This window comes from Polypterus senegalus, chromosome 12 (genome assembly GCF_016835505.1).
Source record: "Polypterus senegalus isolate Bchr_013 chromosome 12, ASM1683550v1, whole genome shotgun sequence".
Classification (NCBI taxonomy): Eukaryota; Metazoa; Chordata; class Cladistia; order Polypteriformes; family Polypteridae; genus Polypterus; species Polypterus senegalus.
In genome coordinates, this window is record NC_053165.1 from 37,972,454 (window position 1) to 38,044,542 (window position 72,089).

Sequence of the window (72,089 nt, forward strand, 5' to 3'; positions counted from 1 at the left end):
AAAGAGCAAAGAATTTCCTGTACGAGGGCTTCTCTAGTCTAGGTGCAATAAAGTGTATATTACTGATTAATTTTATCTGGTGTGAGACTCCTACTCTGTCCGGGAAAGAAAAATCGTCCACAGTTTTTTGGCGCCCAACGTGGGGCAGGAGACGATCGGCTGACTCCTTGATCGGTACCCACCTTATGGATCTGTCTTCTTTGAAGCAGACTGCCGTTACTGTGTGCACCGGCAGCAGAGTAAACAGCTCCGATAAAAGTTAGGACTGTCCTGTCCTAGGACGGCTTCTGAGTGAGAAGTCCCGGTCTCCTCCTGACTCCAGTGGAGTACTCTGCATTGCGCACCAGATTAAATACCTAGACTAGGTAAGTACCGTCGGGGGTTTCCTTGGTGGTGGGTATGATAAGAGTGGTAAGTAACTGACAGTTTTTTAAACTGACACTAGCGGCCCAGGATATTAATTATCTACTCGAGGTTTATTAATTAACTGTTGGGAAAGGATGTAGGAGTCCGAACTGGGATATTAGTGGGATAGGCATTGGGACGGTTAAAAGGTGCGTGGCACACCTAAGGAAAAGAGCCCATTGCCCGTCAAAGGTCAGTAACGGACAACGACGGTTAACAGTTAGGAAATTCAAGAGAAAAGGAAATCGAGTAGGAAAAGAACAGTGTACACTGAATATAGTTTCAGGAAAAGAAACTAGAAAATAAAAGATATAGTTTCAGGGAAGAAACTAGGACAATAAAAGAAAATGGGTTCCGCTAGTAGTAAAAAGTTAAGCAGGGGTCTGATGGGTCTAAGTTTATACTGGAAGGACTGTTTTCGGAGGATCAACAGACGTCGCGGAAAAATGGGTCACCAAGGAAACTAATTGAGAAAAAGACAGGCTTAGATTTTAAAAAGGCATGTAAGAAGTGGAATAAACAGAGCGGAGGGCGTTGGCCATTAGAAGGCACCGGTGATACGAGTGAGATTCAGGAAATAAGGAAAATATTGGTTGTTGCAAGGGAGGTCCGAAGCATGGATATGTTTGATAGATGGGAATTGGTTATAAAAGATCGAAATTTAGAGGCGATCACTAGACAGAATGAGGTTCTGAGAGCCAATGAAGTTAAGGCCAGGAAAGAAAAAGATGAATTGCTTTTAGTTTTACAAACAGCCCAACCACCTGACACCCATTCTAAAAAGAAAAAGAAACGTCTATACCCTATATTCTATGGTTCTGGGACTCAGGCTCCCGAACCTCCACCCTATGATTCTCCAGGAGGTTCAGAAGAGGAGGAGGAGGTAGAGGAGAACCACTAGAAATAAAACCCGAGCCCCTTATCGGACACAAGGGAGTTACCACCCGAAGACAGGCTAAGACACAGGCACCTTTCAATCCCTTACACGATGACCGACCCCATGTGTTTAAATCCTCTGTTCCACTTTCCCCACTGCCCCTGACCCCGAGTTCCCTCCATCTACTTCTTTCCCATTAATGCAGATCCCTAATCCCCGCATAATCCCAATCAACCTACTGGTGACCAGAATCCCTTGACAATTTCCATTTCCCATATTTGGGACTTAAGTGAGCTAAAAGAGGTGGTCAGCTCCTTAGTTGACCCTAAAAAGGAGGGGGACTGAAATTTATTGAACAATTAGAACAGTTGGACAGCATGTATAAACCAAACGCTGCCGAATGGACACAGGTCCTTCGTCGGAAATTGGGCCCAACTTGGGCTTCTGTTAATCATGGCACTGATAATAATGGACAGCCGTGGACTTGGCGTGAGATTTTACATCGAGGAGATGGTCAGTACGGAGAGGCAGATTTTCGAACTCAGTGGAGTCTATTGAAAGCGAACTTAGAGGAGAAGTACAAAAAGGGCACTGACTGGGCTTTGATTTCTGCTGCAAAACAGCGAAAAAGATGAGACTGTGGATGAGTGGGGGCTTAGGATTCGAGATTTGATGGCTACCCATTCGGGCATAGAGCGGGCTGAGGACCAACGTCGTGCAGCCGTGCCTCCTTTCGTCTCCGGTCTCCAGACATTCAATCTAAAGTCCGTATCTCATGTATTGGCTGGGAATCTGCTACCTTTGAAGAGGTCAAGCGACATGCTGAACATGCTGAAAGGCAGACCTCACAAAAGCAAGAACAGAATCAGGCTAAGTTGCTGGCTGCGCAATTAAATTACTACACTGGTGGACGAGGAGGCTTCACCGGTCCACGCGGTGCCCGGGGAGGCTCCCGAGGAAGAGGACGCGGCCGGGGTCGAGGTGGTTTTACCTCTTTGCAAGACCCTTCTCAACAACAACAGCTCCCCACTCCTTACTATTGCTATAATTGTGGTCAGACAGGCCATTCTAAACGAGACTGTCCAAATCGTCAGATTAAGCCTCTTTTGACTACCCCCGGAGATGAATTTACACCCGGTTTCCCCGGAAACCAAGGATGGCCCTAGGAATTTTTAGGGACCTCTAGCCACTCCATGTTTCCCTTCTTGACTGTGGATCCTGAGGATGATCCTCTTTTATCTCTGCATGTTAATGGACAAGAGACTATTTTTCTAGTTGACACTGGCCTACGCGCTCTACTCTTTCTCTGGCTAAGGTCCCTGCCTCGGATGACACAATTACTGTTCTGACAGCCTCTGGACAACCACATTGCCTTAAAGTTTCACTCCCACTCCCTGTCCAAAATTCTCCTTCTGGTCCATCCATACTACACCGTTTCCTCCTTAATTCACTTTGCCCTGTTAACCTCTTTGCCCTGTTCCCTTCCTGCTTGTTTCCCCATCTCCAGGTCCCTGACACCCTTCACTGTACTGCCCAATACTTCCCTGCTGTAGTTGATACCCCTTGGTTGGAATCTTTTCTTTCCTCAGCTCCCACACCGCAAATTATACTTGTTCCCTGTTTATTCCTGTCCTCCACCAAAGCTGCTACATCTGTCCATCTCACCCCTTCCCAGCAAATTTACTATTTGGGTGACTCTGTCCCTCATATTTCTCTTGCCAAATCGCATGACACGCAGTGGGTGCAAATTGGACCTTGGGTTCAACACTGTCTTGACCGGACAGATTGGCAATATGCCCCTGGTGTCTTCGACACCTCTGACCATTTAATTACAAAGGTTGTTCTCCAAACTGATTTTTTAGTCAATCGTAGTCTCTGCACACCTTCTCCGTCATGTTCTGTTTTTCCCTTACAAGTTACATTTCCTCCATTGCCTTGGCTCGCAGATATCCCATCCTGCCTATGGTCTCAGGATAAAAACGATTTTGGCAGAATAGCCCATTGTGAACCTCTGGTGATCTACCCAAAATCCTCCTTCCGTGCTTTTACTTTTCAAAACCGCCATTGGACTTGGACTGTTATGCCTCAGGGCTACACTGAGTCTCCTTGTGTGTATGGACAAGCGCTTGCTCAAAATCTTGAGGGTTTTTGGCCAGACCGTGGTTCCACGTTAATTCAATATGTTGATGATATCATGCTCTGCAGTGATTCGCAGGAATCATGTGAAACGGACACAAAGAAATTACTTCTTTTCTTGGCTGAAAATGGCCATAAAGTGTCCAAAGCTAAATTACAATTGGTACAAACAACTGTTAAATATGTAGGTCATGACATTACTAATGGCACAAGAGCTCTCTCCACTAGTCGCATTACAACCATTCAGAATCTTCCTAGACCGGTCACTAAACAACAGGTTATGTCTGTCCTAGGCATTCTTGGATATTGTCGACAATGGATCCTTAACTTTTCGGCACGTGCTCAGCCACTGCAAGATCTGGCCAACACTCCCGGCCTTCCCTTATCTGGCCACGTTCCCTGGACTCCTGATGCTGAGACCGCATTTTCTGACCTAAAGACTGCCCTCCTTTCTGCCCCCGCCCTCGGTTTACCTGATTATTCTCGTCCATTCACATTGTTTGTGGACGAAAAGGGGGGATATATGAATGCCGTGTTGACTCAAATACATGGAGACAAACAAAGGCCTGTTGCATATTTTTCGAAAAAATTAGACCCAGTTGCAGCTGCTCTTTCTCCCTGTCTAAGAGCAGTTGCTGCTGCCACAGAAGCAGTCTTAGCTAGCACCGATATAGTACTCATGAGTCCACTGACAGTTAAAGTTCCGCATGCAGTTCATTCCATTTTAGTACAAGCAAAAACTTCTCATCTAACCACAGCAAGAGCCATCCATTATCAGAACGTTCTTTACACTCTCTCAAATGTCACAATTGAAAGGTGTTCTACCCTCAATCCGGCTACTCTACTCCCGACAAATGAGGAGGGAGAACCGCATGATTGTCAGGAAGTGATTGCTCGAGAAGTTAAGCCGCGATTTGATTTGCAGGAAACTCCATTAGAAACAGGTGAAATCATATTTGTAGATGACTTCGTTAAGATTAGAAAATGGAGCTCCGTCGACCAGTTATGCTGTGGTCCAAGGGGACCACCTACTGGAAGCTAACCGAATTACCTCTAGCCTCAGTGCACAAGCAGCTGAACTAATAGCCCTAACTTGAGCATGTCAGCTGTCAGAAGGAAAAGACATAACTATTTACACAGACTCTCGCTATGCTTTTGGAGTCTGCCATGATCACGGGGCATTATGGAAATTAAGGGGTTTTAAGACCAGTACTGGCAAGCCCATTCAACATCAGAAGTTAATTGAATCTCTGTTGGATGCCATAACTAAACCATCTAAATTGGCTATTGTAAAGTGCCAGGCACACACTGGCAAACAGGATCCTGTTAGTAAAGGAAATGAATTGGCTGATTACTTTGCTAAAAGAGCTGCTCATAATAATGTTCCAGTTTCTCTTTTCCAACAGAGTTCGGAGTCGGTTCTAGATAACCAGATGATTTCTTTACAGAGCTCGGCAACGGATCTTGAGAAGAAGAAATGGTCCAAGGAAGGCTCCTTGATTGAAGGTGTTTGGACCCACCGTCAGACTAATAAGCCTTTTCTTCCGAAAGCTTCCTTTCCAGGAATGGCGAAAATAGCTCATGGACTGGACCATGCGGGAAGAGATGCTATGATTCAGGATGTTGAGAAGCATTGGGAAGCAGTAGGGTTTTCTAGTTATGCAGATCAATTCTGTAAGAGATGTGCGCTGTGCCAAAGGTTTAATGTGGGAAAAGGCACGCAGGTAAGTCCCGCCGTTACCCCGAATCCAATGGGACCATTTGAGCATCTCCAAATGGATTTCATCGAATTAACGCCGTCAAGGGGATATCGGTACTGTTTAGTAATTGTCGATGTGTTCTCCCGATGGGTAGAAGCATTCCCTTCTAAGCATAATGATGCCAAAACTGTGGCTAAAGCGTTAATAAAGGAAATTATCCCACAATGGGGTATACCTCAGAAACTGCAGACTGATAATGGGACTCATTTTGTGAATTCAGTCATAAATGAACTAACCACATGGCTCCAAATTAATGTTCACCACTACTGTATGTATCACCCACAGAGTGGAGGTATAGTTGAAAGATGCAATGGCACTTTGAAGTCAAAATTAGCAAACATTTGTGAGCAGACAAATCTTTCCTGGCCTGATGCCCTTCCACTGGCACTGATGGGGCTACGAGGGCGGACACACTGACAATTGGGGCTATCGCCGTTTGAGATTCTTACCGGTAGATCCATGCCAGTTGGTATGGTTATAGGGAATGTGAACCTACATACTGTGGACAATGATCTTCTCTCTAGTCTTTCAGGTCTCCGAGCCTCTCTGAAGGAGGTCCATGAACAAGTGAAGCAAGCCTGGAGATCCACCCTCCCTCTGAGGATTCGCCTATCCCATTAAGAACCTGGATCCTGGTTCGTGACACCCGCAGGAAACACTGGCACCAACCCAGGTGGCGAGGACCGTTCCAAGTTCTTCTGTCAACCCCTCACGCTGTGAAAGTTGAAGGACTACCTGCCTGGATCCACGCATCTCATTGTAAAAGATGGCACCATTCCTCTGTCTTTTGATCCTTTTCCGTTTTGTTCTATCTATCCCTGTTCGCACCCGAGAACCACAAGGATTCCGCGTTCTTCAGGGTACTACTCATTCTTTTACCCTGGACTTTTGTTCTGTTGCGTCCTGTACTGGTTCTCCACGTGATTGGACTTCCTCACAAAAATATGTTTGTGTCCCAGAATGTAGCTCATGGAGCGACGTGTTCACTAACACCGGAAACCAGGACTGGGGGTATAACCCTAGACAAGCTACGCAACATGGTCTAAAGACTCATTTTTCAATTATAAAAGGACACCCGTATGCTGAAACCTGTAAAGGCAATAATCCTATTTTATGCAATCTTTTAGTAGTTACTATTAAGAATGCTTCTTTACATGATTCTGGCATCTAAATTCTTGGTGCCTATGTCTCTGGTACAGATCTGTTGGGAAAGTTCAGGATTGAGGTGTATTCCACTTCCCCTACCTCTTCCTCTTCATCTTCTTCTTTTAATGCTTCTTCTTCTTCCAATACTACTTCTCCATTCTCCTCTCTGTCCGTTCTTTCCATAGAATCCACCTTCGAGGTTGAAACTGGGTACGGTGATCGGAACCGTTGGCTGCAATGGGTCCTGTATTCAGCTCGTCAGCTCAATCAATCCGATTGCTATGAATGTGCCACTGCTCGTCCCCATCTCGCAACCACCCCCTTCCCTTTGTCCCATAACTCCTCCAACTCTCTTCCTTGCTTACTTTCCTTTTTTAATACTCCTTCCATTTCTCAATTCCTCCTGCTCCCTCTCTTCTGTCTTTTCCCTCCTTCTCCATTCTTGGTTCACCTCTATGTTCGGCTCCTGGGGGCAATGGTTCAGATCTATTTTTGTCTCCCTTGCTGTTGGAGTTGTTCTACTCCTTCTTGCCTCTTGCTGCTTACTTCCTCTTGTCCACTGTCTAATTGCTCGTGTGTTCCATTCTGCTCTATCTAAAGCTTACCTCCTACGTCAAGAACAGGTTCTTCTTCTGGCCCCTGAAAGTGATTCCGAAGTTTGACCTGCCAGATTCCTTTTTCTGCTCAAAGGGGTCGAGTGTGGAATGGAAAAATACAGCTTGTCCCTGTGACATGTAGCAGTTACAAAATGTGTATGTGACATTTCTATGTATACCCTTGTATGAGGTACAGAGTGTACTGGGTGAGCAGGTCAAAGGAATCTGCCAGCAACAAGTCTGTTACTATAGTTCCTGTTTGTCTCAGAATCTGCCCTTTAACCAGTTTTTTATTATAGTTCCTGTTTTTAAAGCTCCAAATAAGGTAACTTCTTCTTTTTTATTTTGTCAGCAGTAAGAAATATGTACCGCCGCCTCTATTTTTGGAAATAATTATATCATTTTGCTCAACTCTGTAAGCTATAAAAGAGCAAAGAATTTCCTGTACGAGGGCTTCTCTAGTCTAGGTGCAATAAAGTGTATATTACTGATTAATTTTATCTGGTGTGAGACTCCTACTCTGTCCGGGAAATAATGAATAGAAAGAAAAATCGTCCACAAGCAGTAGCGATGAGCTGGCGCCCTGTTCATTGATTGTTCCTGCCTCGCGCTACTGTATATGCTTGCTGGGATTGGTGCGACCCTGGATGGATGGAAGGATGGAATAATTAAACAAGTACTACGAAGATATTTCAATGTTCCTTAAAGGTTTCAAAGAATCGACGTTATAAGCTTACAGATGGCTTAACGTCTATTTCAGAGCTAATTGTGTGGCAATTGGGTATTTGGAGAAAGAAAGGTAAGTACAGGAATTGGGGGTTAGTACGTTTGAAAGAGACAGTACTGCTGCAATAAATTATTTCATCAAAGGTCGCGCAACAATCACTGCGCCATCGTGTTCCCATGTTTAATAATATACTTTAACTCCTATCCATGAAAATGATATCATGTATACATTTCAGTATTTTAATTATTCAGAGAGCTGTAATATCACAAATGTAATGGATTCTGTGTCCTGTCGGAGGAAGAGAAAACCCAGAAGCACATAGTGATTCACACACATAGAGCACATAGAAGATCAAATACAAAACAAAGCATTTAACACACTACTTTAGTTACGATGGGATTTGAGAAACTAGTAAATTAAATGATTTTAAGATGAAGTTTATGATGTTCTACTTTAATGACAAAATAAACTATGTGATTAAAGTGGACATTTCGAGATTAAAGTTGCCATTTCGTGCTTTTTTCCCACTGTGTGCCTATTTTTTTTTCTCTTTACCCTAATAAGCTTTCGTATGACATTTAGACAGGTGGGCTTTGATATCTGACAACTTCTTTTTTATTTTGGGCACTGTGTGACTTTGTGAACTTGAGCTTTCGAGTTTCTCTGACACGCTATGTCACTTGATCAACTTCCTTTTGTTGTTTATACGACTGTTTAAACCAACAAATATTACGTTTTTCTTTGCCTCCACTTGGTATTGAAATTGTTGAAATTTTTCTATTTTTCCTCGTAGTTTTTGCCATTGTCTTTTCACAGAACGCTGAGCTTAAGCACTATTTATATTGATTTACATATTCAAAGAGGCGTGATTCTGGGAGGAGACGGGGCTGGACAGCAGTCGCGTGCACGTGCATTACTTTTCACACTGACCGGGATTTATATAGCGGAAGAACGTGGAAGTTGGCGAACGCCCAGATTTAAGCATGTGGATTATTTGATGCTTAACACATTCCCGCTTTTGTGCTTACATCATGTTATAGTGCGAATTCTACGCACGGCGTTATGCATGAGGCCCCAGGACCAGATAATATTTATCCTTGAGTTCTTAAGGAGGCCATTGAGTTCATATAAAAACCCTTGACACATATGTTTAGGAAGTCACTGTACACTGGAGAGATTCCGAAGCACTGAAAAATGGCAAATATTATCCCATTATATAAAAAGGGTGTCAGGGCGGATCCAAGCAACTATAAGCCAGTAAGCTTAACATGCATCACAGGTAAATTAATGGAAGGAATTATTAAGGATAAGATTGAACAACACCTGGTAAGGACAGGAGTTATTCTGAACAGTTCAGCATGGTTTCAGAAGAGGGAGGTCGTGTTTTAAGAACATGCTGGAATTCTATGACTTACTTAGACTTTGTTCCTCCCGTGCATTTCCGCAATTGCCTCCAGTCGGCGAGTGTTTGCTCTTCTTAGAACTTCATCGTTTGTGATGCGGTCGTGATAGGAGATTCGAAGAATTTTTCTCAGGAAGCATTGTGGGAATGTATTCAGCTTTCCGGCGACCCGCTTCATATGTTTTAACATCTCGCTAGCATAGATGGCCGTCGAAATAACAATGGTGTTGAGGAAATGTATCTTGATGGGTGTGCTGACCGATGCCCAAATTTGGCGGAGGCATTGGAAGACTGCTGAGGCCTTACCAATTCTGTAGTTGACGTCCATGTCCGTACCGCTGTCCTTGGCCACGATGCTCCCGAAGTATGTAAACTGGTTGACCTCATCTACCAGCTTATTCTCGATCTTGATTTCTGCGCTAGTCTTTCGGTTGATGGTCATGATCTTCGACTTCCACGTCTTCTTGTCTGCTCGACAGGCCTGCTTGACTTGATGATCAAGATCTTGATATCTTACGGCGGTCACTTCTTTCTCACTGGCGGTCTTCTCTTGGTCGCAGTGGTGCTTCGCCTGTCTTCTTTTGACGATCAACGTCCACATGTGATCTCGAATCCAGCGTTCGCGTTGTGTCCCTCGTCTGCGTCTGATGACATCCTCTGCGGTTTCAATTACTACGTCCCTAATCTGTGTCCATTGGCCCTCGAAGTCAGTGCCTACATCATCTTGCAGCAACTGGAATCGGTTCCTCAGTTCCAATTGGAAGAGGTCGCTAGAAGTTTGATCTTTGAACTTCTCAATGGCGAACAGTGTGGACGATGAATGTTTCCTTTGTTCCCTTGTACTAATTCATTGTCTGAAAAGTCAGTTTCACACCACCTTGTAAAAGCCTGCTTTGTTTTAGCTAACAGAAAAATATTTGTGCTAAGGACTCAAGGTCCATGCCTTCCACACATGAGGCTGCCTTATCATTTTGTTCCTTAGCTTATATCTGAACGCCATAACAAAAGGAGCCAAGAAATCAGGTTTTGTAAGGGGCACAAGGATTGTGTATAATAAATTTGTTGACTGTTGCATTTTATAATGATAGTAACTCACGCATTCTAGGGGTATAAAACTGGACCCCACCTAACAGACGGGGTTCAGAAGAGCCCTGACACTTTTATGTATTGATTGTCTGCTTTTCTGAAAATGTTCTCACTGTGCACCTAACTAATAAATAATAAAGTGCTTTATTGTTTCACCTGCTGTCTGGTCTGAAAACTTCGTCCACAGTTTTGGTGCCCAACGTGGGGCAGGAGACGGCAGACGGCTCCTCGTGCAGGATCGTCCAGAGGACCGTGGTGGAGCCGATTCCGGCGGGGTCGGGTCCAGCTTCGGTAACTGTAGGATTGGCCTGCCTTGGGCGTTTCCTGCGTGGGGAGTCCCTGACCTCCTCCTAGCCGAGACGAGGCACGACTTGACGGGCATTTCCAGGCAGGTGGACGGCGTCGCGGTGAGTATATCGGGGGATTCCTTTTAGTTGAGTTTGACTGGTGTGCTGGAAATAATACGAAAGGAATAAAAAGCATATGCAAAATAAAGAATAAGAAAGCATACTGTATGGAAAATACATAGGAGGGTTCTAGGGGCTCACGGAAAGTGGCTTTGGGACCCTACGGAAAACGGCACAGTGTGAATGTTAGCTAGTCACCCCTGTGGAAAGGATTAGAAAAGGGGCGAGTGGCACGCTCCTGTAATAATTTGAGGAACGGGGGTGAAAGGGCGTATTTAGAGAATGTGTGTCTAAATAAACGGGAGGTCGAGTTTTTCATCCGCTGTCTGGTCATACTCTTGTTTCAACGGGTTGCTAAGGTGACGGAGACAATACCCTGGCAGATTGACGCATACAAACCGTCTGATGAAGGGATCGGGGTAAAAACCTCCATATCCCGGACTCCACGGGGTGTATTGATGTAGGATTCTGCTGATGCGAAATAACGGACACGAAGTCACCTGAAGCTGTAATCCGGGAATAGGAGCGGACGGCGGGTGGAACGGGGTTTATCGAGGGCTGAGTCACTTTCTGCTGAGATCCTGCCACTCACTATGGGAAAAACAATCAGCAAGCCAGTCAAACAGTCCCCCCATGGTCCTAAAACCCTAACAATAGAAGGATTATTTTCGGAGGAACGCCGGGTTCCTAGTGCGCTGTCGGGATCGAAAGGCGGGTCCCCTAGAAGGCTCATTGAAAAGAAGACAGGATTAGATTTTAAAAAGGCATGTAGGAAGTGGAATAAAGACAGTGGAGGCAGATGGCCAGTGGAAGGAACTGGAGATATGAGTGAGATACAAGAAATTAGAAAAATACTGTGCAGAAATACACAGGGTTGTTGTAATGGAGGTCCGTATTGGATGGATATGTATGACAGGTGGGAATTGGTTATTAAAGACCGTACGTTGGAAGCAGCACAGAAACTTAATGAGCTTTTAGTTGCTGAACTTAAGAATAGAAAGGAAAAAGAAGAGCTGCTTATAGCCTTACAAAAAGTGCAGGCTGATTTGGGACCCCAGTCTGACGGAAGGAAGAAGAGGAGTGATAAAAAAGACCCTTCATATCCCATGCTCTCTTCCCCAACACTTCACCCACAACCCCTTCCACCGCCACATGCAATCATTGCCCCAATGTCTCCTGTGATTACCGATGCCCCAGCTACTGATGATTTCTTTGATGAACAAAATCAGTGCAACCCCTCCTCGCTTACAGATCCTGATGATGAGACTGACGGCCACTTGTTAGGGGCTATGGGAGGCTCTTCTAACTCACAAAAAAAGCCTTCCATTTCATAACGTACTAGAAGCAAGACCTTCCGAGATAAGTCCCCTGAAAACCTTACCCCATTTAGGTCCCCTAAACCTTTAGCACCCACATTTTCATGCCCTTTAATTGAGGTCCCTAACCCCCGACACGATCCCACACAACCCCCAGGAAATGATAACCCCACTACTGTAATGATACATCGTAACTGGGATATTCAAGAGCTGAAAGACGTAGTGTCCGAATTGCCTGATCCTAAGGTAATCGGTGGGTCAAAGTTTATGGAGCAGGTGCAGGAGCTAGATAATATGTACAAACCCAGTGCAGCCGAGTGGACCCAAGTGCTACGCAGAAAGTTGGGCACTACTTGGGCTACTGTCAATCATGGGCAGCATAATGGAGTACAGTGGCAGTGGAATGAGGCATTGCCTCGTGGACAGAATAATGAGGGTCCTTTCCTTGCCCAATGGGAACACGTGAAAACTGCAATAGCTGCAAAATATAAAAAGGGCACTGACTGGTCCCTTATTTCAGCTGCAAAACAAAAGAAAGATGAGACAGTAGATGAATGGGCACACCGCATTCAGGATTTGATGACAAACCATTCTGGTTTAGAAAGCCCAGATGACCGTGTCAAGGCAGCAGTTCCTCCTTTTGTGTCAGGACTCAGAAGTGATATCCAAAATAAGGTACGCATCTTCTGTATTGGATGGGAAAATGCCACCTTTGATGAAGTTAAAAGAAAAGAACATGCTGAACGACAAACTAAGCAAAAAGAGTCAGATGCTCAGACTAAGTTAATTGCGGCACAAATGAATTATTATGCAGGTTGAGCCGCCTCAGGCAGGGGCCGAGGACGTGGAGGACGTGGACTTTTCCGAGGACAGGGGCGAGGCCAGGGGAGAGGTCGTGGATTTTTCCTTCCTAATCCGAATTCTTCATCGGCTCAGCCGCCTCTCCCCTTAGATCAAGCACCGACACCTTATGCTTGTTACAGGTGCGGTGAGACAGGACACATCCGACGCAATTGCCCACATCAGCTTTCTCCCCCGCCTCCTTTACCTGCACCTGAGGATATTTCTTGGTCCTAGGAATTCGCAGGGACCCCCAGCCACTCTCTTCAGTTGCCTTTGCTCACTCGCCATGCGGACACAGATCCTTTATTGACTTTGTTGGTTAATGGCACTGAAACTGCTTTCCTCATTGATACTAGAGCTACACGTTCCACTCTTTCGCTGAGGGGGGTCCCTGCCTCGAACGATACATTGACTGTTCTTACTGCTTCAGGACAACCACATGTTTTGCTGGTGTCTAAACCTCTTCGGGTTTAGCTCCATTCCAGTGGGTCCACTTTGATGCACAGGTTTTTGTTAAATCAGCTCTGCCCTGTTAATCTGTTAGGAAGGGATCTGATGACTAAGTTTCCTCTCTATTTCTCTAACTGAACAAGGGTTTTACTGTTCTATTCCTAAACTCCTGTGCCACACCTTCCCCCACACTAAGCCCTCTTTTGCAGCCTGGACCCTGAACATCTCCTCACACGCCATTCTCCTTAAAGCCCTACACTCTTTCTTTCCTGTCTTTCTCCCCACTTGCAAGTCCCCAACACCTTCACTGCACTGCCCAGTATTTCCCTGCTGAATTGGACACACCCTGGTTAGAATCTTTTCTCTCTTCAAGCACTAGCTCAGAGACTCTTCATATCCCTTGCATGTTTTTCACATCCACCCAAGCCGCTTCTCCGGTGCACCTCACATATTCACAAAGCATTTTCTATTTAGGAGGTTCAGTTCCCCATGTTTCTTTAGCCAAATGTAGCACCATTCGCTGGGTCGAGGTTGGAGAATGGGTGTGACAATGTCTCAATAGGACAGACTGGCTGCCTGTTGGTCCGGGTATTTTTGATACTTCGGATCATTTGATAACTAAGGTTTTACTCCAAGATGACCTGCCGGTTGTCCGTTCGTTATGCCGTCCCACCCTTTCCGCATTTTCATTACAGACTTCATACCCCTTTTGGCTTTCCTCACTTCCCGATGCACTGTGGTCCCAGGGGAAAAATGATTATGGAAGGATAGCGCACTGTGAGCCACTGGTGATTTATCCAAAATCATCCTTCCGCCCGCGATCGCCCAGTATCCTCTGTCTCCCGACGCAGAGGCTGGCATCTCCGCCGTGCATTCCGATCTCGTGAAACGTGGAGCGATCATTTCAATTGAATATTCTCCAGTCAACTCCCCCATTTTACCTGTTAAAAAGGCTGACGGTTCATGGCGTTTTGTTCAAGATCTTCGACAAGTTAATTCTGCAGTTTTTCCTAGGGCACCTATTGTTCCTAATCCTTCCACTATTCTTTCTACGATACCCCCGTCCGCCCTTTATTTCTCTGTTATTGACCTTGCAAATGCTTATTTTTCTGTCCCTGTTCACCCCGACTCTCAATTCTGGTTTGCCTTTACTTTCAAAACCGCCGTTGGACATGGACCGTTATGCCTCAGGGATATACTGAAGCCCCTTCTGTATTTGGACAAGCTCTTGCTCAAAATTTAGAAGGCTTTTGGCCGGAAAAAGACAGTGTATTGATACAGTATGTGGATGATATAATGTTATGTAGTTCTACGGAAGCAGATTGTGCACGTGATACTCAGCAATTGTTATTCTTTTTAGCAGAAAATGGCCACAAAGTTTCTAAAGCAAAATTGCAGTTAGTTCAAACAACTGTGAAATATTTAGGTATGACATTTCTTGTATGAGAGCTCTCTCTAGTGACCGTATAAACACCATTCAAACTCTTCCTAGACCCGTTACAAAGCAACTGGTCATGTCTGTTTTAGGCATTCTAGGATACTGCCGGCAATGGATTTTAAACTTCAGTGAAAGAGCGCAACCTTTGCCAACTTTGGCGAACACTCCTGATCTCCCCCTTTCTGGTCAGGTGGTCTGGAATGATCAAGCTGAGGAGGCTCTATGTGACTTAAAACACGCCCTCTTCTCGGCGCCAGCATTGGGCCTTCCTGATTATGGGCGTCCATTCACTTTGTTCGTGGACGAAAAGAGGGGATATATGACTGCAGTTCTTACACAACTCCATGGAGAAAAACAAAGGCCAATAGCCTATTTTTCAAAAAAATTGGATCCAGTGGCTGGGACTTCCAACCTGTCTCAGAGCTGTAGCAGCCACAACAGAGGCCGTGCTAGCTAGTACAGATATAGTGCTCATGAGCCCCCTAGTGGTAAAAGTGCCTCACGCCGTACACTCCATTTTAGTACAGGCTAAAACCTCACATCTCACTACTGCTAGGGCAATACACTACCAAAATGTACTCTGTACTTTGTCAAACGTTACCATAGAAAGGTGCTCCACCTTAAATCCAGCTACGTTACTTCCAACTGAAGATCAAGGGGAACCCCACAATTGTCATGACGAAATAACTAAGGTTATAAAACCTAGACCAGACCTGCAGGAAACACCCTTAGGAACAGGGGAGATAATTTTTGTGGATGGATGTTCTTTACGATTGGAGAATGGAACACCTTCAACCAGCTATGCAGTGGTCAAAGGTGACCACCTGCTGGAAGCAAACCGAATTTCTTCAAGTTTAAGTGCACAGGCAGCTGAATTAATAGCTCTCACCCGAGCTTGTCAGTTGTCAGAGGGAAAAATTGTAACTATCTATACTGACTCTAGATATGCTTTTGGAGTCTGTCATGATCATGGGGCATTATGGAAACTCAGGGGATTCAAGACCAGTACTGGCAAGCCCATTCAGCATCAAAAACTAATAGAATCCCTCTTAGAAGCTATAACAAAGCCATCAAAATTGGCTATAGTTAAATGCCAAGCCCATACTGAAAAACAAGATCCCATTAGTAAAGGAAATAAACTGGCTGATCACTTTGCAAAACAAGCTGCTTAACTAATACCCAAATCTCTTTATTCCAACAGACAGATGACAGAGATTCCGGTAATTTAGTCATTTCATTACAGAGTTCAGCTTCAGAAAAAGAAAGATGAACCTGGTCCAAGGACGGATCATTGGTCAACGAGATCTGGACCCATAAACAAACTAATAAACCTTTCCTTCCTAAAGCTTCTTTTCCAGGTATGGCAAAACTTGCACATGGCCTGGATCACGCTGGAAAGGATGCAATGGTTCAAGAGTTGAGAGACATTGGGAAGCAGTAGGCTTCTCTACATACGCAGAGCAATTCTGTAAACGCTGTGCTGTATGTCAGAAATTTAATGTAGGGAAGGGTATTCAGGTAAGTCCCCGTTACACCTAACCCAATGGGTCCATTCAACACCTTCAAATGGACTTCATTGAATTAACACCATCAAAGGGTACCGATACTGTTTAGTAATTGTTGATGTGTTCTCCCGATGGGTGGAAGCTTTCCCTTCCAAACATGCAGATGCCAAAACTGTAGCAAAAGCTTTGATAAAGGAAATCATTCCAAGATGGGGAATACCACAGAAATTGCAGACTGATAATGGTAGTCATTTTGTAAATTCTGTGATTGATGAATTGACTACTTGGCTTCAGATAAATGTACATCATTATTGCAAATACCATCCCAGAGTGGGGTATAGTAGAAGATGCAATGGCACCTTGAAATCTAAATTGGCTAAAATCTGTGAGCAAACAAATTTAACTTGGCCTGATGCTCTGCCCCTGGCCTTGATGGGATTGCGGGGAAGAACACATCGGCAGTTAGGGCTGTCGCCATTCGAAATTCTGACCGGACGGCCCATGCCAGTCGGCATGGTCATAGGTAATGTTACACTGCACACTGTTGACAATGATCTTCTTTCCAGTCTTACAGGTCTCCGAGCTTCTCTGAAGGAAGTCCACGAGCAGGTGAAGCAGGCCTGGAGAACTAATCCTCCATTAAAGGACTCCCGATTCCATTAGGAACCTGGATTTTGGTAGAGATACTGAAGGAAACATTGGCATCACCCTCGTGGAGAGGACCGTTCCAAGTTCTGCTGTCGACACCACATGCTGTTAAAGTTGAGGGACTGCCTGCTTGGATTCACGTCTCACATTGCAAAAGATGGCACCCATGATTGTGGTCCTACTATGTCTTTCCATCCCTTTGTCGACTGCTCTGGTCACCTTGACTTTTCCTCGGAATCACCACATCAGTTCAGGTGGATTTCTGTTCTATTATTGACTGTGGGACTGATCGACAAATCCAGTGGACCTGGTCTGACAAATATGTGTGTGTAACTGTTACAAACTCTGGATTCGGAAGTCATTGTGACTGGGTTTTTGCTAATACTGGAACTAATGACTGGGGTTATCAACCCTATAAGGCCCAAAAGTATGGTCTGAAATATCGTTTTTCTATTATAAAAGGACATGCCCCTCATGCATGTACTGAATACCTTTGTAACCCTTTGATCATTACTCTGAAGAACCCTTCTTTACATGATTCAGGAACCTATATTTTAGGGGCATATGTATCTGGAATAGATCCTCTAGGGAGATTTCAAATTAAGGTTGAGAACCCTGTTACTAACACCTCCCATTTCCCCACACACACACCCTCTCTCCTACCCCTGGTCCAAACCTGCCCCTGTCAAGGTCATGAATATTTCCACCTTTCTTCCACTTTTTCGATTGAAACTGGGTATGGGGATCAGAACCGGTGGCTGCAATGGGTATTATATTCGGCTAGACAAGTGAATCAATCGATTGCTATGCATGTGCTACAGCTAGGCCACATTTGGCCACTGTCCCTTTTCCCCTTTCTAACATATCTGATCCTACTGGCCTTCCTTGCCTACTTGCCCTTTTTATCTCTTCCTCTATTCCAATCGACTCTAATTGCATTACACTTTCCCTTCTTTTTCCCCCTACTCTTCCCATGACTCCCCCGATGTTCCAGCCTCATGAAGGTAATTATACCTGTTTTTTAGAAACCTTACTTCCTCTCGTGGCACAAATGTTGGTAATATCCCATCCTCTTTTTGTTTCCAAACTTTTCCGGTTAATTCTTCCTCTTTAGCTTCCAAATTATCAATTTTCTGATTACTCAGAATACTCCGCTGATATTTGGTGGATGTGCCGTAGGTCCAAATTGCTTGACATCCTTCCACCTGACTGGACTGGCACTTGTGCTTTAATACAACTTGTTATGCCTTTCCGACTTCTCCCTTTAACTGCCTTCCATGTGTCGACCAAATTTGGCCGACATCGTCAACCCATTCTGTGGACCCTTCCCAGTTTTCCCTACATGGCCCTGGGGTGTATTTTGATTCCATTGGAGTCCCTCGTGGAGTCCCTGATAAGTTCAAGGCAAGGGACCAAGTTGCTGCCGGATTTGAGTCTATTTTTCCTCAGGTTACTATAAACAAAATGTAGATTGGATTAATTATCTCTATTACAATCAACAAAGATTTTAAATTTTACTAAAGAAGCTGTTGAAGGAATCCATGAGCAACTTGATAAAACATCCCTCATGACCTGGCAAAATCGATTGGCTTTAGATATGCTCTTGGCTGAGAAAGGAGGCGTTTGTGCTATGTTTGGTGATGCATGCTGTACCTATATCCCTAATAATACAGCTCCTGATGGATCAATCACCCGTGCTTTAGCTGATTTGACTGCTCTCTCTAATGAACTAGCTACTAATTCTGGCATTTCTAATCCTTGGGACAAATGGTTTATGTCCACTTTTGGGTCCTGGGGCCAATGGCTTAAGTCAGTTCTCATCTCTCTTACAGTTGCTCTAATTGTTCTCATGCTTGTAGCTTGCTGTATTGTTCCTTTGATCAGATACATCGTATCCAAGTATTTTACAGCCTCTATGGCAAAAGCTTACTTTTTACACAAAGAAAAAATGTTTCAGCTCAACACAACCTCCCCACACTCCTCCGCCCACTCCACTCCAACCCCCTCTCCTACATTTTCCCACTCCACTCTTCCCTGATCACATATTTTTGTTTGCTAAAAAAGGGGGGAATGTGGACGACAAATGTTTTCTTTGTTCCCTTGTACTAATTCTTTGTCTGAAAAGTCAGTTTCACACCACCTTGTAAAAGCCTGCTTTGTTTTAGCTAACAGAAAAATATTTGTGCTAAGGACTCAAGGTCCATGCCTTCCACACATGAGGCTGCCTTATCATTTTGTTCCTTAGCTTACATCTGAACGCCATAACAAAAGGAGCCAAGAAATCAGGTTTTGTAAGGGGCACAAGGATTGTGTATAATAAATTTGTTGACTGTTGCATTTTATAATGATAGTAACTCACGCATTCTAGGGGTATAAAACTGGACCCCACCTAACAGACGGGGTTCAGAAGAGCCCTGACACTTTTATGTATTGATTGTCTGCTTTTCTGAAACTGTTCTCACTGTGCACCTAACTAATAAATAATAAAGTGCTTTATTGTTTCACCTGCTGTCTGGTCTGAAAACTTCGTCCACAACAGTCGGGTGGGTTTCTGTGCCGATGTCTTCTTCAGTTTAAACCGAACTGCGGCAACTAGGAGATGGTGGTCTGATCCAATATCGGCGCCACGATACACCCTCACGTCCCGGAGTGATTATCTCCACCTTTTCCCAATGCAGATATAATCGATTTCATTGCTGTTGTTTCTGTCAGGTGAGCGCCAAGTCTTCTTGTGAATGGTCTTATGGGCAAAATACGTGTTCCTGATGGTGATATAGAGGAGGCTGCAAATGGACAACAGGTGATCTCCGTTGTCGTTGGTGTCTACCACCGATCCATGCGGACTGACCGCATGTTCCCATCCTCGCCGGTCATCGCTGATCTGGACATTGAGCTCTCCCATCACAATAAGGACGTCGTGCTGCAGAATGCCATTGAGTGTATCGTGCAGTAGTTCGTAGAAAGCATCATTCTCGTCGTCGCTCGCATCCTTGATTGGTGGACCATGGTTTTTTCTTTACACAAAGAATGATAGACACTTAAAATAAGCTACCACCTTGGACCATGGTTGTCTTCGAGTGCCACGATTGGAACCGAGCAGTGATGATTCGTTCATTAATTGGCTTCCATCCTAGCAGCGCTTGTGCAGCCAGCTGGGTCAGGATGAGCCCAACGCCAGCCGCATGCTGCTCAATATGGCCGGAGTATAGGATGGTCTTCCCCTTGCTGGCCAATCGTCCACTTCCTGTCCATCGCATCTCGCTTATGCCTAAAATGTCCAGACCATAGTTGTCGAACTCACAAAGCAGTTGTCCCAATTTGCCACATTCGTACAATGTATGAACATTCCAAGTTGCGAATTTTGTCATTGATGAGGCTGAGACGATTCCTCTTCTCATCAGACTCTGGACAACCTGCTGGCTTTTCTCCATCGTTGTCATCCATGCAGAATCGGAGCGTCCCAGCTGAGATTCTTGATTTCTTTGGTTTCTGCTTGTTGTTTCCGTAGCAAAATGTTTTTTTACGGGGCAGGGTTGCTAGCCCGGTGCCCAACCCTCCTTCTTTATTCGGGCTTGGGACCGGCGTTTTTCCAAATGGCGGAGTTGGAATTTTATGAGGAGGCAACAAAAGGATACGATCAAAGTGGAGCATATGATATTATTTATGAAGATATTATTTATCATGGTGCCCCATGAGAGGTTGGGTATCAAATAAAAGAAGTGGGAATTCAGGGTGATGTTTTTAGATGGGTGCAGATTTGGCTCAGACACAGGAAGCAGAGGGTGATGGTGCGAGGAACCTCATCAGAATGTTAAGAGTAGTGTTCCACAGGAGTCAGTGCTAGGGCCACTGCTATTTTTAATATATATAAATGATTTAAATAGGAATATAAGTAATAAGCTGGTTAAGTTTGCAGATGATACCAAGATAGGTGGATTAGAAGATAATTTGGAATCCATTATATTAGTACAGAAGGACTTGGATAGCATACAGGCTTGGGGAAATTTGTGGCAAATGAAATTTAATGTCAGTAAATGTAAAGTATTACACATAGGAAGTAAAAATGTTAGGTTTGAATACGCAATGGGCGGTGGGAAAATCGAGAATACACCTTATGATAAGGATTTAGGAGTCATAGTGGACTCTAAACTATCGACTTCCAGACAGTATTCAGAAGCCATTAAGAAGACTAACAGAATGTTAGGTTATATGGCACGGTGTGTGGAGTACAAGTCCAAGGAGGTTATGTTCAGCCTTTATAATCCACTGGTGAGGCCTCATCTTGAGTACTGTGTGCAGTTTTGGTCTCCAGGCTACAAAAAGGACATAGCAGTGCTAGAAAAGGTCCAGAGAAGAGTTACTAGGCTGATTTCAGGGCTACAGTGGTTGAATTATGAGGAAAGATTAAAAGAGCTGAGCCAATACAGTTTAAGCAAAAGAAGATTAAGAGGTGACATTATTGAAGTGTTTAAAATTATGAAGAGAATTAGTACAGTGGATCAAGACTGGTATTTTAAAATTAGTTCATGAAGAACACGGGGACACAGATGGAAACTTGTTAAGGGTAAATTTCGCAGAAACATTAAGTTTTTCTTTACACAAAGAACGATAGACACTTGGAATAAGCTACCAAGTAGTGTGGTAGACAGTAAGACATTAGGGACTTTCAAAACTCGTCCTGATGTTTTTTTGGAAGAAATGAGTGGATAGGACAGGCATGCTTTGTTGGGCTGAATGGCCTGTTCTCATCTATAGTGTTCTAATGTAAGAGTACATAGAAGAACACATAGAATATCTACCTTGTCAAGTAGACTTAACTTAACCTACTAAGAAGAATACCCTTTGCTGTGATTAACATTTTATTTTGAATAGTTAAATATTAAAGAAAATAAAACTTGGGATGTGAGAGAGACTGTCTAGATTTAGTATTTTATAATAATCGAAATAGAATTGATGATGTAGAGGTAAGTGATCCACTATGGTCAAGTGACCATAATATAATACAATTGTCAATGCTTTATAAGATAGCAGATGCAAAGATTAAAACTGTTAAGTTTTACTTTGGTAATGCAAATTTTGAGTAGATGTTGTAAAGTCTAAAGTGGATGGACTGAAATAAGCATATAGGGGTGGAAACAGTTGAGAAGCAGTGGAAAAAATTTAAAAATGTTTTACATACAATGCAGGAGAGGTACAAACCCAAATTTAGAATCAGTAAAATAAAAACAATTCTGAGGTTGGTTAATATAGAGTTGAAAAAGAAGTTGCAAAGAGGAAAAATAGCTGTATTAGGAATATAAGATTAATAACTCCAGTGTGAATCATAGGACATATGAGAACATCAGGGCAACCATTCAGAAGTGTACTAGGGAAGCTAAAAGGTAGTTAGAGGGGAATAAAGCAGATAAGGTGAAAGAGATTATTTCAGCATTTTAGTAGTAAAAGAACAATTAAGGAGTCGGTGAAGTGCATCAAGAATAGTAAAGGGGAGTTAAAAATACAGACAGTGAAATAGCAGATGTTTTTCTGAGGTTTTCACATGTGAGGATGTGGATAATTTCCCATTGGTAAAAGGGACTACTTAAGGAGGTGCTGACTGACCAGATCAGATCATATTTATCCACAAGTTCTTAAGAAGGTTAATAAGAACATATATAAAACCCTTGACAAATTATTTTTAGGAGATCACTGTGCTCTGGGGAAATTCAGAAGGACTGGACAATAGCAAATATTATTGCGTTATAAAAAAGTGTGACTGGGCAAATCTAATAAACTATAGGCTAATACACTTTAAGTGTATCACAGGTAAATTAATGGAAGGTATTGTTAAAGAAAAGATTGAGCTACACATGGCAAGAACAGGAGTTTTACTGAACAGTCAGCATGGGTTCAAATGTGGGAGGTCATGTTTTTATTAACATTCTGGATTTCTATGAGGAAACAGCAAAAGGATATAACCAAAGTGTAACATATGATTTAATTTATCTTGACTTTCAGAAAGCATTTGATAAGGTGCCACATGAGAGGTTGGACATCAAGCTAAAAATAGTGGGAGTTCAAGGTGTTGTATGTAGATGGATGCCAAATTGGCTTAGAAACAGGAAGCAGAGAGTTATGGTACAAGAAACCCTATCAGAATTGGTTGATGTTAAGAGTGGTGTCTCACAAGTGTCAATGCTAGGGCTGATGCTTTTTCTTATTATATATAAAAAATTTGGATAGGAATATAAGTAACAAGTTGGTTAAATTTGCAGATGATACCAAGCAATGTGGTCTGGCAAATAACCTACAATCTATGGAATTATTACAGGATTTGGACGCATGCAGGCTTGGGCAAATTTGTGGCAGATGAAATTCAGTGTAACTAAAAGTAAAGTATTACACATAGGAAGTAGAAATGTTAGGTTTGAATATACAGTGGAAGGAATGAAAATGGTAAGTATACCTTGTCAGAATGATTTAGGAATCGTAGTGGACTCTATGCTATCAACATTCCAGATAGGGTTCTAAAGCCATTAAGAAGGCTAACAGAATGTTAGGTTATGTTATGTCAGCACAATGTGTAGACTGCAAGTCCAAGAAAGTTATACTCAAGCTTTATAATGCACTAGTGAGACTTCAGCTGGAGTACTGTATACAGTTTTGGTCTCCAGGCTACAAAAAGGACATAGCAGCACTAGAAAAGGTCCAGAGAAGAGTGACTAGGCTGATTCCAGGGCTAGAGGGGGTGAATTTGAGGAAAGATTAAAAGAGCTGATCCTTTACATTTTAAGCAAACATCATTAACAGGAAACATGATTGAAATGTTTAAAAGTATGAAGAGAATTAGTACAATGGATCGAGACTGTTACTTTGAAATGAGTTCATCAAGTACAAGAAGACAAATTCAGAAATTTGTAAGGGTAACTTTTTCACAAACATTAGGAAGTTTTTCTTTATACAGAGAACCTTAGACACATGGAATAAGCTACCAAGTAGCTGGTAGATAGTAGAACTTTAGGAACATTCAAAACTAGACTAATGTTTGCCCTTTCTATTTTCCGCTTCTTATTCATAAGCTATAAAAGGCTGGTATTCAATATTTACATAATTGTCGGAGTTCTGCTACTGCTCTGGGTCCTACAGTCAGGACACAAGTAGGAGGAGATGCAGGAAATAAATTGCACGGGGGCCTATAGAAGTAGTAGGCCATAAAGAAACTCACTCATTAATTAGTGAGTGCAGCTGTAACCCATTCGTGGTGGACTAAAGTACAGTGATTTGTCTTCAAGCAGGATGGCCATAACCAAAATGCTAAATAAGTTATATGGTTATTTTCCCAAAAAACACTCCTTGCATATCCACTTCAAAACAGCTAGTTCTGCCACTGCTTATAGAAATGGTGACTAATACATTAACTATTACATTTATATTTACTATTACTCTAATTCACTTTCAATGGTCCCTCCAACTTGGCCAGAATTTTAAATGATCCCTCCTTATAACTGCTGCAACATGAAAACTTGAAGTATTTATGTTCAAAACCTGGGAGCGCTAATTTTGTCACTGTCATATAAAGAGTGGGGCATCAACAAGAGGAACTCTCTTGAATTCCTTCCTTTTTCATTGCGATTGCTTAAAGGATAGGTTTGGAATTTTTCAAAGTGATTTCTTCACAGTCATGGTGTATATCAGTTTGCCAAGGTAAATTGCATTCTAACATGAAAAATATTTGATGAATTTGAAAAAACTAACATGTATAATCGTGTGTTTAATAGTGGATCTAATGGTTACCAAGTCCCATTGTAAAGAAAAGCCTTAAAACTTATCAAATAAGGTTGCAATGTAAGAAAATGTGCTTTACATGTTTCTGGGGCATTCTTGTAACAACAAAAGTGAAATGGAAATAAAACATTTTTTCACAGATTCTTAGCACTATTTTCTCCAGGTAAGAATATGTTTCTTGCTCACTTTTCTGCTTGTGGTGGCAGTTGGGGATGAACAACCCTTACACCACCCTCTTTCACCAAGCTGTATTATGTCAAATTTTTTATGTAGAATTCTTTATTGTCATTATGCATACACATAACGAAATTCACGCAGAAGGTTGGTATGAAGCTGCGAAGCAGCAATAACAGAACTGTGCTAACACTCTGCCTATGCTTAAATATCTGTAATGAACTTGCTAAATTATGAGATATTGACAGTTAAAATAACAGAATACAACTACATAGAGGCAGTGTTATTTCTCTAGAATTATAAATAACAATGCTAGTAATCCCAGAGTCTTATTCTCTACAATCGATTGTCTGCTAAACCCAAGTTGCTCAATGGAATGTCTCCAAAAACCTTCCATGCTTTTGTTGTATTTTTTAAACAAAAAATGAATTATATTAGAAATAATATAGTACATCTCCCCAATACCGATCCTCTTAAACCCGATATTTCATTATAAACAAATTAGATTCTTTCACCAGGATAGCGTTACCTGATTTATATAAAATAATTTCTCAACTGAGACCATCCACCTGCATACTTGATCCAATATACAATACAATACAATACAGTTTATTTTTGTATAGCCCAAAATCACACAGGAAGTGCCGCAATGGGCTTTAACAGGCCCTGCCTTTTGACAGCCCCCCAGCCTTGACTCTCTGAGAAAACAAGGAAAAACACCCAATAAAAACCTTGTAGGGAAAAATGGAAGAAACCTCGGGAAAGGCAGTTCAAAGAGAGACCCCTTTCCAGGTAGGTTGGGCGTGCAGTGGGTGTCAAAAGTAGGGGGTCAATACAATACAATATACAGAACAGAACAATTCCTTAAGACAGCATAATAATAAAAATTTTAGAAGTACGGTTTAACAGTAGATGATATGACATAATTAGGTTTGGATATTTTTAGAGTCCTGGAGACCTCATCCATCTAGCTGCCTCCCCATTTGGCCATGCCACGGCTGAAACGCTGTTCATGAAAGGACCCTCTTTCCCATGATTCCTGTGATCCTCCATCAGGGATGACTTTACCATAGGCAGGCAAACAACTTGGCAGGTGGGCCGTGGCACCAATGGCCACATTTGGGTACCGAGAAAAGAAAAAAGAAAAAAAAATATGAACAAGTTTTTTCAAAGAAGTATCTGGCGTGCTAATTGATAGTATTCTTGACATAGTAAATTCATCATTAGATATGGGGGTCTTCCCAGACTGTCTTAAGACTGCTGTAGTTAAACCCCTGCTCAAGAAAAATAATCTTGGCTCTTTTGCTTTTGAAAAATTTAGTCTTATTTCTAACCTGCCTTTCATAAGTAAAATTCTAGAAAGGCAGTCATTATGCAGCTAAATGACCACCTCAATAAACATGCTATTTTCGATAGGTTTTAGTCGGGTTTCAGAACAAATCACAGTACAGAAACTGCACTCGTTAAAAATAGTAAATGACTTGTTGGTAAATGCAGACAGAGGCCATTTATCTGTTCTCATCCTGTTAGATCTGAGTGCTGCATTTGATACCATTAATCACAATATTCTTAGAAATGACCTTAGTCAATGGGTGGGCATCTCTGACAGTGTCTTAAATTGATTTGATTCCTACAAGGCAGGTAGAAAATTCTTTGTTAGTTGTGGTAATTATACTTCAATGACATATGATATTCTATATGGTGTTCCACAAGGCTCTGTCCTGGGTCCGCTTCTATTTTTGATTTACATGCTTCTGTTAGGTCAGATTATCTCGGGGCATAATGTGAGCTGCCACAGCTATGCTGATGACACACAGCTGTATTTATCAATAGCGCCTGATGACCCCGAAACTTTTGATTCACTGACACAATGTCTTACTTGTGTTTCCGAATGGATGAGTAGTAATTTTCTCAAACTAAATATGGAAAAAACAGATATTTTAGTGATTGGCAAAAATGGATATAATGAAGGTATTAGAAATAAACTTGATCCATTAGATAGATAGATAGATAGATAGATAGATAGATAGATAGATAGATAGATAGATAGATAGATAGATAGATAGATAGATACTTTATTAATCCCCGAGGGGAAATTCACATACTCCATCAGCAGCACACTGATAAAGACAGTATTAATTAAATAAAAATGCAGTGCAAGTTAAAAAACACAAGGTGGAGAGTGAGAGGCGGGTATAACAGACAATAACATTGTATTGTGTTTACAAACGGGTGGAATTGAAGAGTCATATAGTGTGGGGGAGGAACGATCTCCTCAGTCTGTCAGTGGAGCAGGACAGTGACAGCAGTCAGTCGCTGAAGCTGCTCCTCTGTCTGGAGATGATACTGTTCAGTGGATGCAATGGATTCTCCATGATTGACAGGAGCCTGTTCAATGCCCTTCGCTCCGCCACAAAGGTCAAACTGTCCAGCTCCGTGCCTACAATAGAGCCTGCCTTCTTCACCAGTTTGTCCAGACATGAGACGTCCCTCTTCTTTATGCTGCCTCCCCAGCACACCACCGCGTAGAAGAGGGCGCTCTCCACAACCGTCTGATAGAACATCTGCTGCATCTTATTGCAGATGTTGAAGGACGCCAGCCTTCTAAGGAAGTATAGTCGGCTCTGTCCTCTCTTGCACAGAACATCAGTATTGGCAGTCCAGTCCAATTTATCATCCAGCTGCACTCCCAGGCATTTATAGGTCTGCACACTCTGCACACAGTCACCTCTGATGATCACGGGGTCCATGAGGGGCATGGGCCTCCTAAAATCCACCACCAGCTCCATGGTTTTGCTGGTGTTCAGTTGTAGTTGGTTTGAGTCACACCATTTAACAAAGTCCTTGATTAGGTTCCTATACTCCTCCTCCTGCCCACTCCTGCTACAGCCCATGATAGCAGTGTCGTCAGTGAATTTTTGCACGTGGCAGGACTCTGAGTTGTATTGGTAGTCTGATGTACATAGGCTGAACAGGACTAGAGAAAGCACAGTCCCCTGTGGCCCTCCTGTGCTGCTGGCCACAATGTCAGACCTGCAGTTCCCGAGACGCACATACTGAGGTCTGTCTGTAAGACAGTTCACGATCCATGCCACCAGGTATGAATCTACTTCCATCTCTGTCAGCTTGTCTCTAAGGAGCAGAGGTTGGATGGTGTTGAAGATGCTAAAGAAGTCCAGAAACATAATTCTTATTGCACCACTGCCTCTGTCCAAGTGGGAGAGTGATCGGTGTAGCATGTAGATGATGGCATCCTCCGCTCCTTCCTTCTCCTGGTATACAAACTGCAGTGGGTTGAGGGTGTGGTGGATCTGTGACCTCAGGTGGTGAAGCAGCAGCCGCTTCATGGTCTTCATCCCATGTGACGTCATACCTTAGGCTTAAAAATCAAAATGGAGGTAAAGAATTTAAGAGTAAATACTGACTCTGACATGAATTTTAAATCACATATTAATCAAATTACTAGGACAGCATTTTTTCACTTAAGAAATATAGCAAACGTTAGACCTCTTATAACATTGCAAGATGCTGAGAAATTAGTTCACGTTTTTGTTTTCAGTCATCTAGATTACTAAAACACACTCTTCTCAGGACTACCCAAAAAAGACATCAATCGAATGCAGCAGCTAGAATCTTAATTAGGTGTCATTACATTGGTTACCTGTGTCATTTAGAATTGACTTTAAAATACTGCTTATAGTTTACAAAGCCTTAAATAATCTTGCTCCATCCTATATTTCAGAATGTCTTTCACCATATATTTCAAATCAAAACCTTAGATCTTCAAATGAGTGTCTGCTTATTATTCCAAGAGCTAAACTTAAAGAAGAGGTGAGGTGGCCTTCTGCTGTTATGCACCTAAAATCTGGAATAGCTTGCCAATAGGAATTGCACCGTGATGTCCCTACATTGATGATTAAAGGCCAGAAGTCCACATGACCATCATGTTCAAGTTCTTCCATGTGAAACCTGAATACAATGAGGACTGATTGTGAGGTTATTTATGTTAGGTAGAATGCCTAGAAGGGGCTGGGCAGTCTTGTGGCCTAGGAACCCCTGCAGATTTTATTTTTTTCTCCAGTTATCTAGTTTTTTTGTTTTTTCTGTCCTCTCTGGCCATCGGACCTTACTTTTATTCTATGTTAATTAGTGTTCCCTAATTCTATTTTCTTATTTATGTTGTCTTTTTTCTCTTTCTTCATTATGTATAGCGCTTTGAGTTACATCATTTGTATGAAAATGTACTATATAAATAAATGTTGTTGTTGTAAACTACAGTCTCATTAAACTTAGATGAACTAGATTTACATTAGGCTGTCTCCATTTAAAATAGTTGATTCTCACAATGGCTGTGGTGGGCTGGCGCCCTGCCCAGGGCTTGTTTCCTGCCTTGCGCCCTGTATTGGCTGGGATTGGCTCCAGCAGACCCCCGTGACCCTGTAGTTAGGATATAGCGGGTTGGATAATGGATGGATGGATGAATGGATTCTCACAATGGCTTGCTGTTTGCTTTTTTCCTTCTTAAAACAGCAACGATATGATTTCTGGCAATATGTGTATAATCTCAAGAAGTGGACTAATGCTCAATAACATTTTTGGATTGAAAAATGAATGTATCAGTAGGTTTTAAGGATTTTCTCCATAATTGAACTCCCTTATCTCCATTATAAAATGCAAGAGCAGGGTAGTCATTTTAATATATACCATATAGGGCAGCAGTAGCTCAGTCGGTAGAGCGGGTGGTCCAGCAATCGGAGGGTCGCAGGTTCGATCCTGGCTCCCAGCATGAGAATGCAGCTGTTGTGTCCTTGGGCAAGACACTTAACCTACCTTGCCTGCTGGTGGTGGTCGGAAGGATTGGTGGTGCCAGTGTTTGGCAGCCTCACTTCTGTCAGTGTGCCCCAGGACAGCTGTGGCTACATAGTAGCTTATCATCACCAGCGTATGAATGTGTGTGTGAATGACTGTTGTGTTGTAAAGTGCCTAGGGGGGGTTCTTGAACTCTAGTTAGGCGCTATATCAAATACAGGCCATTTACCATGATTGTAAAGAATTAATTTTGACTCAAAAAATGTCAAACTGATCATTTTACATTTGACTACTGCTTTCTTGTTCACGCTCTTTTGTAAATAAGTTAGGTTATGAATTTATATTTAAGATATCTTATAAGTGTATTGGACCATTTATTTTTCATGGGAAATGTCTGGAATAAAAATTGTAAGCAATTATTTGTTTTTTAGTGTGTTACCTATTAATGAGGATTAAAAAGTGTAACAACATTCTTATGCATGTTCTGTTTTTATTTTGATTATTTTTTTAATATATTCATTCAGTTTGAGTATGTCCTTCTGAGTATAAACGTTCTTTTGAATTTTATCCACTCACCAAGCAAGTTGCAACCTTGCCCTGATCCTTATGACCCTGACTCAGTCCTTGCCTGGTTGGAGTAAGCCCCCAAAAGCACTGTTGATTGATGAGGACATGGCATCCTTTTGCCCTCTGGTTTTCCACTTATATGGAGGAAATTGTTAATAAAAAGGAGTCTGTACCTGTGAGTTTTATCTTCAGTATACCATTTGTCTTTTCACTATTTTCCATAAACCAATTGCATATAATATAATATTAATTTACCTCAGCCAGAAAAGGGTGGAGTGTCCTCTCAGGGTTGGGAGCGAGATCCGAGTGAGTGAGGGAAGAATGGAGCGTGAGATCGGTGCAGCGTCCGCAGTGATGTGGGCTCTGCTTCCGTCTGTCATGGTGAAAAAGTAGCTGAGCCGTAAGGCAAAGCTCTCAATTTACCGGTTGATCTATGTTCCTACCATAACCTATGGTCATGAGCTGTGGTTAGTGACCGAAAGAACGAAATCGTGAATACAAGCGGCTGAAATTAGTTTCCTCCGCAGGGTGTCTGGGTTTTCCCTTAAAGATAGGGTGAGAAGGTCAGTCATCTGGGAGGGGCTCAGAGTAGAGCCACTGCTCCTCCGCATCGAGAGGAGTCAGATGAGGTGGCTCAGGCATCTGATCAGGATGCCTCCTGGACACCTCCCAGGTGAGGTGTTCCAGGCATGTCTAACCAGGAGGAGGCCCCGGGGAAGACCCAGGACACGCTGGAGGGACTATGTCTCTCAGCTGGCCTGGGAACGTCTTGGGATTTCCCCGGAAGAGCTAGAAGAAGTGGCCAGGGAGAGGGAAGTCTGGATATCTCTGCTCAAGCCGCTGCCCTCGCGACCCGATCTCGGATAATCGGAAGAGGCTGGATGGATGGATAATATTACTGAGTGTAGTTGCAAATACCAATCTCTTGGGATTACATCTAATAATAAAAATTAATCTCTCTTTTGGTATTAAATCTGTTTTTTCAGTAAAGAACCAAAATATTTATGTTTAGGGAATGATTGTAGTAGCTTGACGACTAAAGCCAAACGGTAAATGTAGCACTGCAAAACTGTCTCAGTTTTTCTGTTAGTTAATGTTATTTATCTTCTTTTTTACTTTTTATGCAAAAATTGATGTATTTGTTATTTGCCCTAAAAGTTAACAGGAGCAGTACGAGTTAATAAAATTAAAAAAAGGAACCACATTTGTTTTGTCAACAGCAGCCCGTGTCACAAGAGGTAAAGTAAGGCTAGTCTAAAAGGATATTATAGATTTAACTTTCTTAAAAATATGCCAGGCATCATTCAAATACTATTAATAAGTGTCTGAACTGTAATATGACCAGTATGCTTGGTGTAAATAATGTAGTTTACTCATAGTTGATGTAATGAAAATACTGATAATCTTAACCACCAAATTCTATAAGCTAAACGATGAACACACCTGTCTGCTGGTGTGTTATTTAAAACTGTTAAAAATTTCTGGTTTACTGTATAATGCTATATATACTGGCAGGTGTCTCATATTAAAGCTGAAGTAATGTTCTGTGATAATTAGATTGCTTCTGCCTCCTGACTTTAGAAAGAAAGGGCAAATGGGAGTAATGAAAGAAAACAACCTTGTCTCCTGAACCTATAAACAAGAACTGTGAATGTTGCCAGGTACATATACACCTTCCACTTAACTGATAGCTCATTCAGTGACAGCATCATATATCATTACACCATTTTAGCAATCTTTTTAAATGTTTATGTGTTTCAGAGAGAGGGCAATCATCAAATTAAGGATGGAAAGAACCATGAGTATAACATGGTAGTGGCTGCTAGGAACACTGCTAAGAATGTATTGGGAGCAGCAACCCTACTGGGAATTTCATACACAACGTTGTTTTGTTTTAATTACAAATGTGATTCTAGTTTAAAAAATCCATCCAGTTGCAAATCCAGATGTTTGATTAAAGGAACCAACAGAGGATAATTCTGACAGGCCTGAAAACCAATTACACCTAAAGGGTGTAACATAATGAAATAAATCAATAATCATATAATTACCTAATACCATGACTTCAATTAACAAATACATTAACATTTATTGAGACAGCAACCCTGGTTGTATTGCAAAAAAACTAAAGGGGCAAAAAGACGTACAGGCCAAAACATGATAAGCACATCACTCAGCTAACAACATCTAATTATATTTGTTCTAGTATCCCACAAGAGGTTTACAGAAAAACATTAAGAATATTTTTTTAGTTGATGGAGGTCCTATCAAGAGTGGAGATCTGAAAACTCTCTTATGACCTGCTGAGTGGGAATTTTTAATGAAAAGAAATTATAATTTTCTATATTTTAATGTAGCATACCTAAGTTGGTTTAAATTTACCCTGATCACAAAAACACAGCCCAGAAATTAATGTGGTTGCAAAGAAAGTATAACCTTGGGACAATTGTTTTATTCACATCCATTTAAAAAGTTTCCTGTACCTGTAGTACCATGTTTTTCCATGGAAACATTACCTATACTATGTCATGATTTTCAGGACAGTTTAAATAAAGTGTAGACTAGTCAACTACCATTGTACAAATCATATGACTATGTATTACTGTAGACATATTCCTTGGAGCTCCATTTCCTAAGGGTAATATCTACGTACAAAAGAAAAGATTAAAAAAACTGTTTAATCACACTATTTAACTGTCCCAATCGAGCTGGCATTTTCTTTGCGGAAATGATAGATGCATTGATTCCAGGAATTGAACAATATAACAGTTGTGGAGGACTGCCGGCTTCGTGCTCCGGCCCTCACCCCCAGGCTGCCAGGAGGAGCTCTCCCGACAGCAGGATCGTGCCCCGAGTTCCAGCAGGGCCTCATGGACTATGTAGTGTTTTTACACAGCCCTGCTGGATACCTTGGGGGCCACCGGGAGTCGCTGTAGGGGGGCTCGTGGGCTCTTGTGTGCCCTATAAACCTGGAGTATGTCACGGTCACGTGACAGGAAGGAACAACGTGCTCCCGGGTTGAAGAAAAGGACTGTTTACCCTGACCTGGAAGTAATAAAGAACTGTGGACTTAATTGGGCAGGAAGACCTCCGGGTCAGGGGCTATAAAAGGACTACGGGCCAGTCCAGACACTGAGCTGAGCTGGGAGGTAGAGGGGCGAAGTGTCTGGGCGAGGAGGATAGAATAGTGTTGGTGTTGTTGGGTTAGTTTATGAGTAGTGTGGAGGGTGCTTTGTGCACATTATTATTATTAAACAATAAAAAGTCTTGGACTTGTATCCGGTGTCTGGAGTCGTACCTGAGGGTTCAAGGGAGCACTAGCGCCCCCTACTGCCACACAGTTAATATATTTACACTTTGCCTCTGATACATCTTAAATTAATCAAGTAGCAGGATCCACATTTTTTATGAAACTCGATTTACATAGCATATATAATCTCATTCCCATAAAGGAAGGGGATGAGTGGAAGACTGCTTTAATTATTATTGATTAGTGCTATGAAAATTTGGCAAAAAGTCATTTGACAATGGCATGCTTAGAGATGTATGGGAATCTTTGTATTGGTGTGTATATTGACATTGTCTAATCTTTTCAAAAGACATGGAAATACCAGATATTGACTGCTTATGCATCAAACTAAATTTAAAGTCGTGCTTGACTGGGAAGAAATAAGTCCTATCAAACAAATCCAGTGGTTTATTGATTTCTGTAATTAATATTGACGTTTTATTAACAGTCCGCTGCAAAGGGATGACACCCTCTCCAGGAGATTGTTCTTGCCTTGTGCCCTAAGTATGCTGTGATAGGCTTCAGAACCCCCTGTGACCTAGCTCAGGATTAAGTTGGCTGAGAAAATGATATGGTATTGTATGGTTTAAAAATATATATACAAAAAAACTTATTTTATTGCTCCTATTACAGTCCTAATAGGATTATATTATCTCTCTCCTTCACTGTGTTTTCAAAGAGATAGTCCTGCAGCTGTCATCAATAATTGTAAGTAACCAATCCTAAACTGAGCACCCCATCCACCAGGAGCCAGATGAATTTGACTGTGACTTAGAATATGAAATGCAGTATATGTATAACGTTGTGGTTCCCATATTTATTATCTGGTACATTATTAGGGGTACATAAGTAAGGATCATGCTTGGGTTGTAATGATTTTTTTTCGCTACACTTTACTAAGTTTAACTGAAGATTGCAGGACAACCTCAAACTGCCTTTAACCCCTTCCCACAGTGCCGAAAGATGATTTATAATAAAAACGATATTATAAACCTACACAGAGAAAAAAATGCAAAAACAAAAAACTATAATTAATACACTTTTAAAACACCCCCACTTCTAATATATACTATGAACACAAAGCATGAAATTATATTTCCAAGACTTTCCCCTCCGTCCTTTTGATTTAGTGCTTTTCTTGTTTTACTATTTCTCCATAGTCCAGTTCATCAGGCATGCCAATCCCAGAATAAAAAGATTTACCGCTCACACTATTTTCAGTCCTTTTCCTGGTATCCTCAGTGTATCCGGAAACTCGAGGTGGCCACTCCAGACTGCAGTTGACTTGTGGTGCTCCCCGAAAACAAATCTTTGTCCTGGACTAAGTATGGTCATGTCCTTTCCTCCTTCGTCATAAAACTCGGGTTGTCTTTTCTTTCTCTTCCTCCTGCCTTTTCCCACCTCTATTTAAATAGTGCGTCTGTTTCCATGGTACTCTCGGAAATTGTAAATAACAGCCCTGTACCTCCCAAAAGGTCTTCTCTATCTAACCCGCCTATCTTATCTTCCGTATATATATATATATTTTTTTGACAACGGGATTTTACATAGAGAAAAGAAGAAAAGAAAAATATATACTTTTTTATGTGGCAATGCTACAGGGTGTCAGCTAAAAATATTCATGCTTCCATCAAAAGCCAGATGGTCACGTCCAGATTCTATGCTTTGGGAGGAGGGCTCTGTCACAATCTGTTTGATATCCTGTATAAGTGTTCTGGCATAGTTGTTGTTAGAAATCACTTTTGTAGTCACTGGGGCCCCAATTTGGGGAGACTTTTTTCCCATTATTATCATTATTTTAGTTTTTTTTTTTTAATGGGTACCAACATGATGTTGTTGGCAGAGTTATTTATTGCCAGCGACATGATTGGACACCAGTGTTGAGTGTAATAGCCACACACACATGTGGTGTCCAGGTTTCTTGATTCTCTAAACACCTTCAGTGCTGTTTTTTTGCCAAACATTACAAAACACAAAAAGGGAGACAACAAATTAAAGTCAGGTATGATAGACAATGATGGAACCCTCTCTATCATGGAGTGATTCTAGACAGTAGTTTTTCCAAAACTGAAGTGTCTTAGAGAGCAGGCCAAACAGTCCATCTTATATGCTGGATAAAAAGGAACTTCAAGTTTACTTCACTTACAACAAAAACTGTATCTGGTAGCTTACATGTAATGTCTGCAAGCATGAGAGGCACTTGCTTTGGTGTAGGTTTTTTCATGTTCAATTCAGTCATTTTTACAATCATTATTTTTGAAGTATTAATTGAAGTATTAGTATTGCATTTGTCCTCATTTTAAATATTGTATCAGTGATAATGCACAGGCATTGTGCATATATATATATATACCAATACCCCCAGGCCATAAGATGAAGCCATCCCTGCAGTATGGAGGTGCCCCGAAGACCAGCAGGGAATCATGGCTGTAGTTTTTATCCTCAGCTCTGCTGGATACCTCAGGGACCGCAAGAGGGTACTGCAGGGAGGACCGAGGACTCATTTGTGCCCTATGACCCGGAAGTTCGTCATAGGAAGAGCGACGGGCTTCCGGGGTGAAGAAAAGAACTTTTACCTGACCCGGAAGTGATTGAGGATCACATGGCCTGGGGATTGAGAACACTTCCGGGTCAGGGAATATAAAAGGAATGTGGGAGCTCCTAGGCGGCAAGCTGAGCTGGGTGGAAGGGTGGCAACGCGTCTGGGAGCTGGAGGATTGTAGTATTTGTGATTATTGAGTATTTATATGAGTATTGTGGAAGAGAGTGTGCTTTGTACACTGTGGCAATTGAATAAAGTCGATTTGAGGACTTTTACCTGGTGTTTGGAGTTGTGGACAGGGGTTCAAGGGAGCGAAAGCGCCCCCTATCTACCACAGTGGCGTAGTCGGCAGGATATTCCAGCATCTATTGCGGAGAACCTGAATAAAAAATTTCTGTGGGCAGAGAACCCTGAAAAGACGACGGAGTCAGGAATCATCACAAGATCGCCAAAACCCGAAAAAAAACGAGTCCAAAATGGGGAAGAGGAAGGGCAAGCAAAGCGACAACGCCAGCGGGAGTGCCGTAGGTGCAATTGCCAACGCTCGGGAGGAGTCAAGGAGAGGCCTTACAAGAAACCTCCAGGAAGCAACGATCACTCTAAGGTATGTGCCGGGAACGACATTAAAAATCCTTTTATTGTTACTCACTTTGTCCCGTGCATGTACCTTGGAGATGACCACCTGGAGGCTCCGAGGGAAAAAGGAGACTGCCCTGAAGACGACGGCCTGCTCCTGTCGAAGCCAGAGCGCCTAGGAGCCAACTTCCGCATGACGGTAGCCAAGGAGGGACACGGCAACAAACCCGATGTTGGCTGGGAAGGAGGAGGACTGCGTCCCGCTGTTTGCGCCTTCGAACCCGAAGGAACGGACTCGGACATTCCGAAGGGGAAGGGGGAGGTGAGCGAGGCGTGCTCACCCCACAAAAAGGTAAGGAGGGTCGGGAAATGGCTGATCGGGAGGTCACAAAAATAATAAAGACAGACCCCAGCCTGCTAAAAGAAGCAGCCCGATCCTCAACTTGTGAAGTAAAGAACTCCAAGTCCCAGAAGCCTCCGCGAGACACTCCAGAGCACGTGCCAGAAGCGGACGTGTTCATTACTCCCGCCGGCAGGAATGACGAACAAGGAAGTAAGTCTCCTGCCGACCGAAGTAAATAAGATTGACTTGCGGGAACTCGAGCGCTTGATCGAGCCCGAAAATAGTTTCTTACAGGTCCTGACGACCATTGAAAAGATCGTCGGGGAATTGGGAGCTGCAACCAAAGCGCCGTTGGAGAAGGTGCGAGATTACGTGCGGCGATTTGGTGGGGAGCCTCCCGTGTATCTTGATGTGGCGGTACAGGTATGTGAAACTGCATCAGATATAAAACAAGAGGGACGCAGTGTAATCCGGGCCCGCTTTTAATAAATAGCGGGTGCCAGTACACTACGTGCCCTACAAGAGAGGCTGGTACGTTAACTGAGTAGCCGGCAGAAGAGTTAATCGATCCAGGGCAGCTAGACAGTGCTGACTCCCGGAGCGAAACGGCCCTTAAGACGCCGCCACCGGTCATTTATAAAGTAAAAGGGGTGCAGACAGTAAAGGGTCTCTCTTCATTCAATAGAGACCCAGACTGTATATAAGCCCCAAAGGAAACAGGAGACTTCTCCAATAAAGCAGGAGTCTCTTGACAAGGTGGAAAAGGGCCTTAAGAATGTAAAGGCGGCAGGGGAATTCTTCCCAGCAGAGAAAGGGGCGGCGCCAGAAGTACCTAGGTGCTTCAAGTCCCACAGAGAGAGACTACCAAGGGGACCGCGGCTGTGCTATGAATGCTGCAGACCGGGACACGAGTGGAGAGGTTGTCCTAGGAGGGCAGAAAAGCAAAATATTTCTTTTCACAATGTTCCTCCTAGGTTCACACGGGAGTGGCAACTGCATCACCGGGACCCGGTCTTTGGATCTCCTTGGGGGAAGATGTCCCATGTGTTACAAGACGCGGAAAAGGGGGGGTGGGGAATACTGTGAGATGTGGTCGGCTTGTCATCCCGGCCAATACCCCCAGGCCGCCAGATGGAGCCCTCCCTGCAGTATGGAGGTGCCCCGAAGACCAGCAGGGAATCATGGACGCTGTAGTTTTTATCCTCAGCCCTGCTGGATACCTCAGGGACCGCAAGAGGGTGCTGCAGGGAGGACCGAGTACTCATTTGTGCCCTATGACCCGGAAGTTTGTCATAGGAAGAGCAACGGGCTTCTGGGGTGACGAAAAGAACTTTTACCTGACCTGGAAGTGATTGAGGATCACATGGACTGGGGATTGAGAACACTTCCAGGTCAGGGAATATAAAAGGACTGTTGGAGCTCCCAGACGGCGAGCTGAGCTGGGTGGAAGGGTGGCAACGCGTCTGGGAGCTGGAGGATTGTAGTATTTGTGATTGAGTATTTATATGAGTATTTTGGAAGACAGTGTGCTTTGTACACTGTGGCAAATGAATAAAGTCGATTTGAGGACTTTCACCTGGTGTTTGGAGTCGTGGACAGGGGTTCAAGGGAGCGAGAGCACCCCCTATCTACCATAATATATACTGTGGCAGACGACCAGGGATCCTAGCACCGGAAGTACTCCCAGGTCCTTAATAAAAGGGACTGCATTCCCTTGGCCAGGTGAGTTGAAGCTGTGAGGAAGAAAGGCAATACTCGAGGAGGAGGGCAGTGTGGTGGTGAGAGTTGGCAGGAGAGAGGTTTTGTGTTTATTGGAGAGAGAAACCTATGTTTTATGCTTTTGCAACTGTGAGTGCAATTTTTGGTGAATAAAGCAACCCTTATTTGAACCCAAGACTGTGCTTGTGTGTTCGTGTCGTGTTCGGATTTGAGATCGCTGACGCCCTGGTTTCCATCACAGTGTATATATATATATATATATATATATATATATATATATATATATATATTGTGGAGCGACCCGGACACAGACAGGCGGACATGTTGTTACTCACCACCACACGTTTATTATTTACAATATTTTCAATAAATGGTCACTAAGACCCAGTCCATTTAGTGCACAATTACCCCAACATACAGTCCTGGCCACAAAATGCCTTTCTTCGGGCCGCCTCCACACCTCTTCTGCCTCGTCCTGCTTGCACCCGACTCCAGCCCTGAATGAAGGGAGACGGCCCCTTTTATCCATGCCCCGGATGAGCTCAAGGTGTTTCTGACACTCCCCCGTTGGCCACGCCCCAGCATGGCGGAAGTGCCGGCTGTTCTCCCGGCAGCTCTCTGGGTGGACTTTTAATTCTTCCCCCCAGCACTTCCTGGTGTGGCGGAAGTGCTGAGGTAACAGGTCCCCAAGGCAATGGGGTGCCTCCTGGCGGTGACCACGGGCCCCTACAGAGTGGGGCTTCCATGCCTTGAACCCGTGGCCCCCAAAGCAACCAGGATGGCGGCCCCACGTGATCCAGGTAATTGAACGTAATTGAAACCACAGCATAGAGAGAAGTGTGTACATTGCTTCTTACAGGAAAAGGCGATGGAAAAAGTGCACTTAAATAAAAGTGCACTTTTGTTATACTTTTACACCAATATATGTTCCTGTGTTTGAACGACACGGGCAGATGGGGAGTGTCTGATGATTGCATATAGCGCCGAAGTTACTGGTCTTTACCATTCTTTCCTCTGCATGTCCTGGAGTACAAAAGAAACAGCATACAGCAACATGCGGGGACTGGCAGGAACACTCAATAAAACTGAATAAAAAGAAAAGCAAGTGACAGTGAGATACGAAGAAGGCAGCTTCGCCAGCGTTTGTGTGTCAGAACCCGGGGATGGTGGGGGTCAGGGGTGTTTGGCGTTAGTATGCATCGTGGTACACTGCAGAGCTATAGCGCGTCTTTAGTGAAAACAGCCGTGTCAGATGGGGTTGTATGGATTGATTCTGAACGCGACTGAGAGAATGAAAAGTGAATTAAAAAAAAAGCTCACCTTCACAAGGATCATAAATTGCACCGGCTGTTACAGACTGAAATCAAATGTATGCTTTTATTCTAAAACAGTAAGACTAAAAGCAGTTTACTTCTCAAAATGGGGGGCGCAGGATCGAACTCGTGACCTCTTGATTCCCAAGCAGGGGCTGAGTCTATTGAACCACAGAGGCAGTTACAATAAAGTGGTGTCAATGTCGCATGTTTAGGCGGCTTTTTGTTTCTGCAGTTATATTTTTGAATAAAAACGAAATTGTTTTATTCTTGTGAAAATGTTTCTTTGCTATTTGGACTTCAGGCTTCATACATTATATAGTTTATGCCTACATTTTGTCATCTACTACTAGAATATAAAAAACGTTTCTGTTTTAACAATGTGTTGACACAGATTACTGTAGAAACAGAACAGACATGAAATGTGTGTGTTCCAAACAACGATCTATTATTTCCATTCTAAAACTCCACTTCACTCCCAGATACTCAATCAAGGCATGAGCTGAGAGAAGTTCGTGCACGTTCTAAATTGGTGGGGGATGGAATAGCCGGCTGCTCCAAGCTTCTCTTTATCAGCACATTTAGAAGACAAAGGGCGCTGGCGGAGAGGTAAGAAGCGGTTTAAGGTGGGACGGAATTACGAGTTTTTTCGTAGGCTCTGGTAATTCTAGTGTTAAATACAACGAGGTTAAAACAATGCTCGGATCTGTCTCTTTAAAAACAAGCCTGATGCATTCTTTAACCTCTTAACGCGCACACGTGCCGGTCCCGGGACATAACAGCGTTTTAAAAACGTTACAGTAATGTGTGCATGCCCATCTGCCATGCATCTCGACACCCTACCCATCAAATGAAACTTCAAAGTCTTGTCTTTCCGATGATATAAACCATTTTGACACACAACAACCACAGCACTGACACTAAAGCCTTTTTTACAGAGAAGTACATACTTTTAAGAGTTGACTGTGCCTACCTTTGAAGACCCCCTGCAAGTCAAACATCAATATTTCCGAGCAGTATTGATCCCATTGTGTCCGTAAGGCTCCAGCGAATATGAAGTATGAGTAAAACGATTTAGGTCCAAAACACACGATATATTCTCAAAGGGACAAAAACTCCAGAAAACGTTTCATAACTTGAGACCACCTACGTAATTTTTTTTCACTTATATTGCTCATATTAGACGTAATTTGTTTCTGTCGGCGATAACCATGCTACCGCATGAAACACGGAAGTGTTAGCTTCCGAAAGACACCTAAGTTGGCCAATTACGACGGGTCTGGGGTTGACTGGCACCTCGTATAGCCAACCAGTGTCACAGAAAGCTAGCAGGATGACGTATAGCTCTGAACTCTGGTAGAATCTACCAGTTTGATTGGACACTGTGACTGACACTCAAAACTTACAGCCAATGAGCAGCCGAGCATTTTGATATGTAACTTGCCATACTAACTTGTAAACAAAACGATTTGAGCTGCGTGAATGTGGCATTTGTGCCAGTCTGCAGAGTTGGTGCGTGGTTGTTTATTGTGATTTCGCCAAGTTTTTTCGCGTTTTAAATATGAATAAAAGTAGAAGTGTAAACGTAAATAAACGCTCGATTAAATAATAGATGCATGTACGCGGCGTGAAAGTATTCAACCGGCACAGGGACGTGTAATGGCAGAGAGCGACATGCCACGCCCTTGTGCTTTCTGCTTGCTAGTGATTGCTGCCATCAAGTGGCACATGGAAAAACGCTGAGCTGTGTTGTAACAGTTTGTAAAAGAAATATATATAGTTTGTGTGCATTTTATAAAAAAAGTAAAAATAAAAATATAAATATATTTTTGGCCCATAACTTGTATTGACTATTTTACATAGAAATGTGTATTTTTTATTGTTTTTATTATGGAACATGAATTTCCATAACTAATAGAGTGACACTGTGTGTAGATATAGATTCCTTTAGGTGTAAGCTTTCAGTAGAGCCCTCATTGATATATGTGGGTTGAAGCATTCAAAAGTTATTACACTTTTTCCATATGTTCCAAAATGTGGATAATGGTCCCTCTAAAAAGCCCCTGGGCATGCCCACATAAAAACTGGTGTAAAAAATGTCATTTTTACAGGTATTCTTTTCAAATTTGAAATTTGAGTAGTCAACAAGTTATTCTGTTGGTACATAGTGTGTTTCTGTCCCCACCTACCTACTGCAGCTTTATTCTCCTTTATTTTCATAAAAAAACAGGCGAGAACAAAAAAATTCGTTTTTTTTGTGAGTTCTAATGTGCATAACTTTTGATCAGTCACACCTACAGTGATTCTGACTACTAAGGGTGAAACTAGAGAATGTTACCTTTACAAAGAGACCAAACGTGTTTATACTCCAGATAGTTCAATAACAGCAATGATTCTAATTTGGAGAGGTCGAATTACAAGCGATTTAGCAAAAATGACCCTGAATGATAATTAACTGCCTTCTCAACCTTATCCGTCCAGCCGTCTCTCTCTCACGCATGCGTGTGTATGTATGTGTCTTTCTGTCGTGCGCGTGTGTGTCTCTGTGTGTGTGTCTCTCTCTCTCTCGCTTGCTGCACAGGGAATGCACAGGGAGAGACTGAACATGTGCGGAAATCATCGGCGCGCACAAACCGAAAGGGAAAGTGGCTTGTTCGTACACCGAGTCTGTGGTCATGAAAAGATGCAAAAGTTTGGTGAACTTTTTGGTCGTAAACCAATTTGTACGTGTTCCGAGACGTTCGTGAACAGAGGTTTCACTGTATATATATGTATATGTATATACCTGTGCCTAGTGCTTGTAACTATGCTGTAGTGGTGGGAAATGGGTGAAGGTGTTTGCCACGGGGAAAAAGAAGAATAAAATCTGTGTAGGTTTGCACATGTGTCTAGTGTCTGTCTGTGTTGGGTTGGGGTGGCAAGTGCTCCCCCAGGCAGTCTACAATATATATATTTATATACTAGGAGGCTCTGCCCACTGCTCGCTTCACTCGCCAAACCCAGAGGCATTTACCTGGCCCCCATCTATCCCACAGCTGAGCTGCTCCATTAGAGAAAGTGATTGTATTTAAAGATATGGTACATGCCCCTCGGCGCCTTAGGTGCCCAACCCCCAGTTGCAGCCTAGTAGGCCATCCCACGACTTTCTTGATATTTAGTTTATAATTTTAAAACAAACTAAGAATATGAAAATCTAACAACATCATAATAAAATTCGATAAATTCTGAAACAAAAAAGTCACATAAAATCACTGCACAAAATCATCGCAATTTTAGGCTTAGGGTTTATATATATATAGAGTAGATATATATATATATATATATATATATATATATATATATATATATATATATATATGCTATGTATATTGTCACACACATGTGATTGAGAGACACCTGAAGGGCCTAAATGATAGCAATTCCATGCCAGAGGGGCAGTGGGGTACGCTGACTGTCTCTCTCAATCTCTTGTAGACCGTCCATGAAAAATCCCACAGGGAACTGGCGCCACTGACTGACACCACTTCCAGTTCCAGCACCAATGATTATGTCACTTCCAGTCCTGATGACGTCACTTCCTTGACTAGCCTTTAAAGCCGCCATCTTGTCTCAATAATGTCAATTCTATTTTGGACTCGTATCTGTGAACATCTCATGCTGGATATCTATACTGATGTGGACTGGGTAATGTGTTAGGAACAGAAGGATGCCATATCATTTGATGGAAATGAAAATTATCAACCTATAGAGGGATGAATTCAAAGACACCCCAAAAAATGATGTGGCAGGCTAGTCCATTTTGCCGAAATTTCATTGCAACTCAAAATCGCACTCAGTAGTCTGTATGGCCCCCACGTGCTTGTATGAATGGATGGATGGTGTCCTGGGGGATCGCCTTCCAGATTTGGACCAGGGCATCATGGAGCTCCTGGGCAGTCTGAGGTGCATCCTGGCAAGCGTCGGATGGACTGAGACGTAACGTCCCAGAGGTGTTCTATTGGATTTAGGTCAGACAAGTGTGGGGGCCAGTCAATGGTATCAAATCCAGCCTTCTAACTTGGAAGTGTAAAAGCCACTCAAGGTATTTCAGACTTGTTTTTAAACCTGCCAAACAGACTTTTTGTTAAAATCAAAAAACACCAACCTCCATATAATTTTGCAATACAACTCTGCAAAGAGAGCAGTTTCTCTATTTCAGGGGTTGCCAGCTCTGGTCCTGGAGGAGTACCATGCCTGCAGGTTTTCTTTCTAACCTTTTTCTTAATGATTGACCTGTTTTTGCTGCTAATTAACTACTTTTGAACTAATTTTAACTGACTTGCTCTTGAATACTCACACCCCTTAATTGTTTGTTTTTTCTTAATTAGCAGCCAAACAATAATGAGATACAAAATGAGTAAAAACAACTGGTGCCATCATACAATATCTGAAAATAAAGAAAGATGAATGTCTCAGGAATTCTCATTTGCTCAGGTCCGCAAAACAGAAAAGAAAAAATGAACAATTACAAAAATGTTTGCTATTGCACCACTAGAGCAGCAACAAGCCATGTAATTAAAGAACAGGGTTAATTAACAACAAGAATCGGTGCCTAATTAAGCAACTGGTTAGAGTGAAATTGGTTAGAGTTTGAGGCCCTGACTTGTTGGTCTTCTTTTGGCTCACTCACTTCACATTTCATCTCTGTTTGGGTGCCATTTAAGGAAAGAAATGAAGCAACACAGTGGAACGATGAAGAAATTCAGGGGAACAAATCTTATTAAAGCAATTGAATTAAAATGAATTCACAAGAAGTTAATTAGAAGCATAAACAGGGCACTCATTTAAAAAGGGTTAGAATGAAAACCTGCTGTCACGGTGATCCTCCAGGACCGGAGTTAGCGACCCTTGATCTATTTCTCACACACTTCAATCTTTTTTCCTTTCTTGCATCCTTTTTCTCTCCTCTTTTTCTTTCCATCTTTTAAATGTCACCTTTTTCCAACTTCTCATTGTTGTTTTTTGTATCCCTTCCTCCCTTCTCTTCTTTGTTAACTTCTCTCCCCAACTTTTATGTCCTCCTATCCTTATCTATGTCATGATTAGGAGTTCTAAACATAATGAAATTGCATGAAGACTTCAAAATCGTCCCTCAATGCAGGCCAGGCCAGGCCTTTCACTATTCTGCTCAGAAGAGGCTCACCCCAAGACACTCCCTAGCTGTTACCTTCAAGCTTGTCTTTTAGGTATGTATTCAACATTTCTTGCATTTCCTGTTATCCTACACTTACATAAATCTTTGTAGACACGGAACACACATGAAATGTATGTATTCCAAAAGATATATTTTTTAGCTTATACAGCTCTAAGTACCTCACTCTCTGATAAACAAGGCTTGGGCTGGGAGAGGTTTTTGCCGTTTCTGCAGTGGTAGGAGGATGGGATAGCAGGCTGCTTGCTGATTGGGCTTATCGACACATTTACAAGACAAAAGACACTAAATGGAGAGATGCAAACGGATTTAAAGTGGGCCGGGTTTACAAGTTTTTTTTGTAGGTTTTGGTAATTCTATTGTTAAAAGTTCAAAAATAGAGTCAAGTCCCACTATTCATAAATAATGCATTATAGGTGAGAGAACATATAAAAACTCTCTTGTAAACAATAACAAAGTTGAATCTTTATAAACGCAGAGTTTATTAATAAAAATAGAGCACAAAATCAAAAATCCCCCAAAACAGCAAAATGAATGTGCCTAAAAAGGCCAAAATCACAATCAAAAGAGCCAAACCCAAGGATAAAAGGAAGTAATCAAATAACTAGGAAAATCAAGGAGTGCTTTCAATAAATTACTGACTTGATGCTCCACTGCTATGTTCTCTTTCAGGCAAGGAGGACCCAGTAGCATTGTCTGCTCTTGAAATTATTTTATGGGTGAGAAAAATGTCATCTTCATCTGATGAACCGGTGTTATCTCCTAGCAGCACAGTGGCTTTTTCCCTGTGCTCCTTGATGTAGTCCATTTCTGATAAAAAAACAAACCAAAATTATGAGACTAGTTTCAACATTTACCATATCCCATTCCAAATCTGATTTGTTTTTCATGTTTTTATAAATATCTTTTGCCCATAGGTTCTCAACTCCAGTCCTGGAAACCCCCTGACCCTAACATATTTGATCTAGTATAACTCTTTACAAAGTAGATTAGGTGGATTGGTGCTAGAAATTCTTGAAACTATGCATGATAGTGGATAATATGAACACATGCTATACTCTAGCTCCCACCCAATCAATACCAACCAAATTAACAGAGCTGAGTATTAATGTGATAGAATATCATAAGTTGGAACAATCTAAAGGAAAACTAAATGCTTCTAAAGTCAAGAAGGCGAAAAAGTGAACATCACTTCACATTCATGAGCAATACTAAAAATAAACATATTCATACTAAAAATAATTATTAATTAAGTACACAATTTTATACTCCTTTTGAATGTATCTTGATCAAATGTCTATATTGTCTTAAAGTTTGCAATAAGGATGGCTGTTTCAACCAATTTAGAGTCTCAATACCAGTTTCAGGGCATCCATTAAAGGATTGCAGTATTTTAGAGACAATTCGAATTAGTCCAAGTTTAAGATCAGATGGATGATGGTCACTGAGAGTTAATCTGTGAAACCTTTAATCTCAAAGTGTGTAAGATGTTAATGGCTTTTGCAGCTGGCCTCATTGTAGAACTGTATTTGGTAAGAAAATGAGTTCAAATGGAACATAAACAAGCCAAAAATTAAAAATCCATGTTGTTCATTGAACTTTACAAAGCTGTGTTTCATAGTGGACACTATCTGTAGTACTGAGCCATGATAAAACATTACACCACATAGACCAGAATTCCTAGTTGGACAAAATAATAAAATGTGCATACCAAGATGTGATGATTACTTACATTTTCATTTGGAAGTTTTGCAGAGTGTTCTGATGGATGACTTCCTTTTGGCTTTGAGTATATTTAGTAGTCCCCTGCTAAAAATAGAGCTTGCAGAATATGGGTACAGACGTTTAATGAAATGGTCATCACCAACAATTCAGATGCCAATAGAGATCTTCAACATTTGTTCCATAGTCCATAATACTTGCTAGATTTTGATTGGAACCTATTTTTGTGTGCTTCATGACTTAAGGGTTAATGCAGAGAGAAGATATCTATCTTTTCTTGCTCTGCTCTACTAGACAGGATGACAACATTTGACAATATAATAATAATAATTCTTTGCATTTATATGGTGCTTTTCTCACTACTCAAAGTGGACAGCAAATGCAGGTTAAGGGCCTTGCTCAAGGGCCCAACAGAGCAGAGTCCCTTTTGGCATTTACGGGATTCGAACCAGCAACCTTCCAATTGCCAGTCCAGATCCCTAGCCTCAGAGCCATATACAGTACCATAGTATTCTAATAAATTGTCATAGTCAATGGGTGAGCCTCTCAGATTGCGCCTATTATTGGTTTCAGCCTAATTTGACAGGTAGAACATTCTTTGTTAGTTGTGGTAATTGTAGTTCAGAGATCCAGGATATTCTATAAGGATCTATCTATTCTGGATCTGCTGTTATTTTCTAATGTATATGCTCCCATTTTCCATATAAGGAAAAGTTAGACCTCTTACAACATTGCAACCTACTGAGAAATTAATTCACACCTTTGTTGTTTGTTCATTAGATTACTGTAATGCTCTCCTAACTGGTCTACCTAAGAGAAACATTAATTGGTTTCAGTTAGTCCAGAATGTAGCAGTAAGAATATTAGCCAGATAAAGAAAATCTGAGCACATCTCACCAGGCTTAGTTTTTTTTTTTAGTTTTCCCTTTTCTTTTAGAATTGACCTTAAAATAATACTAATGGTATATAGAGCTTTATATAATCTTGCTCCTTCCTATATTGTGGATTGCTTGTTCCCCCTACTCCAAGTCGTAACTTTAGATCCTCTAATAGAGGCCTAATTATTATTCCAAGAGCCAAGCATAAAAAAGTGGTGAGGCAGACTTTTACTGTTATTCATCAAAAATCTGGAATACTTTAGCAATAGATGTAACACTGTAGATGATTAAGAAAAACTCCTGAAGACTCAATTTTTAAATTTTGCCTTCTTGTGACTACAATTTAATTTTACACTTAATAACCTAGATATTCATAGAATAATCACACTCTTCAATTAATCTTCAATCTTTAGTAATCTGTACTTTTCTCTGTTTTCTTTTCTGGTTGTTCTGGCATTCTATGCCAAACTAATATTATTTGACAAATTAATATCTATATTAATAAAAGGCAAAGCCCTCACTGACTGACTGACTCACTCACCGACTCATCACTAATTCTCCAAGTTCCCGTGTGGGTAGAAGGCTGAAATTTGGCAGGCTCATTCCTTACAGATTACTTACAAAAGTTGGGCAGGTTTCATTTCGAAATTCTACACGTAATGGTCATAACTGGAAGCTATTTTTCTCTATTTACTGTAATGGAGTTGAGCTTGAAAGCCGTGGGGGGGCGGAGTTTCATGTGACATCATCACGCCTCCCACGTAATCACGTGAACTGACTGTCAACGCAGTCCGTAGAAAACCAGGAAGAGCTCCAAAATGCGTTGAAGAAAGCATGCATTATATAATTGAGAAGGCAGCGAAACAATAAGAAGTGAACGAGTGACATATACAACCATATTCATGAGTGCTGCTACTTCGGAAACAAAGCACGGTGTAAACCTAAAGTTTAAATTAAGTTCATAGACAGGCTGCCACTGGTGTTTGTCATGCCCACGGGTAATGCGGGATACAAGTTTAATGAGAGGAGCAGGATATAAACGAGTTTTGATCACTTTGTAACTAAGTTAAAATTGCACGTGAAGGGCTGTGCTTATGCAAATTCCGAGAGACTGTGTTTGTGGGGGATTGACACTTAAGGCGGGTGGGGGAGTCACGTCATCATCTCCCCTCCCATTAACCTCATTTCGCTCTGAGCTGAGCTCCGCAGCTAACGCAAATGCAGTGTTATGGAAGTGACTTTGTGACGCTGCCACCAAATACTCACAAAAAAATCCAAAAGTTAAAACACATGCTGTCTCTACAGTTTCTCCACACTGAATCCTCCAGGCTCTACTTACAAAAGGTTACATTGACAATCGTGTTACGTTATTTTTAAAATGTTTCCTTTTCTTAGCACAAGCACAGCTGAGAAGCTTTGATGCATGTGCTCCATAACGCGTTAAAAAATCACGCATTTAATCACACTTTGCATTACAAGCAAAGGGGAACTTCTGTCAATGCATGATTTCCTGGTACACCGATTACATTGATCAGCGCTTCCCGATTCATTTTACCCTCCCACCCCCTTGGTTTGAGAAGAAGTATGAAAAAATATGAGGTTAACACAGAAAAACAGATCACCAATTGAAGCTTTATGAATAATCGATTTGCCATCAATAATTGTTTTGGTAAAGCCATATTCAGTATAATCGTCTTCCATTTTATAATTTTTCCGCCACTAGCCATGATTAAATGAACGTTAAAAAAGTAAGAGCGAAGTGAGAGTGACTTATTCAGGAGGGCAGGCGACAGCTCAATAGCTCGAATTTGGATATAAGTAGGTTCTATTTAGTCGCCAGAAATATCTTTGTTAGGAATGGAAGTTGAATTTAGTCTTTAAATTTCTATGGTAAAGAAAAAGTTATGCAATGATGACTAAATTTAACTATATAAAGTCAAAACTTTTATATATAAAGTCATTCCCGAATATATAAAGTCAAACCTTGATTATATAAAGTCACTGTCGGAATAAATAAAGTCAAAACTTGAATATATAAAGTCAGCGTCGGTATATATAAAGTCAAAACTTGAATATATAAAGTCAGCGCTGGAATATATAAAGTCAAAACTTGAATATATAAAGTCTGCGTCGGAATATACAAAGTCAGCGCTGGAATATCCATCCATTTCCCAGCCCGTTGAATCCGACCACAGGGTCACGGGGGTCTGCTGGAGCCAATTCCAGCCAACACTGGGCGCAAAGCAGGAACCAATCCTGGGCAGGGCACATGCATCATTTTCAAAACATTAAACAAAGTGTTTTTTTAATTTATTTTTCTGAATACGTTTTTGTTACCTTAGTTCAGTTCAGAGTCATTTCAATCAATAGATTTTGACTTTCACTTTATATATTCAGGAGTGAGTTTATATACTCCGATGTTGACTTTATATAATCAGGAATGACTTTATAAATTCCGACGCTGACTTTATATATTCAGGTTTTGACTTTATATATTCCAGCGCTGACTTTATACATTCAAGTTTTGACTTTATATATTCCGACAATGACTTTATATATTCAAGTTTTGACTTTATATATTCTGACGCTGACTTTATATATTCACAAAATCAATGTATTTGCCTGTTTGGCACCCCATAGTATATGTGTGTGTGTATATATGTACACATGTATGTATATATATATATATATGTATATATATATATATATATATATATATGCCAGCAACACTCATGACAATGACAAAACAATTACATTGTCAATCATGTTACGTTATTATTAAAATGTTTCCTTTTCTTTTTACTTCTCCAAGCATAGGTATTTGAGATATATATATATATATACTGTATATATATAGATATAGATATAGATATAGATAGATATAGATATATATATAGATATGAGAACAACACTCATATCAATGACAAAACAATTACATTAACAATCATGTTATGTTATTTTTAAAAGTTTTCCTTTTCTTTTTCATAACTTCTTTAACACACTACTTCTCCGCTGCGAAGCGCGGGTATTCTGCTAGTACTATATAAAAGTATTGTGAAGAAATAACTTTGCCTTTAAAAATACTTAACTTATCCTTTAAGTGTTAAGCACCATCACATAACCAGACCCCAGATATGTACATTTTTTTCCAATTTAGCTATCAACTTTAGCTTTCTAAAAAGTATTAGTCAAATGGCAAATGTAGGCTAGATTAACATTAACAAACATAACACACTGGCTTCTTCCAAAATCACATACTACTGTACTGAAAAGAATGTCATAGTAGTTTGCACACCTATACCTCATGCAACATTTTGACATATTGTTTTAAGTGACAGAATGCAATTTTGGATGTGCATCCAATCTTTGCTCAAGTTATCTCTATGTGTTTTTGAGGTTTAATGGAGAGATCCTGAAAGACATTATTATACTTGATTTTGACAGGCACAAAGAACATTTCATGTAGTAGCAAGACAAATTTTTAATTCATTGAAACCTAAACAGATCTTTCAAATATAACCATGGATGGCGTTACTCGACATCGTTAAGGATGTGGCAGAAGCCTATGTGGATACTTCCATCATGTATATAGTTCACAGAATATAGGAACTTAAGATCTGAGTTAGTCATGATATAATCACTAAAATATGAGTCAAGTAACCGCAGCTGGAAGCAGAGGCATGAAGTGAGCTGGAAATCTTAATGATTGTATCCTAGGCGTATTTTAGGTGGTTGACTGGTTAAAGAATTGTGTATATTTGTGCGGCCTGATTGTTTTTTTGGTTTAATATTGCGTGTTTAGCAAAATATATCAGAGTTGCTGTCGTGTTCCAGACTTTGTTTTAAATTTTTACAACCTTTATCTTGACCTCTAAATATAAGGGAGACATCATTTTTGGAAATATGAAGCCGAGGAGTAGGTGGCTGCACTGTGAAAGACTTGTAGCACTACTTAAAATTGCTGATTTTTTTTTTCTTTTATATTTCTTTATGCCTTTGCTGGATTATAATGGCACATGCAATGTTGCATGCAATCCAGCAACCCAGGCGGACTAGACAATATGGCTTTGAAGGTGCCAGTGTGGAGATTAAGTGTTGGTAGAGCTTGCAGAAAATGGTAGAAAGGCAATGGTTAATAAAGATGATGTCCATAAACGAATCCACCCAAATTCTTCAAACTTAAGGATATGGCTGAGATAACCTGCCTCAGTGAAGCTTCATTACTGCACAGTCTGAAGGACATATGGTATTGTCTTTTACCCCATGTAAATTAACATGAAATAGAATTTTCTTAGCTATATCTGTAAAACAGAGTGTTAATAAAATCAGTTAGGAAACAGTCTTACTACTAGCATGGCCTGTGTTTGCAAACAAGAGAATGCCATACAGTTTGCGTACTGTTTTTGATATGAGCATTTGAAAGTACGACTGTGTGACCAAACTTAGAGAAATATGAAAGAAGATAAGTAAGCCTTAAAGAGAACTTTTTTAAAACAAGAACTTTTCTATTCTTTATAATATCATTTTTTCTCTATTTTTGTGTGAACTGTTTTGCTTTGAAATTTACTAAAAGTTTTATAAAGAAGATATTTGGATTTATTTGAAAACGCATTACACTATTGACTGAATTGTTCTACAAAGTAAACTAAAATCTGTAGAACTGTGGTTAATTTGAACAAATCCAGCTACAATAACGATTAAGAAATGATGGAAGCAATGCACATTATGAGTTCTTGCATGTGGAAATGTTACCAACTTTAAGGGTGGTGTGGTCAGTCCTTTACTTTGGAAATTTTGTCTTCATAAAGGAAACAATCATGGACTTCTCTTCTATGCCAAAGAACACAGCTAAACAAAAGCTTTGTCATTTATTTGGAATGAACATGATGGAATTTACATGTGCTATCCTGTCAGCACAAATTTAGGATGGCAGAGGCTATGCCCAAAAGGCTCAAGCTAAGCATGGGGGGAACCTCTGTCAAATAATATTTGTACAGGAGACACAAGGAGGCCTTAAACTTTAGGGTCAACCAGAAGGTGTTTATCAGCATATTACTTGGCTTCTTAAAAGCAACCCAGCCACAGGGGATGCACAAACCAGTGTTCCAGCCTGTCCCAAGCCTAGATAAATGGAGAGGGTTACGTCAGGAAGGGCATCCAGTGTAAAATTTTGCCAGATCAATATGCAGACAACAATAAAAATTTCCATACGGGATCAGTTGAGCCCCGGATTAACAACGACCATCACCAGTACTATTAGCCAACAGGGTGCTGGTGGAAATTGGGCTATTGTTGGCTGAAGAAGGAGAAGAAGATGGAGGAGACATGTCCGGAGGCAGGAGGAGAGTAGGAAAGTAAAGAGAGAAGAACTGAGGGTAGGAACTTTGAATGTTGGCAGTATGACTGGTAAGGAGAGAGAGTTAGCAGATATGGTGGAGAGAAGGAAGGTTGATATATTGTGCATGCAAGAGACTAAATGGAAGGGGAGTAAGGCCAGGTGGATCAGAGGAGGATTCAAATTATTCTATCATGGTGTGAATGGGAGGAGAAATGTGGTAGGGGTTATTCTGAAGGAACAGTATGTCAAGAGTGTTTTGGAGGTGAAAAGAGTGTCAGACAGAGTAATGGTTATGAAGCTGGAAATTGGAGGTGTGATGATGAATGTTGTTAGTGCATATGCCCCACAAGTTGGGTGTGTGATGGATGAGAAAGAAGATTTTTGGAGTGAGTTGGATGAAGTGATGAACAGTGTACCCAAGGGACAGAAAGTGGTGATTGGAGCAGATTTCAATGGACATGTTGGTGAAGGGAACAGAGGAGACGAGGAGGTGATGGGTAGTATGGTGTCAAGGAGAGGAATGAATGTCAGAGGATAGTGGATTTTGCCAAAAAGATGGACATGGCTGTGGTGAATACATATTTTAAGAAGAGGGAGGGACATAGAGTTACGTATATGAGTGGAGGAAGATGCACACAGGTAGATTACATCCTATGCAGAAGAGTCAATCTGAAGGAGATTGAAGACTGCAAAGTGGTGGCAGGGGGAAGTGTAGTTAAGCAGCATAGGATGGTGGTCTGTAGGATGATGTTGGAGATCAAGAAGAGGAAGACAGTGAGGGCAGAGCCAAGGATCAAATGGTGGAATTTGAAAAGGGAAGACTGCATGGTTGAGTTTAGGGAGAAGGTGAGACAGGCACTGGGTGGTAGTGAAGAGTTACCAGACAGTTGGGAAACTACAGCAGAAGTAGTAAGGTTGATAGCAAGAGGAGTCCTTGGTGTGATATCTGGACAGACAACGGAGGAAAAGGAAACTTGATGGTGGAATGGGGAAGTACAGGAGAGTATACAGAGGAAGAGGATGGCAGAGAAGAAATGGGATAGTCAGAGAGATGCAGAAAATAGACAAGAGTACAATGAGATAAGGTGCAAGGTGAAGAGAGAGGTGGCAAAGTCTAAAGAAAAGGTGTATGATGAGTTGTATGAAAGGTTGGACACTAAGCCAGTCAGAGGGGCCGAGCTGGGAAAGATGTGCAGCAGGTTAGGGTGATAAAGGATAAAGATGGAAATGTACTCACAAGCGAGGAGAGTGTGTTGAGTAGATGAAAAGAGTACTTTGAGAGGCTTAGGAATGAAGAGAACGAGAGAGAGAGAAGAGGATGGATGACGTGGAAACAGTGAATCAGGAAGTGCAATGGATTAGCAAGGAGGAAGTAAGGACAGCTATGAAGAGGATAAAAAATGAAGGCGCTGTTGGTGTAGATGACATAACTGTGGAAGCATGGAGGTGTTTAGGAGAGATGGCAGTGGAGTTTTTAACCAGATTGTTTAATGGAATCTTGGAAAGTAGAGGATGCCTGAGGAGTGGAGAAGAAGTGTACTGGTGCCAATATTTTAGAATAAGTGGGATGTGCAGGACTGTAATAACTACAGGGGGATAAAATTGATGACCCACAGCATGAAGTTATGGGAAAGAGTAGTGGAAGCTAGGTTAAGTGAGGTGATGATTAGTGAACAACAGTATGGTTTCATGCCAAGCAAGAGCACCACAGATGCATTGTTTGCTCTGAGAATGTTGATGGAGAAGTATAGAGAAGGCCAGAAGGAGTTGCATTGCATTTTTGTGAACCTGGAAAAAGCATATGACAGGGTGCCTCGAGAGGAGCTGTGGTATTGTATGAAGAAGTCGGGACTGGCAGAGAAGTACGTATGAGTTGTACAGGATATGTACAAGGGAAGTGTGACAGTGGTAAGGTCTGCAGTAGGAGTGACGGATGCATTCAAGTTGGAGGTGGGATTATATCAGGGATCGGCTCTTAACCCTTTCTTATTTGCAATGGTGATGGACAGGTTGACAGATAAGATTAGACAGGAGTCCCCATGGACTATGATGTTTGCTGATGACATTCTGATCTGTAGCGATAGTAGGGAGTAGGTTGAGGAGACCCTGGAGAGGTGGAGATATGCTCTAGAGAGGAGAGGAATGAAGGTCAGTAGTAACAAGACAAAATACATGTGTGTAAATGAGAGGGAGGTCAGTGGAATGGTGAGGATGGAAGGAGTAGAATTGGTGAAGATGGATGAGTTTAAATACTTGGGATCAACAGTACAGAGTAATGGGAATTGTAGAAGAGAGGTGAAAAAGAGAGTGCAGGCAGGTTGGAATTGGTAGAGTTGGAGATGGTGGCACTAACCAGAAAGCAGGAGACAGAGCTGGAGGTAGCATAGTTAAAAATGCTAAGATTTGCACTGGGTGAGACGAGGATGGATAGGATTAGAAACGAGCACATTATGGGGTCAGCTCAGGTTGGATGGTTGGGAGACAAAGTCAGAAAGGTGAGATTGTGTTGGTTTGGACAAGTGCAGAGTAGAGATGCTGAGTATATTGGGAGACGGATACTAAGGATAGAGCTGCCAGGAAAGATGAAAAGAGGAAGGCCTAAGAGAAGGTTTATGGATATAGTTAGAGATGACATGCAGGTGATGGGTGTAACAGAACAAGATGCAGAGGAAAGAAAGATATGGAAGAAGATGATCCGCTGTGGCAACCCCTAACGGGAGCAGCCGAAAGAAGAAGAAGAAAAAGAAGGCTTGGCTTCTTAAAAGTAATGGAGACATCATTTTCGGGGGGTTTAACAATCAATGAATTTTATGGTCAGTTTTTTGATTTAGAATGCATTTAAAGATACTATGTTTGAAATATCTCCTCCTATGGTGCAATTTGTAGCTGTTTGTGATGCAGAATTCAGCCAAGCTGTTGCTAGGCAGAGTGATCAGGAGTGTGCAATGGGTGCTGTCATGATTACAATAATCTGAGGGTCAGCATCTTTCACTTTCTGGCTGTCCATGTTTCTGTATAAATCAAAGCAAAAATGTTATTATAGTTAAAGAAATCTTTGGTTACAAATTCTCCTCAACTTAAATTTATGTCTCGTGTTTTGGCTTAGGCTAAGTAAAATACAGTATTTTGACTATTGACTCTCTCACTATGTTTCTTGATCTACAATTTTGTCTCACGCTGCGATCTTTGTATATTTGATTCCTGTCCTTACGGTTATGACCCTGACTTATCACCCTTATGATCCATCTTCTGATTCCATCTTCAATTTAAACTACTGCAGCCCTGTGCAGTCAGTACAGTACCCAATTGCATTTGATAGTATAGTGAAAATACCTGGCGCTGCTTTGGGTGGAATAAAGTGCAGATGTGGTCATTAAATAAATTCCTTCCAAATTTTTCCTCCAAAACAAAATCTCTCTGATTGAATCCGTCACATTGAATACCTTGGCCAAGTAAGAAAAAATGCCACTTATGATCACTTCCCTAAAAAAGGACAAGTACAGTCACTAAATAAAGTTCTCAAAGGGGAACAATTTTGGAATGACTATGTTGTATAGTCCCCTGTGCAAATGAGGTATATATTCAATAATATCAATTTGATTAACGGACAAACACATTCAGGTCTTTGTCATGTCATTTTCTAACTCACTTAATCCAGACAAGGGTCACAGGAGCACTGGAGCCTATCCCAGCAAGCATATGGCACAAGGCAGGAACAAAACCTGAATAGGGTACCAGTCCTTTGCAGGGCAAACACACACACATACACCAAACACACAGGGTAAATTTAGAGTTATTCAGCTAATGAACATAAACTACATGTCATTGAACAATGGAAGGCAACCAGAACACCTGGAGGAAACCCATGCAGACATGGGAAGAATATGTAAACCCCATGCAGGGGGGGGACACTGGATGCGAACACTAGTTTCCTTACTGTGAGGCCTTAGTGTTACCACTTCACCACCACACTGCTCCCGTTTAGCTTAATATATTAGATAAAGTACAAACATTCAAAATACATACTCAAGTACTGTAATAAAGTATTTCTATTTTGTTACTATACTATACAGCACTGGTCTGCTGTGATTTTTTGCTAAAGATTACAAAAATAAAAAGGGAACCTGTAAATTACAAAATAGGCTTGACTGAAAGGACCTAATTAAAATTTCAAACCAGTAAAAGAAATTACAAAATGATTAAAAAAAGAGTACTCAGTGAAAAATATTTAAACACTAAGAGCTGCTACAGTGTGCATTTAGCCCAGTATCATCCTCAGATGATCTTTTTATAATTTAAATTTATGGCAACAAAATAGTGAAGGTTATAACAGGAATACCTACATGCATCATATGGACTGTTAAAGAAATGAAAAAGCATGTAAATGCAAATATAGATTTAATATATGTTATATATTCCGCTTTAATTCCATTAATGAGACTCAGAATTAAAGGCTGGCTTGTTGCATGTTCCTTTTATTTCCTTGTTCCAAACCATAATGCACATACCATCCCATAATATATGGTTAATCAATGCTAAATTGAAAGAAATAGACATCCCCGCAGATGCTACATCCCTCTTCTCAAAAACAAAGTACAATGTGTTTTGGTCTATACACTGTGGTGTTTATTCTTCCCCAAAGAAGACAGCACAAACAATAACAAAGTTTTGGGGACGTCCCCATATATTGTCGTCCAGACAATAAAGAATGTAAATGATTCAGAGTTTCCAAAAGTAAAACAGTGAACAACTTTCTTTGACAAAAATGGCGGCTTTATACAGAACAGGATTATGGTACAGGAAATGGTTGGCAGGAAGTGACGTTGGAAACAGGAACCGGAAACAACGTCATCATGATTGGACGGAAGTGAGGTGGATTGATGGAGCCGGAAGTGACGCCATCATGGTTGGCCGGAAGTGACGTCGTCGCGGCCATTTTGGAACCTGGAAGTGGAGGAACTATTTTTCTTCAGGCGTTCTGTTGACCAAAAGAGATTTGGGTAAGTACCACGTGATAACCCTCTATCTCGCGATGTTTCACTCACCTTTAGGCTCTTTGACTGCCTCCTAATCGCACATGTGTGACAACACTCCAATATTAACTTTTGTAGAGACGCCATTGGTAACACAAGAGCAACAATTATCAATAAACATGTTCATATAATGTGCTAATATTCTAAAAGTAATACATTAACTAGATAAATTGCAACTTAAAGTATACAGTGTATATGTTTTAGGACAGTATGAACTTCAAATAACAAATGTATCACTATAGTATTTACATTTATAAATTCAAGATATTTCTAGGCTTGACAGCACATCTGGATCTTGTGTGGTATAATGATGTGCAGTCATTTGATACATTTTGTGGCTGAGTTGTGTGTTTCATGGGTGGAGGCTGTGGTGATGAAGGTTCACTTTGCCGAGAGTCATCCTGCACCTCACAAGGGTATTCCATGTCCATTGTTTCTGTTGTTCCTGAGTGCATTGTGCCTGAACAGCTTTCAGATTAATTACTTCTGGTTGTTGCTGTTTATCAGTACATGGTGTCACACACGAGCATCTAGGGAGCAGCTAAAGGACCTGATGAGCTGCGCAAAACCGCAAGACAGGAAACTACGACAGTGTGCTAACCACTCTCTCTTTATTTCAACAGGAAAGACTAGCAACAAAAGAACACTGCACCTTGAATTCGTCTCCAAAGCCCTATCCAGATGGCCGAGTCGCTTCCAGGTTCTTTAGTTTCCTCCGGTCCCTTGCAGATGACGTCACCACCTTCCCAAGGTCGTTATCTTTATGCAGCATTCCTACTTTCGTTCCCACCTCATAAATAGATAGATAGATAGATACTTTATTAATCCCAAGGGGAAATTCACATAATCCAGCAGCAGTATACTGATACAAAGAAACAATATTAAATTAAATAGTAAAAAAAAATGAAAAAAAAAAATATGTCCGTGTTTCCCCATCTGGTTGTCACTTGTGTGTCCCATAAACTGAAAATTGTCTACAGGTGTGTTTCAGTATTGTAACAGACTGATGTGTGGGTCATTCTTACCAGCCTTTGCTTTGTCAAGCAGGTATTTGGTGATCTGTACAGCTTTCTCAGCAAGGCCTTTGCTGTGTGGATAATAAGGACTTGTTGTTACATGCTGAAAATCCAATGTTTGTGCAAAAAGTATGAACTCTTCTAAGGAGTATTGTGGACCATTATATGAAATGATGCGCTCTGGAATTCCATGTCTGGAAAAGTTAGCTTTCAGTTTCTGGATCACAGCTGTAGAGGTGGCTGTGTTGACCTTATCTAGTTTGATGTATCTGCTTAATAGTCAACTGTGACAATAAAAGTTTGGTTATTCCATGTGACTATGTGACTGGAATCTGGTGTGCTATAGTTGGTTTTTTAGTATTGGAAACATATCGTTCAAGGCAAGCATTGCATTGTCTAATCATCTTCTCAATCTGCTTGCACATACCTGGCCAGAATAAAATGTCTCTAGCTCTCTGTTTACTTTTCTGCATTCCGATATGGCCAGCGTGAATGTGCAGTAGCAAGTCTTCTTTTAATGACTTTGAAATGACGATCTTCTCTTTAAAGACAATGCCATTGATATGTGCTGTGGTGTGAAATTTTGCATATAAGTTGATAAATATTTTGTATGTCTTTATTTGTAACTTAGACCAAGCAATGTAATAATAGTGTTGTATCATTGATAAGAACAGCAATGGTTTTATGTTTAAGAACCTCCTCCCCTTTCAGGATTGAGTCTTTTTAAATTTATGACAGGGTTGGTGAAAGTCTAAAGCCTAAAACCAGTTTGACAAGTGATTCTCTGCTGGACTTTCTCAATCAACCCCCCACAGGAAAGCAAATTTACCTAGCTGGCAAGCTTCACCTTAACAAATGGTATTGGGGGCAGGTGTGAAAGCATTGTGTCACCAGAATTCAATTGGTCTAAAGTTGCCTGTTTGGTTTTAAATCAGAAACCATTAAGTACCACAACTCCCTATTGGCTGTGGGGTTTGGACAGAGAATCTATAAATTTGCTTACTTTACCTCTCCTTATCTCTCTTACACCACCATCATGAAGAAGCATTTCCCAAACCATTTACATGAAAAAGACAACAAAATGAACAGGTCAGCAGCCATATTGAGACAGGCATGAGGTGCTGCCTGAAACTACACATCAGCATTTATCAGGTTGTATGGTTGCCAACATTCACTTGTACTTTGCTTATTGTTATTATTTATGAATATTATCAATAATATATTATTTGAAGTTTAACTTAAGTCCTGCTATTCTTTTACTACATCTAAATACCTGAGGCTATAAATGTAGAAGGGAAGGTGGGAGAAGTTATATATTACAATACCTTAGTAAGTTTGTGAGATTTGAAGCATTCCTACAAAGGATACAGCTTAATAATACAAAAGGGGAAAGTAGAGTAATATAGAACTCCACTAAGACAAAACAATCTGGCACAGATCATCACAATAATTACGGTATTCTAAAATGTTTTGTGGATATTTTTGTCTTTCTTCAGGCCATCCTTCCTGAATTATTTTCTTTAGGGTTACTATCTGCATATCTTTAGAAGTTTCAGCCTGGATCTTTTCCAGCTTCTGGTCACTCACAGGTATACCATTATATACCATGTGGACTTGAAGGTACCTGCCTTCACTGAAACTGGTATCTGGGTGTGCCAGTGAATTTCTGGAGAGTGTGTCAGCAAAAGGTATGTTTTTTCCAGGTTTACGAATGATGATGAAGTCCTATCTCTGCTGCTGCTAGTGGTTTTTTCATCATGGACTCCAGTGGCTTATGGTCAGATTCCATAGTTATTCGTCAACCATAGATATAATGATGAAATCGTCTGCATTCAAATAGAACTGCATAAAGCTCCTTTTTGATTTGTGCATAGTTGTACTCTGTTGTACTAAGTGATTTGAAGGCACATGCAATTGGTTTGCCGTCTTGCAAAAGAACTACACCTTTTCCATACTTTGACGCATCAACTTGTAACCTCAGTTCCTTGTTAGGGTCAAAGTACACTAGAATTGGTCCTGGTTCACTGGTAATGCGATCTTTCATTTGCTGAAATGCCATAGTGTACTGCTTACCACAAATTAATTCAATTAATTGCTTCAATAGCTGGTGCAGCAGTGCATTTATGTTGGAGAGGCCAGGTGCAAAATTGCAAAGATAATTTACCATGCCAAGCACTGTTACTAATTCTGCACAGTTCTTTGGTGGCTCCATATGTTTAATTGCAGATACCTTTGCAGGATCTGGCTTGATGCCATCTGAAGTGAGATGATGCCCAAAATAACTGACCTATGAAATGCCACCACTCTCTATGGATCTTTGTAGTACAGCACGAAGATTGCAGTTATGTTCTTTTTTGTTTTTGCCATATATGAGGATGTCATCCACAATTACCACTACACCTTTGATACCTTCAAACATTTCTTCTATCTTTCGCTGGAATTCATCTTGAGCTAAAATGAGACCAAAAGGTAGACAAAGGAACCTATAGGACCAAATACTGTATTAAATGTGGTCAATTTTGAAGATTCTTCAGCAAGCTTGAGTGCCCAATATCCAGATCTTTCATCCAACACACTGAAATATCGGGCATCTGCAAGCCTTGACACAATTACTTCAGATGTTGGCACTGAGTAGTGAGCACACTGGATTGCCATATTAAGGTCCCTTGGATCAAGACATACCCTTAGTTTCCTTGCATTGATCCACTTGCTTGGCTCCGTCACCTTGGCAATGACGATTGTTCTCTCCATGCTGTTTAGTTCATTTAGCTTACTGCGGAGAGCATAAGGAATCCTTCTGGAAGGGTAAACCACAGGTACAGCTGTTGGATCAAGGTGAATTGTGCACTCTCCTGGAAAGAGACCAATTCCTGTAAAAACATCAGAAAACTCTTGCATTGTGTCATTTGTTTTGTTGTCAGGTACTGACACAGATAGGACAAGCTTTATTAGACCCAAGACCAAACATGTCATCAATCCCGGAAGAGGTCGAGCATGTGTGTCCACAATGTAAAAGTCAAGGGCTATTACATGGTCTTTATATTTGCACTTTATATTAGAGGTGGCTTTTACTAGAAGCCGTTAAGCACCATACCCAGTAAGCTGCCTTGCAGTAGGCATAATGGCATATTGGGCTTTCAGGCTGCTGTGTACATTTTCAAGTATTACATCTAGCTGAGTTCCAGTGTCTAATTTAAATCTCAGTTTTTCACCATTTGGTCCAATTTCTATGTCTGCAAAAGCCTGCTCTACATTTGTAATTTGGTTCTTGTTGAACACTGACTCAATAAAGAGCTCTTCATCATCAGATTCTTTTTTGTCAACAGGCTTTTCCACTACGTGTTCAGCTATTTGAGTAGACCGACAAACTTTGACAAAGTGGTTTTTAGCTTGCCACACTTGGCACACTGTTACCTTTCAGCTGGACATGCATCTTACTGACTGTGCATTCTTCCACATCTATTACATATCTTGCAGTGTTTTGAGCTTGCGCAAGCAGTATCCAGAACTTTCTTAACATTGTGCGGCTTTGCTGATCATTTTGTCAGCTTGTTAACTGCACATACAGTTTGATCCATATTGCTGTTACTTTACATTGTTTTTAATTGAGCTTGTGTGATTTCATGAGATCGGGCAATATCAACAGCCTTTTCCAGGGTAAGTTTGGGTCCCTGATTTAGCAGTTTTTCTCACACCTTTGGAGAATGAATCCCAAATACAATGTGGTCTCACACCATTTTGTCATTATTCACATAAGTACAGTCTTTGACTACCAGCCATAGCTCAGTCAGGAACTGTTCAAATGATTCCCCAGGTGCCTGCTTGTTTTCATTAAATTTATAACGTGCAAATATCAGGTTTGCTTTTGAAATTACAGAAATCTCAAAACGGTCATCATATATTTGCAATTTCTTACTGTCATCTTCAGATAATGTCCATGTGTTGTAGCTGTCCTGTCCTTTGTCACCAGTCCACAGCAGCAAGTAGCTACACTTTTCCTTTTCTCCTTTTTCTTTAAACTGGCCCATGAACATCAGCTGTATGTGGTGTTTGAACTTTCGCTACAAGTCTGGCAAATTAACTGAATCCCAGTTCATCCGAGGTGAAGTAAATGGAAAACATCCATAACTGTTAAAGTATTTAGTTTGTTTTTACTCTGACGACCATATTATATATTATGCTTTTTTCTATTAAAGAGACTCAGAATAAAAGGTTGGCTTGTTGCATGTTCTGTTTACTTCCTTATTCCAAACCATAATATACATACCATCCCATAATATACGGTTAATCCCATCAACCCTGCATTTAAAGAAACAGACATCCCCACAGATGCTACAGTATAGTTCAACCATTAATTACTGGACAGCTATTGCTGGGCTCCATTTATGCTAATCAGTTTCAAACCATTTTGCTTTCCTGTCTGTTTAAACATCTCTGTGTCTTTATATGTACTCATTATGTAAATAGTAATTTGTAGTTTTTATTTATATCTACCCATGAACTAATCACAGTGCTTGGTGCCTGCACTAATTGAAAAGTGTTCCACAAAAATAAACAAATACATACATAAATAAATAGATAAATAAATAAATAATATTGGTTTACATATGTGGTCTGATTAATTGTTAGCCAGAAGATAAATTGAGTTTACATCCCAAATTTTGACAAAAATAAAATATAAACAGAAAACATCAGAACCAACAATCAAATTGTGGGCATTGAGTGAAGATGATGAATTTTAGAAGCCCATGTAACTGAACAATTTATTTCAGGAGCACATCTGCCAATTCTTTGCCTGTGGGAAGTTTTTTAAAAGAATAAAATAAGCACTTTTAGAGAAATACTTGACTACAATTCAAGCAATGGTGTAATTCTGTAAGGGTCGCAGATCAATGATAAAATCACTGCTATTCTCACATTGTTTGATGGCAGAATTGGCTGCAACAACCATATAGGGAAAACCTAAGAGAATTCAGCTCTACAGCAAGTTTCATAAGTTGATACATAATTTTTAATATATGTACTAATTTTTTCCGCTGAAATCATTTTATAAGAGGGTGTCCAAACATAACAGAATCATGAGTCCAAAAACACATTACTTGTTAACTGAGGGAGTGTTAAGAGTTTGCCACGGGGAATAGCTTCTAGTACTTCAGCAACAGAAGGAACAGTTAATAATCTTTTTACTGTAGGTATTTCATCTGAATCAACAAGCCCAAACAGGACATCTGCTTTTTCATTCTTTTCCCCAAAATAATATGAGATCACAAAATCAAATCGACTTAAAAGCGTGGATTTGTCTTAAATTCAACTATTTGGCGATCTTTAAACACTTAAAGATCTTAAAGAACTCAAGGGTAAATGTTATCTGGTCCTGGTGATTTTTTTCATTTCAGCCTATTTAATCTAAGCAGTACTTCTCCCTTAATTTCCAAATCACTCAATACCTCCTTAGTAGTCCCTTTTATTGCTGGGAGATTACTTATTTCCTCACATATGAAGCTCTTAGAAAAATGTGAATTTAGTGCATCTGCTATTTCACTGTCTGTATTTTTTATTTCTCCTTTACTATTCCTGATGCATTTTCACCTCCTCCTTAGCTGCTCTTTTACTATTAAAATACTGAAACAATCTCTTTAGGTTGTCTTTCACCTTATCCGCTATGTTCCTCTATAACTGCCTTTTAGTCTCCCTAATATCCCTCTTAACTGTTGCCCTCATGTTCTCATATGTCCTAGATTCACATTGGAATTATTAATCTTATAAACCTTACACAGCTATTTTTTTTCCTTTGCAGCTTCTTTTTTAACTCTTTATTAACCAACTGTAGAACTTAAATTTTCTACTAATTCCAAATGTAGTGTAATAAGAAAACAAGTCATAAAGATTTGGGATTTTTGGGCCCCATATACTGTAACAAAAAGGTCTTTCAAAATCTCCAAACAAAACAGAGAAATGAATTAGATAAACAGGGATGGGTGCACGGACATTATAAAGAGCTGGACAGGAAATTAGGGACGTGGAATGCTGGGAAGGCATGGTGGTGGATGGGTATTGGACGTCATCAACAGGGGACCAGAGGGAAGAGAGGAACGCAGAAGTGATGGAGCTTTGTTTATGTAGGATGGATCATGGCGGCAGTGCTTCGTCTTTTCTATGAGAAAAAAAAGAGAGAGAGGTTAGTACCCCGCCTTTGTCCCCTGGCAAGAGTTGTCGCGATGCGCGTCGGGTCCTTCAGCTGCTCCCCATGTGCTCGTGCATGACAGTAGGTATACTTACCTGCATTATATGTAAAACCTTTTTAAACCTGTTCCACTGATCCTTGACTGACTCCACACTTAAAAATTGTCCCAGTCCATCCTGTGTAGACTTTACAGCATCTGCTTAAAGTAGATCCTACCAAAGTTAAACTTAACAGTTTTATTCTTTTAATCCACACTCTTCCAAAACCCTGATAACTGTATTATATCATGGTCACTTGACCCCAGTGGTTGTAGGATGCAAAGACAGTACTATATATATATATATATATATATATATTATATATATATATATATATAAATAAATATTATTATATATATATATATATATTAATCCTCGAACCTCCACCTTATCGTGGTGGAGGGGTTTGCGTGTCCCAATGAGCCTAGGAGCTGTGTTGTCCGGGGCTTTATGACCCTGGTAGGGCCACCCAAGGCAAACTGGTCCTAGGTGAGGAATGAGACAAAGAGCAGTTCACTAGACCTTCTATGATGAATAAAAAATTTGGATGGCGTTTTCCCTTACCCATGGGGCTCAGCCGGGCACAGCCCAAAGAGGCATCGTGGGTCCCCCCTTCCCATGAGCTCACCACCTGTAGGAGGGGCCAAGGAAGTCAAATGCAGTGTGACTTGGGTGGTGGCCGAAGGCGGGGACCTTGGCGGTCCGATCCTCGGCTATAGAAGCTGGCTCTTGGGATGTGAAATGTCACCTCTCTGAAGGGGAAGGAGCCTGAGCTAGTGCGCGAGGACGAGAGGTTCCGGCTAGATATATGCCTTCGGGTGGGGGACTGTGACCCGACATTTGCGCGATAGACATATGAGCGGCGACAACATCGCAAAAGTTTCATTAAATATGAATTACTAGTTTAAAGCATATATAATAATGTTTATTTTAGAAGTCAATATTATGAGACGCAGCATGTCATCAGCACGCAGATAGTCCTTAAGATCACGCCCTGCATATGTAGGAAGAATTGCAGCAAGGCGTCTTGATAGTTGAGTGTATTTAGACTTGCTGGCTGCTTGACTGCTGGTAATTCCGCTTTGTATACGACACGTTATGCCAACCCCTAGACTGAGTTATTTGTTCGCGGCATGCCATCAGCAGTTATAACAGTTATAACCTAGCACATACTGTAATGTGTACATAATGTGCACGTACGTATCTGCTGGCCTCTCTCGCGATTTTGTTGTGGCGATTTTGTCGGCACGCATTTGTCGAAAACTAGTTAGCGGGTTTGTCACCGCTCATTTGTCCGTCGCGGTTTTGTCGGGGCTCATATGTCTATCGTGCTTTTTTTTGGAGTCCCTGGAGGGGGTGCTAGAGGGCATACCTTCTCTGGACTCCCTTGTACTGCTGGGAGACTTCAATGCTCACGTGGGCAATGACAATGAGACCTGGAAGGGCGTGATTGGGAGGAATGGCCCCCCAGATCTGAACCCAAGTGGTGTTTTGTTATTGCACTTCTGTGCTTGTCATGGATTGTCCATAACGAACACCATGTTCAAGCATAGGGGTGTTTATATGTGCACTTTGCACCAGGACACCCTAGGCTACAGTTCAATGATAGACTTTGTGGTTGAGTCGCCGGACTTGAGGCCACATGTCTTGGACACTCTGGTGAAGAGAGGGGTGGAGCTGTCAACTGATCACCACCTGGTGTTGAGTTGGCTTTGATGGTGGGGGAGTATGCTGGTCAGGCCTGGTAGGCCCAAACGTGTTGTGAGGGTCTGCTGGGAATGTCTGGCAGAGTCCCCTGTCAGAAGTAGTTTCAACTACCACCTCTGGCACAACTTAGACCACGTCCCAAGGGAGGTGGGGGACATTGAGTCCAAATGGGCCATATTCCGAGCCTCTATTGTTGAGGCAGCTGACCGGAGCTGTGGCGGCAATACCCGAACCCGTTGGTGGACACCGATGGTGAAGGATGCCGTCAAGCTGAAGAAGGAGTCCTACTAGACCCTTTTGTCCTGTGAGACTCTGGAGGCAATTAATAAGTACCGACAGGCCAAGCGGAATGCAGCTTTGGTGGTTGCTGAGGCAAAAACTTGGGCATGGGAGGAGGGGAGGCCATGGCGAACGACTTTCAAACTGCTTTGAGGAGATTCTGGTCCACCGTCCGGCGTCTCAGGAGGGGGAAGCAGTGCAGTGTCAACACCATATATGGTGGGGATGGTGCGCTGCTTCCCTCGACTCGGGATGTTGTGGGTTACTGGGGGGAGTATTTCGAAGACCTCCTCAATTCCACTAACATGCCTTCCAATGAGGAAGCAGAGCCTGGGGACTCGGAGGTGGGCTCGCCATCTCTAGGGCTGAGGTCACCGAGGTGGTCAAAAAACTCCTTTGTGGCAGGGCCCCGGGGGAGGATGAGATACACCCAGAGTTCCTCAAGGCTCTGGATGTTGTAGGACTGTCTTGGTTGACATGTCTCTGCAACATTGCATGAACATCGGGAACAGTGCATCTGGACTGGCAGACCGGGGTGGTGGTCCCCCTCTTTAAAAAGGGGGACCGGAGGGTGTGTTCCAACTAAAGTGGGATCACACTCACCAGCCTCCCGGGAAAAGTCTATTCGGGGGTTCTGGAGAGGAGGGTCCGTCGGATAGTCAAACCTTGGATTCTGAAGGAACAGTGTGGTTTTTGTCCTGGTCGTGGAACAGTGGACCAGCTCTACACCCTTAGCAGAATCCTGGAGGGTGCATGGGAGTTTTCCCAACCAGTTTACATTAGATTTTTGGACTTGGAAAAGGCGTTTGACTGTGTCCCACGGGGAATCTTGTGGGTGGTGCTCCGGGATTATGACATACCGGACCCCCTGATAAGAGCTGTTCAGTCCCTGTACAACCGGTGTCAGAGCTTGGTCTTCATTGCCAGCAGTAAGTCGAGCCTGTTTCCAGTGAAAATTGGACTCCGCCAGGGCTGCCCTTTGTTAACAATTCTGTTCATAACTTTTATGGACAGAATTTTTAGGCGCAGCCAGGGTGTTGAGAGGGTCCGGTTTGGTGGACTCAGAATTGGGTCACTGCTTTGCAGATGACGTTGTCCTCTTTGTTTCATCAGGCCGTGATCTTCAGCTCTCACTGAATTGGTTCGCAGCTGAGTGTGAAGCGGCTGGCATGGGAATCAGCACCTACAAATCCGAGACCATGGTCCTCAGCCGGAAAAGGGTGGAGTGCCCTCTCAGGGTTGGGAGAGAGATCCTGCCCCAAGTGGAGGAGTTCAAGTATCTCAGGGTCTTGTTCACGAGTGAGGGAAGAATGGAGCGTGAGATCGACAAGTGGATTGGTGCGGCATCTGCAGTGATGAGGGCTCTGCATCAGTCTGTCGTGGTGAAAAATGAGCTGAGCCATAAGGCAAAGCTCTCAATTCACCAGTCGATCTACATTCCTACTCTCATCTATGGTCATGAGCTATGGGTAGTGACCGAAAGTACGAGATCGCGAATACAAGCGGCCAAAATGAGTTTTCTCTGCAGGGTGTCTGGGTTTTCCCTTAAAGATAGGGTAAGAAGCTCAGTCATCCGGGAGGGGCTCAGAATAGAGCCGCTGCTCCTCTGCATCAAGAGGAGTCAGATGAGGTGCCTCAGGCATCTGATCAGGATGCCTCCTGGACGCCTCCCTGGTGAGGTGTCCCGGGCACATTCAACCGGGAGGAGGCCCCGGGGAAGACCCAGGACACACTGGAGGGACTATGTCACCCGGCTGGCCTGGGAACACCTTGGTATTCTCCTGGAAGAGCTAAAAGAAGTGGCCAGGGAGAGGGAAGTCTAGGCCTCTCTGCTCAACCTGCTGCCCCCGCGACCCAACCTCGGATAAGTGGAAGAGGATGGATGGATGGATATATACTAGGGGTCTCTGCCACATGCTCGCTTCGCTTGCCCACCCCTGTGTTTTGTTTACCAGATATACAATATAATACAATTTTTTTTGTATAGCTCAAAATCACACAAGAAGTGTCTCAATGGGCTTTAACAGGCCCTGACTCCTGACAGCAGCCCAACCTTGACCCTCTAAGAAGACCAGAAAAAACTCCCCAAAAAAACCCTTGTAGGGAAAAAATCGAATAAACCTTGTGAAAGGCAGTTCAAAGAGGGACCCCTTTCCAGGTAGGTTGGGCGGGCAGTGGGTGTCAAAAAAGAAGGGGGTCAATACAATGCAGTACAATACATAGAACAGAATAAATCCTCAATACAGCATAAAAATAAAAATTCTAGAAGTACGGAGTAGAATTTCACATGAGATGATATCACATAATATGATTTGGATTTGTTTTAAGTCCTGGAGACCTCATTCATCAAACTACCTCCCCTATTTTGCCATTCCACATCTGAAATAGCGCTTATCCGATGAAAGGACCCGTCTTTTCCACGATTCCTGTGATCCTCCATCAGGGATGACTTTACCTTAGGCGGGCAATATACAATTTAAAGAGACTGTTATTTTCTTTCATTCTTTTCTGTCTTTTTGCTGCTTGCGAGCTGCCTGTTCTGCAATTTGTTGTTTTAAGAGGTGGGAGCACATGATCCTTGTCTGGCAAAAGCAATCCAACAACTGCTAGGTTAGATGTCTGTGGACTTGTTTCAAATGATGGCTCACTGCCTAGTCTCGCGTGACATTGTAAAAACAATACTTCTCCTTTATTTCCGGCCCTGGGTGTGGTTAAATTCTTTCTTGCAGGACTTATAACGCTGCGCTCGTTGTTGGGAAGGAGGGGCTGTCTGCTGTTGTGCTGCCCTTCGATATTTTTAAAGACTGTCCAACCGCTGTCCTTTTTGCTACTTTGTGTCTCTGCTGCTTGCATTGTGATCGCTTCTCCGTGATCATAAATATACACCTGACCGAATAATTTTTCTTTAAATTAAACTTGCTGTTGCTTTAACTGTTGCAGGTCCACAGATTGTCATAGTGTATGTTCGATTATTGTGTAAATCTATGTTTTGTGTATTGAATGATGCAAATGCAAAAAGACTTTGTTTTCTGCTCTTTTCCTTTTATTTCTGACCTCGCTTTGTCCTGCTATTTTTTCAATTACACCTGGTCCTGTTGATTAATTTCCTTTTTTTTTTGCACTAATGCGATCTTTTATTCATCGACGTTTCATTTATAACATATTGTCCTTGATATGCTTTATATGCACTGAGACACCTGTATCTATGTGTGCTGCTTCCCTTTACACTACTGATTTTTTTTTTTGCCCATTCTCTTTTGACTCGCAGTTCTTTTATTTGTTTTTCATGATCTTAACATGAAGATCATGTATCGTCTCCTAGTCATTTATTCCACAGGATTTTTTTTGTACTATATATATATATATATATATATATATATATATATATATATATATATATATATATATATATATTGTCACGTAGGGTAGGGGCATGGACCTAAATGATATCGTAACATAGTATGCCAGAAGGAAGTGGCGGGGGACAGAAAGATAGACGCACCGCCGCCATGAATCTGCCTGCATCAATACCCGCACTACTCTACTTCCGCCCTTCCTCTGTCTACTCCTTATGACGTCAGCAATCCCACCATACATCTCGGCTCCTATCCAGCATACCTCTCTACTTCTGGCCCCTCCTTCATAAATATTTCTCCTCCGCCATCTTTGAACTGTCAACTGTGTATCGCTTACATATATTGACCTTGATGACTATTTTGTCATATTTTTCTACTGTTTACAGTATACGGGGCCGGAAACCCCAAACCTTTATGCTTGTTGTTTATTTCTTTTACAGTGGCGTAGCCGGCAGGATAGAAAAAGTCCGAAAATGTCAGAAGGACAGGACCTAAACAGAGTACTGCAAGGAATGGCAGCACAGATACAGTCCCTCCAACTCGAGCAGGCCGCAACAAAGCGGGAACTTGAAGAAACCAAGACAAGGTTGGCCAATGCAGAGACGGTAAGACCAGATCTGCCCCGACCTCCACCTCCTCCGATCGTCCCATTGACCAAGGCAGATGATATTGAGTCGTATCTGGGCATATTTGAGAGGACAGCCACCCGGAACCAGTAGCAGTGGACCGAGTGGGCGTCCATCTTGGCACTATACTTGAAAGGTCCCACGCAGCGAGCTTATTACGACCTCCCCGAGGAGAAGGCTGCAAATTACAACCTCCTAAAAGCGGAGATCCCTGGGTGCTACGGCATTACGTCAGACCAGCAGGCAAGCGAGTGGCGTAACTGGCAGTTCAACCCCGGTCGGCCGGCATGAGCACAAGCCTTTGAATTCTGGGGCAAGATGGGGTGCTGGCTACGGCCCGAAGGACCCCAAGCCCGGAAAGTGGTCGAACAAGTGGCATGTGAGGGGCTAGTCAATGCCATGCCCAGTTACCTCGGCCAGCAGGTCCGACGACACCCTTTTAAGGACATGAAGGGTCTCCTGGATGTCCTGGAGCGTCAGCTCGCGGTTCACCAAACCGGGGGGTCGGATAGGCGAGCTCATGGGGCCCACAGGCACGTGCCATCACCCCCGAGCCCACTCACCTTGCTGCGGAAGCCCCGACAAAGCCCAGAGAAAAGCCGGCCTCCCCGCGCTGTTTTCAAGACATCTACTACCAGCCTGCCCACTCAGTGTCGAGCCTATGGACTGCAGTTGGGCCACCACTGAAAGGTACTGTGCTCTGTCACACCCTCTGGCAATCCCTAACACGGGAGTGGTATTGGTGAACGGATATTCGGTTGTGGCCCTATTTGATTCCGGCAGCAACATAACCATTGTGGCTCGCCGTTATATTTTACCGCGACAATGGCTAAAACAACACTTACAAGTCATTTGTGTACATGGTAAGACCAGATCGTATCGT

General features: G+C 41.8%; 1 pseudogene; it reads right to left on the bottom strand.

The window, feature by feature from the left end:
* Positions 1-9,062: 9,062 nt before the first annotated feature.
* LOC120540470 lies at positions 9,063-20,173 on the bottom strand (annotated as a pseudogene).
* Between the last annotated feature and the right edge of the window lie 51,916 nt (positions 20,174-72,089).